Source organism: Quercus lobata, chromosome 4 (genome assembly GCF_001633185.2).
Source record: "Quercus lobata isolate SW786 chromosome 4, ValleyOak3.0 Primary Assembly, whole genome shotgun sequence".
Taxonomy (NCBI): Eukaryota; Viridiplantae; Streptophyta; class Magnoliopsida; order Fagales; family Fagaceae; genus Quercus; species Quercus lobata.
Genome location: NC_044907.1, coordinates 64,847,152 through 64,919,240, shown reverse-complemented (window position 1 = coordinate 64,919,240; position 72,089 = coordinate 64,847,152). Strand labels below are relative to the sequence as shown.

Below are 72,089 nucleotides of genomic sequence, written 5' to 3'. Positions count from 1 at the left end.
GCATCTGTGGCCTCTATTCTACAACACCATTTTGTGCTTTGTGTGGAGCCCAGGTCTTACCATTTTTTTTTTCTTGCAGATGTTATGTACATGTGCAAAGAACATGAGGATATTAGCAAGATGGGAGAACAATTGACTGTCTTGGCTTTTGATCTAAGAGAGATGTATTTTTTTAAAAGTAAATATTATGTATTGTAAGTAGCTGACTTTTTTTTAGCATTTATTCATTTTATTGAGAAACTACCTTTTGATTGTGGACTTAGTAGAGGGCACAAACAAATTTTTGAAATCATTTTGTTTACATTTTACTAACTGAATGGCATATACCATTTTGTTTGATTATTTTCTTTCTTTCATTTTAGAATTCTTTTCATTTTTTATGTTGCATTATATTCTTCATTTTTTATTTTTTATATTATTCCCTTTTTATTTTATTTTTTTTATTTTTTGCCATTTGAGAGTGCAAGTTAGCTAAGAGTGATATAGATAATTCTGAGTATATTTTAGTAACCATTAAATTTGATTATCCAAACATTTTAGTAGGGAGATTGTGAAAAAGAAAAATATAAGGCGGATCAAAATTTTAGTAACAAATAAATTTTATGAAGCTTTAAAAAAAAAATTCCAGACAAAATGACTACAAACATATCAAAAGGAAAAACATTTTAGGTGGGTTTGTGGGAGACATGTAACGACAGTATAGGAAACCCACACATAATGTAGGAGAGAGGTTTCATGAGAATCTCTCATAAGATAATTTTCCTCTTTTCTTATTTATTCATTACATATAACCTTACAAAATTTATTAGCAAAAAACTAGCCTCTGAGCACGCGCGTGCTCAGAGGCTCTTCTATCGTGAGCGCATGCTCAGAGGCTCTTCTATTTTTTGGGTAAGGGTTACTTTAGAGCATTTATTATAATTTGGGATTACTACATTTTTCAATCACAAAAAAAACCTAAGGGTGTAATGAGTGTCATGTGTGAAAAATAATTTTCCAATCACACCCCTAGATTTTTTTGTGATGAAAAATTATTGTGATTGAAAAATTATTTCTCCTCACATGACACTCATCACACCCCCTTTTTTTTTTTTTTTTGTGATTGAAAAATGTAGTAATCCCAAATTATAATAAATACTCTAAATTAACCCTTATCCAAAAAATAGAAGAGCCTCTGAGCACGCGCTCTAGTCTTCTCTAATTCAGGAATTTGCTATCAAACATGGTGACGTTAACACATATCATTCTAATTAACCTCAAATTTGCACAAATATGTCACAAACATGGTGACCTTGATAGGTATCATTTTTTTAAGACAGATTTCACTTTTTTATTGGGCTTAGAAACCAACTAGTCGCTAACCCGTGCGATGCACGGGATAGTTAAACAAAATTTATACACATTCACCTTTATTGGTACAATCAGTTGAAAACAATTCTAACTAATACCCAAATGTAAGAAACACATTGACTTACTATTTAAAGTAGCATTCTGAAGAATTTACACATATTGTGCAACTGAGCCTTAAAATTTAATTCCTGAACACCGCAACTCCATAAAATTCATACTAATAATAATATTTTATGGTTGCACAGACTATTTTTTTAGAGCGGTTGATCTCAACATTGGCGTGCATTTAATCTTTCACTAAAAGCGAAGGGAAGTAGATCATGTGCATACATCTTTATGAGCAATTTTTGGCAGTCAGGCATAACAAACGTGTAACCATTTTGTCCTATTCCTACCATCTAAGAACATATCCTCTCTTATAAGTTGATGATGCCAAGTTTTAACATATCCTCTCCTTTTTTTTTTCTTTTTTTTTTCCCCCAAAGAAATAAAAGGACTTTAAAGACATGTCCAATTTGTTAAAATGCAAGTGCTTCAAGCCATAAAAAGATTTAATGAAAATTGCAACTCCATGAATTGAATTTGCTAATGGTATTAACTATTGGCTATTAATGCGATTATTAAGCCGTACCACATTGAACATGTTTCTTTATCAAAATATATAAACAAACTAACCTTACAAAAGCTGAACTTTATAAGCTAAAATCTATACCGTGAGTTGTAGATCTTGAATGCTATATCGTGCATTTAGGGCTTCCTACATCTGGAGAGAGAGTTTGCAGAAACCAAAGAAAATCTCTCTATAGCTTAAGAAACACAATATACTAAAATCAAAGAGAGAAAATTTTCGGAGGATAAAATATTATAGATAATTTAAAAGAATTTTGATTTAATTCCTGAACACTGCAACTCCATAAAATTCATACTAATAATAATATTTTATGATAGTGCAGTTAGAATTTTGGTTTAATTCTTGAACACTGAATTGGAAATTGATTATATGAGTATTCAATGGTGAACAAAGTACTATGTATTAATTAATATATAAACAAAACTAACCTTACAAAAGCTGAACTTTATAAGCTAAAATGTATACCGTGCATTGTAGATCTTGAATGCTATACCGTGCGTTTAGAGCTTCCTGCATCTGGAGAGAGAGAGTTTGCAGAAACCGTGACTTTATATTTCTTAACTTGAGAGGGGTAAGGTTGCTAGGATTTTGAGTAGTTATAATATTTTTATTTTGAGAGTTTGCAGAAACCGTGGTTTTATATTTCTTAACTTGAGAGAGGAGTAAGGTTGCTAGGGTTTTGAGGAGTTAGCTTTATATTTCTTAACTTGAGAGAGGGATAAGGTTGCTAGGGTTTTGAGGAGTTATAATATTTTTGTTTTTATTTTTTTAAATATTGTGTTGACGTGGAAAATTGTGGTGCCTGTAAAGGCTTCGGTTTTATATATATATATATATATATATATAGAGACTAGGTTAAACATCATATACCTTATCGTCAAAAGAGAGAAAGGGCTCTGAACGCGACGAAGTTTGAACTCGTTGCTTCGCTCTCTGATCTGCCACTCCACCACCATGATTTCTCGTTTCGAAGCTAAGCCGAAGCCAAACCCGACCCACTCGAGTTGTTAGCTGAGACTGTGTGTCGTCATTGTGAAATGGGTAAATCAACATCCTCTCTTCATTTTTTTATATGCAATCGTTTGATTATTAGAGTAAGCCTTCCATTTCGTGCTTTTACTTCTCGTTATTGTTCTACTACTAGAGAAAATGCGAAAACCCCATATTAGATTCAGAATCAGTTGTTGAAATCTGTGAGAGATCACTGCAAATCTGGAACCTTTAAGAATCTTGATCATGCCTTAGGTCTGTTTGATACAATGCTTCACATGCACCCTTTGCCTTCCATTCTGAATTTTAATCACATGTTTAGTTCCATTGCAAGAATGAAGCATTACTCTGAAGTCATTACTCTAATTCAATGAATGGAATCATTCGGAATCTCGCCCGATGTTTATAGTCTCACTGTTTTGATTAATTGCTTCTGCCTTTTGAACCGGGTCGATTTTGGATTCTCTATCTTAGCAACAATTTTGAAGCTTGGCTATCAGCCAGACTGTATAACTCTCAACAATCTTGTCAAAGGCCTCTGTCTTCAAGGTAATATTTCTGGAGCTGTGAGTTTGGTAGAGGAAATGGAGAAGAAAGGGTATGAGCCTAATGTGATTACTTATGGAACAATAGTAAAAGGTCTGTGAAAGATTGGCCAGACTGGTGTGGCTATTAGGTTGCTTAGGATGCTTGAAAAAAGGAATTTTGATCAAAATGTGGTGCTCTCTACCACGGTCATTAACAGTTTATGTAAGGACAAATTGGTAGCTGAGGCTTTGAACCTTTTATCTGAAATGATGAGTAAAGGCATTCAGCCAAATGTTGTCACTTATAGTTGCGTAATTCAAGGACTATGCAATTCTGGCCGGTGGGGGGAGGTTGCTACCTGGTTGAATGAGATGGTTCAAAGGAAGATCATGCCAAATGTGCGAACCTTCAACATATTGGTGGACATGCTTTGCAAGAAAGGGATGTTGACTGAGGCAAAAGAAGTTTTGAAGTGATGATTCAAAGAGGCATTGAGCCTAACAAAGTCACTTACAATTCTTTGATTGATGGTTATTGTTTGCAAAACCAAATGGATGAGGCAGTTGAGGCATTTAAAATGATGGTTGAGAAGGGTTTTTCACCTGATTTGTTTAGCTATAACATATTGATCAATGGATATTGCAAAAGTAAACAAATTGATGAGGCAATGCGTCTGTTTCATGAAATGTCCAACAAGGGAATTATTCCTGATGTATGGAATTACAACACTCTTATAGGTGGGTTTTTTTCGAGTGGGAAGAGTCCAAACTGCACTAGAGCTATTCAATACAATGCGAGCTTGTGGCCAACATCCAGATCCCTAGACCTACGCCATCTTGTTAGATGGCTTTTTTAAGAATAGACGAATTGCTGAGGCAATGACATTGTTTTAGGAGATGAAAGACAAAAGGTTGGACTGTGATATTGTGATATATAACATCTTGATTGATGGTTTCTGCAATGCTGTGGAACTTACGACTGCAAGAGAAATCTTTAGTGGTCTTCCGGCAAAAGGATTGCAACCTAATGTCCAGACTTACAATATAATGATCAAAGGATTTTGCAAGAATGGACTAGTTGATGAAGCAAATGAGCTGCTTGAGAAAATGGATAGCAACGGTTGTTCACCTAACAAGCAAACGTATAACACAATAATTCAGGGGTTATTGCAACATAGTGAGACATCAAAGGCAACAAAATATCTCAAAATAATGGTTGACAAGGGTTTTTCAGCAAATGCAACCACTGTAACCATGTTTATTGACTTGCTGTCATTGAATCAAGTAGATGAAAATATTCAAGAATTGCTTCCGAAGTTCGTGTGAAGGTTTTTTAGGTTCTCAAGATCAAGGACAACATTCATATTTAACCAATCACAAGTCATTATGTGAGTGATGTATATTTGCTTCTAGTAAAATTTAATACTTTTTATGAGATGGTATTTCTTTCCAATTCTGTGCACAAGATTGTTTGTTCTGCTTACTGTCTGTTCTTTTATTGTGATTTTGTTTTGCACTCATTTTGTTGCATTAAACCCTTTCTTATGTATAGGTTTTTCAAATTTTTTATAATGTAAAGTTAATGCTAAATATCATACCTTATATAGGTATGCACTTCTCCCTAAACCAACCCCAAAATTCTTAAACCCTTAGTGATTAGGTTCTAGATCAAATTAGTTCTTGAATCAGTTTCAGTTTTACAAACATAGTCTGGTTGTAATTTACTTAGCAAATTTAGTTTTAAAGCAGGTTATGGGTGCTTGCAAGTTAAACTATTGTTTTAAAACCACAAGAGATTGAGCTATGGGACTTCTTAAATATCAATTAGTTTAAGACTTTAAGTTACTGTCTCATTCACTTTCATACCTTTCAGCTGTCTTTCGCCAAAAGGCAGATCTATTTTGAGTCCAACCTTCATAATTCTGATGTTCTGTTTGCGCTTATTATGATTTGCGTGTTACTAGAGATTCTTGAACCTTTATTCATTTGAGGATGTGTAGGATAGCTATTTTAAAGAAAGAGTGCCGTCATTAGTAAATTTTATTTATTTATTTTCATGACATGGTACCTCACCAAGGCAGGGCCCTTTGGACCCGCCCCTAGGGAGTAAATTTAGTTATTTTTATATGACACAAGGACAACAGTGAAACAAGTAGTATAATTAGTTTGGCTCTTTTGGTTGCTTCATGACTCCCTCCCTCCCCCATTAGATAAAGCTATTTCTATATTGGAGTAAACTTATTGTTTTACTTTGTACTGTATGTAATCATATCAACATATTAAGTAATTATTAAGGACTAGGTATTTTCGTTGCAAGTTATTATTTTAGATGATGATATTTATTTTCTTGTATTGGCACTAGGTTGTTTGTTGCTATTCTAGTCTTATTTTTGTGAAAATTATCTTGAACTTCAGTTGATGCAACATTGTGAACATGCAATTAGTTTTTTGTTTTTGTGAAATGACAGAATAATGCTCATGGGGTAATATGGGTGCTTGCTATAGGTCAATTGAATATCAGCCAAAGACCATTGATACTAGCAGATTTTCCTTACTTAGTAGTTAATATTAGAGATCATCTTCTTTCTACTACCACTAATATTCTGACCTTCGATGTATTTGGTATACCTGCAATCCCCTTGTTACAATTACTTGCCTCATATGTAGAGTTTTTTTTTTTCTCACTAAATTTGTCATTAAAGTTTATACACATTTTAGAATATAACATACGTAGCATATACATTCAAATCTATTGATACAATATTATGAAAATGTACAATGGAGAGTCGAATCTTACTTTGGAACTGGAATAGAGTTTAAGGGTTGGGAAAGAGGTAAAAGGTTAGAAGATTGAAATAAAATGTGAATGCAATTTCAAACAAAAAATTTCCTTTATATGTGTGTGTACTGAAATCTTTGGTAAGCAACAGGCTTCTGTGCTGAAACCTTTTTTTTTTTTGGGTGGGGAGGGGGGTTGGGTGGGGGTGGGGGAGATAGATCAAGACTGTACTGAATGCGTGCAAGGCATTTTGTTAGTGCCTTGTAGAAGATTAAAGAATAAAAGATGGGTAGGGTCAGGTTTTGCTTTCATAGATTGAGACGGCAAAAGGATCGTAGCTGGCTGCCATAGTTGGAAACTCAGGACTAGCAGACTATCATCTGTCTGGCTGTTGAAGAAGCTCTGGAGGCAGCAAGAAACAAAGGATTTTAAAGCTTATTATTCTTCTACTAAATCTAAAGCTGTGTCCTTGTTTAAGAATACAAGGCTTCCTAGATGGCAAATTGAAAGAGATTGCTGTAGCAGAAACCGAGTCTTTGTTTTTCGGTTTAGGTTCTTATGTGTTGCTACCACTTTTGCTTTTTGCTAAGCCACTATGACTATTTAAACCAAACCCCAACAACACCCCCCCCTCCCCACACACACACACACAAAGAAGAAGAAGAAAAGATAAGTAAAAAAACAAAAAGAAAGAAAATTGAAAGAGTTTGTTGTACCATACTTGCAAAGAAGAAAATGGTTTATGGATTAGAAGGAATAGTTTAGAAGACTCAAACAAAATGGTGTCGAAAATAAACATGTGCACAAATATCTTTTTTTTTTTTTTTTTGGGTATATGCATATACAAAACGTGTATGGAGTAGTATATAAACACATACACAAATTTTGAGGTGTCAATAATTAGTTTCCTTTACTTCCAATGTTTCATGTACAATTCCATGCATGTATTGAGTTGCACACAGATTTGGATGATTAGGTCATTTGAAATGCCATTATTAATTTATTTTGTTCATTGTATATTTTTATAATGTTAGGATGCTTGAATGTTGCCATTCAATCAGCAGGTGTTCATAAAAATAAAAAGAATTGTATGTTCAACAAGTACTGTTGCAGTCACTAAGGTTTTTGATTCTGCCATCATCTTTTTAAAAAAATCCAAAAATAAAAAATTTGGAGAAACAATTTTAAAGTTATTGGCCATTTGAACTAAGATAGCCATTACATGAGCTGTCCTATTTACAAATGTATTGGAATTAGTTAGACCAAATCTTAATCATCAGTAATATTTGGGATTAAAGCAGAAAAAATATAGGTAAATTTTGAATTCATGTATTGGCCTTTGCGTTTTTTATTTTTATTTTCAAGTTTAGGAGGGAATTGTGGTATGATGAGTTGAAGGTGTTGGTTCAAGTCCTGCTAAATTGGGTAGATTTCAATTTTTATCATTGGAAAAGTCTTGTTCTAATGACTACATAACCTAATTATACTTTTACTTTATATTGTTTATGGTTTGGTGGGTGAAGGTTATTTAGTTTCTCAAGATCAAAGAAAACTTTTATATTTTAATCTATCACTAGTCATTTGAGTGGTATATTTGCTTTGAGTAAAATTCTAAACTTATTACGAGATGGTATTTCTTTTCATTTATATGCCCAAGATTGTTTATTCCTTTTACTGTTCAATATTTTGTCACAATTTTCTTGTGCATGCATGTTGTTGCCAAACCTTTTGACTATAGCCATTGGGTGTATTATAATGCCCTCTTAGGTGGATACTCAAAAGTCCCTAATTCGAGACTTGATTCATAGATCTTATTTCTTGTACTAGTTAGCTATACTATGTTCCAACCCTTATTCAAAGTTTTCCAATCATAAAAACTAGTATTCTAATTCAAGTATAGCCGAAATATCAAACCTTCAATTGGTATCCTCCTCTCCCCAGACCAGCCCCAAGATTCTTGAATTCTTAGTGATTAGGTTCTTGACCAAATTATATCTTGAATCAGTTTCAGTTTTACAAAAGTAATCCAGTTGTAATTAGCTGACCAAATTTAGTCTGAAAATAGGTCATGGGTACTTGCAAGTTAAACTATTGTTTTCAAACAACTATGGATTGAGCTGTCGGACCACTGCAACCATGTTGGTTGACTTGCTATCATCTAGTCATGCTGATAAAAATATTCAAGAATTGCTTTAGAAGTTTGTGTAAAGGTTTTTTAGTTTATCAAGATCAATATCAGGGGCAACTTTCATATTTTTACTCATCACAACTCAATATGTAAGTGATGTGTATTGGCTTCATATAAATTCTATAATTTTTACAAGCTGATATATCTTTCCATTTATGTCCATAAGACTATTTGTTCCTATAACAGTTTCATCTTTTGTTGCAATTTCGTCGTGCACTCATTTTATTGCTTTGAACCTAATTTCTCCAATATTGTTTTTCAAATTTTGGTTGATTGGCAGTTGCTAAGTGTCCTGTAAAGTGTGGCACTTTTGTAGTTATATGTCCATTGGCTACTTGAATTAATGTTTTTGGGACTCACATCTAGTGATTCTCTTCCAATGTTTATAGATTATCTTCTCTTATGTACAACGTATTAAGTTTTCTTTGTACTTTGTTTGCTGCTTTGTGTCCTTCTTGCATGAAGTAGTCCTCTTATATTCAAAAAAAAAATTTTATTTGCCAAATGGATGATTGTTGCGTGTCACAAAAAAAAAGGGTTCTGGACAGTTGTGAAATGAAAGTAGGGAAAAATGGAATTAGTTTGATGCATTTATGAAATGCTAGAAAGTTTATTTGCAATTGGTGATATTATGTGGGAAGGGGAGGAGGTACTAGTTGAGCTTGAGCTCATTGGAAGGAGAATTGACAAGTCTTTTTAAGTATTTGGACTTAAATCTAAATTTTGAGAAAAGATCTGTGATGTTTAAAGTCAGTGGACAAAATCTCTAACAAACTCCACAACTGGAAGGCCAAGCTTTTAACCAGGCTGGTAGGCTAACTCTAATTAAATCTGTATAATTCCATCTCTGTTATCTCTTTTCTTGTTTAGAAACTCTTGATTGGAAAATCTGTGAATTCTGATGGGGTCATACTAGCAGTAAAAGGAAAATTCCAAAATACTCACTACAGCTAGCTTTTTGAGTAGAAAAACCCGATGGCTCTCCCATCTCTAATGTAAAGTTAATGCGATCTGTCCTTATTCTAGAAAATGATAGTAATAGTATGAAGTCTTCAGATATTTCCTCTTCTGTAGACAATTGACTGAGGGAGGTTAAAACCAAACCATGCTTGGGGATAGAATTGATTGAAAATGGTTAAAGTTGTGGAGTATCAATAGTTAAAGAGAATTCTATTAATTTTTTTGGAATATTTGTACAAAAGGCACTACTTATTAGATCCGCAAGAAGGATAAAAAATAATTATACTAAGCTTGAGCCTTGTGTTTTGGCTTGGAGATCATTATCATAAATATTGTATATCACCTCCATCCCTACATCAGTGGAGGATAAAACTGACTAATGGGGGTAATGATATTTGTAAGGAATATCTTGATTTTTCATTCATTTTTGCAGGAAAAGTTATAAAACTTGTCGTGTTTTAGGTACAAATCTGATATTTAGTGAATGCTCATCAATGTTGAAGCTGTCCTAGTCTTCTGCATAATTTTTGTTTTTGCACTTGCAAGGAAGCCTTTGATAGGCAACAATAATCTATAAAGGGGAAGCTAAATCAAGGCCTTGTGGAATGAATGAGCTGACAAGGTATTCATTTAGTGTCAGATTGTAGATCAAAGAATAAAATATAAGCAGGGCTAGGTTTTGTTTGCAGAGATCAAGTAAGACAAAAGAATCTCAGCTAGCTACCAAGGTGGCGATCATCTGTTTGGCTGTGAAAGAAGCTCTGGAGGCAACAAAAAACAAAGGATTTACAAGGTTGTTACTCTTCTAGCTAATGTTGAAGCAGTGGCCTTATGGTAGAATACAAGGCTTCCTAGATAGCAAAATGCAAGCAGTCGTGAAGGATGTATGAAACAGAGGCTGTCAAATGGAAGAAATATGGTTAAGAAATTAGAATGTTCAAAAACTACAAGATACTGGGGGGGCATATTTTGGGAGTGGCTATCCGTGATGGTGGGTGTCCTTGTATTGGGGCTATGTGTGCAAGCATAGCAGCAGGCAATGATTGGATTGAAGAACAGGCTCTAGGATTATGCAGTGCAGGGGAGCTGGGGCATTTCATTTCTTAGTTGGGATTTTTGTGTACTACTACCACTATTGTTTTTCGTTTTTTGTTTACTGTTTTTGTACTCTTGACTGTGAATATTATCATTATTTTTTATTTAGAAAAAGGGAGATTGTTGTAGCATACTAGCAAAGTTGAAAGTTATTTCTGGATTAGGAAACAGGGAAAATTATAAGAGAGTAAACAAGCTGCAGTCGTATACACACCAATATACATCAATGTATATGTGTTTATACATATAAGTCGACAATATATATACAAAGATATGTATGTGTGTCGTATTCCAAATGAAGCTCATGATAAAGTCATTAATATATACACACACAAATATTTTCAAACTCCCAAAGAAAATTATTAAGTCTATTGCGCAAAAGTTTAATCATTTTCTTTGTAGGGGTACAAGTCAACATGTTTAAGAGGTTTAATCATTTTTTCCCTCAAAATTAGGAGCAACAATGTATTTGGATGGTTTCAAAAAAAAAGAAAAAGAAAAAGTAAATAGTACTCCAAAGGTATACCAATTAACTAATAGTGCTTGTTCTCTGGTTTGACTGAAATATAAGTTGTCTACTTATGATTTAAAATTTGATACTTTACTCACCTAAAGTTTGACCAAAATTTAAGTTGCACGTATAGTTTGAAATTCTATGATGCAAGTGTTCCGATGGATAGTTTTTTATCTTATTTAATCTTTTTTTTTGGGTTTTTGTAGTAGAGAGACATAAAAGTAGAGTAAAATTACATATTTAGCTCTCTTTTTAACCAAGGTGGGTTATAAAAATTTTACTGAGCAAACCTCAGGTAGGTAAGGTGTCAAATTTCAAATTACATGTAGACAACTTAAATTTCGGTCAAACCACAAATAAGTAAATTATAATTTTCCCAAGCTAATAATATATTAGTATAATATATTTTATACTAATTTTTGGTTTTTTTTTTTTAAACAACTATGTAATATAAAACAAAATAAATTTAAAAAAATCTAAAATAATTTTATTTTGTTTTGTTTGGGCTCTTTAACTAAACAATATTTCATCCAAAAAAGGAATGGGCTTGAACGAGCTTCCCATTAACAAATACAAATCATTCTCTCACTCTGACTTCCTTATACTCACAAATTGGAGACAAAAAATATATATTTTAAAGGAAAATAATATATATATACTCACACACACAAGATTCATCACACGCACTTTGCGTGTGTAATAATGCTCTTATTTATTTATTTTAGGTTTAGTGAAATAATGTTTAAAAGTGAGATAAAGATAGTTTCTTAATTTTTTAAGATTTTGATAATAGTTTGAAACAATGTTATTAAACTCGGCCCGGCCTAACTGGTCGAACCGGTGACCTGGTGACCCAGCGCATTAACTGGGTTGGGTGATCAATTGGATCGGAAAAGTATGTGACCCGGTCAAAATCGGTGCAACCCAGTGGGTTTTAAGCAACCCGTGTGACCCGGTTGGGTTTTATTAACCCAACCGAGTTTGCGAATTGTGCAAAATTACATTAATAAATCCACTTTATTGACTCTTTCATTATTTAGATGTTTGATAATATGATAATTTAAACAAGAGAAAACCTAAAAACTCCAAAAAAAAGCACTGTTGCCTACGCCCTGCCTTACAAATTCACACTTTGTACTTTGTATGTGTACTATTTTTTAGTTTTCACAATTCTCAAAAACCTACTACTATGGGTTACTACTGTGCATAAATTTTTTTATGCTTTGAAGTCTAAATAGATGTACTTGGCCAACAATTAGCATGTAAGTATGACCATATAACTCTATGCCACCAACTATCTTCTTTTGCTTAGGGTTTTGTTTATTTATTTTTTATACTTTATTTCTTGATTGCTTTTTAGTTTTAACATCTTTGGTTTTATTTATTTTTTATTTTTTGTTGTGTATAGTGTGAGTGTGTGAAATTGTTTCTTCTTTGAGTTTTGACTATTTTGTTGCTTTGAATTTGTTTGTTGCTTTAGGTTTTAGCTGACCTTAACTTTACTGACAAATATAAATTAATTTGTTTGTTTCTTCTAATGCTATTGCTTATGAAATATTAATTTTGAATTATAATGGCGAGTTTAAGTTAGGCATATGCCTTTTCCCCCCCCCCCCCCCCCTTTTTTTTTTTTTTAATTTACATATCAGGTTATGATTTCTCAAACTTGATTATATATATATATATATAATTTTTAATTTTTTTTTATTTGACCCTACAGTTCAACTGATGACCCATTGGTTGAACTAGTGACCTAGTAACCCAACTTATAGACTAGGTCAATGTTTGGTCTGAGTTTAATAACTATGTTTTGAAATCCTAAAACTTAGGAACTCTTTAGTAAATTACTCTTTTAACCAAATTGTGTTTTTAAATTCAAAATTATTGAACTAAAAGATAAGGGTATTTTAGAGGGTTTAAGAATTTGTGTTCGTGTATTTTAGTATGCAGAATATTAGAAACCAAACTGGAAATCCTTTTATTAATAGTGTATATATATATATATATATATATTTTTTTTTTAGAATTTAATTAGATTTAGACATTTCGGTTTTTGTACCCAATAATTCTCTTGCCACAAAATTTAAAAAATTAGATGGACAAGTGGCACAAAATTGAGAATTTGATTGGAATTTCTCTAAGTTTTGGCTTTTAATATATATATATATATATATATATGTATATATATATACACATACACACATACACACAGACACATATATGAATTCAAATTATACATAGTTTAAGAAATAGACATTTTTTAAGTCATAGATGAGTTTTACTCTCTCTCTCTCTTAATTTTTAATTTTAGAACGTTTTAAATAAAAATGATTTCACTCTTTTTTTGCCCTTTTTTTTATTAAGTTTTTAATGGTTATTTTATATTATACTCTTTAACTTTTGCATAGCATTAACTCATCTAGAACAAAAATTTTAAAAACTTAAAAAGGACACGTGGTGTAAAATTAGATAACAATTGGAATCCGATTTAGAATCTAATTGGATTTTCTCTCAGTATTGACTTTAATTATTTATATAGTTACAGATGAGTTTATCTTTCTCTCTCTCTCTCTCTCTCTCTAATTTTTTATTTTATTTTTATTTTTGGATATTCACATGAGTTTATTCTTTTTATTATTATTATTATTATTATTATTATTATTGGGTTTTTGATGATTTATTTATATTAGACTTTTCGTCTTTTGCACATTATTAACTCACCTATAACAAAAAGGTTAAAAACTTAAATAAGACACATAACGTAAAATTAGACAACAATTAGAATCTAATTTGGAATTAAATTAGATTTTCTCTTAGTTTTGACTTTAATTATATATATAGATTACAATTACACATATATAGGTTCAAATTATACCTAGTGTAAGAGTTAGACATTTTTTAAGTTATAAATGAGTTTTACTCTCTCTTTTTTAATTTTAATTTTTTTTATATACACATGAGTTTATTTATTTATTTTATTTATTGGGTTTTTGATAGTTTTTTTATTTTATACTAGCCTTTGAGCACGTGCGTGAGTGCGTGCTCAGAGGTTCTTCTATTTTTTGGATAAAGATTAACAATTTGCATTTATTATAATTTGGGATTTCTACTTTTTCTAATCACAAAAAAAAAAAAAAAAAAAAAAATTCTAAGGGTGTGATGAAGAAATTATTTCCCCTATAAATGCATAAATCAATACTACCAAGAATTTAGGAAGATACCTGTTTGCTCAACGAATGGTTTGAGTCAGCGCGTGCTCAAAAGCTCTTCTATTTTTTTAGTAAAGATTAATAATTTGCATTTATTATAATTTGGGATTTCTACTTTTTCTAATCACCAAAAAAAAAAAAAAAAAAAAAAAATCATCTAAGGGTGTGATGAAGAAATTATTTCCCCCATAAATGCATAAATCAATACTATCAAGAATTTTGGAAGGTACCTATTTGCTCAACGAATGGTTTGAGTCTTGATTGTATTTGCCAATCTCAATTTCAGACCCCGTAAAATGTGTCCCTAACATCAAATCCATTGAAGTCATCAATTAGTTGCTAAAGTTTGGCTTAATTTTAAAAAATAACCATTGAAAAGCACAAATTGAAAAAATTGTCAAAAAATTTTTACAGAGAAAAAGAAACATGATGATGAAGTATGAATTTGTCAGTCGAAATGAGCAGATGGAGCTCCTCGTCCGTAGGTAAATATCCTGTAAGAGGGTCACCAGTGTGGTGCCTGCCACAACGCCTCCGATGCCAAAGTTCGTGAAATAGAAAATGAATGAACAAGATAGTAATGGGTGTTTTCTTAGAGTGTCAATCTCTGTACCTTTTGTTTACAATGTGAAGGCTTTATATATGTGGCTTTGGGTGCTAGCCGTTGTGGTGGTTAATACCCTTCCTAGTAACGCCTCCTGCCCAATAATGGGGCTTTTAATAGATTCCCAACGGTCTGCCTGGATGATTTTGTAACTGCTCAGGTCATTGATCAACTACATTGAATGACTCCCTTACCTTCGTCAGGGATGACTGGTTTCTTCGTCAATCAGGATGACTTCGTCATGAGAGTTATCTTCGTCATGAGATGTAACCTCATCACTCCCATCAGTTGCCCCCCAGGTTCTGTAGTCGTCTATGACGTGTCAGGAGGACCATAGAAGATGAAAAGTTTTCCTGAGCTGTCTGTGACTCTTGGGGTTTTGTTCTGAATTTAATGCGTAGTGGTGGCACCACACGCAATGTGGCCACATGGTGCACGCTGATCCGTGGAGTTAATGGCATGACCCTTGGGTTTCCCGCTGGTTTTCTAATCGTTTTTGAGCCTTGTTTTGAAACTTCTCTTCTAGTTTCTTTTGTCTTTCAGAAAACAAAACAAAAACTACCAAACACTGTTCCGAGCGATTTTCTCAAAGCTTCCTTCTGTTAATCTTCTCCAAACCAATGTGCTGCGTCTCGGTGCTTCGCCATTTGTGGAGGTACGTTTTCCCTTACATGTTTTTGTCTTTTCTTTCTATTTTACTGTAGTATAGCTTCCGATTCTCTTTTTCTTTTCTTCCTTTGCTTTTGTTGGTTTTTGATTTTAGCTTATGTTGTCCTCCTTTGCCTCTTTTCTTTTTTGTATTTCCATGGTCAATAGTTCTGAAGTTAGGATAGCTTGCCCCTCAATTTCCTTTCTTTTTGCGCACCTAGGGGGGTCTTTGGGCGTTTTCCCACACTTAGAAAATTTTGTTTTTGAGGCTAACTGCCTAGGTATTGTTTTGGGCAATTTGCTGCCTTTGCTTTGCCAATCGCTCAGTTGGTTCGAGGGTTTAGTGAGAGGAAGAGAGGTGATGTCTGAGGTTAGGTCTAGTGATCTCGAGACTAGGTTATCGTCTAATGGCGACCCGGTGGAGGGGGACACAACCGTCTCTGCTCCTCAAGAGGTTAGGGCTTTTTATGCCTTCAGGAAGGTGTGTGGTTTGGATGCCGAAACTGTGAGTAGATTCAAGGATAGGTTCCAGTTTCCGGCGTGAGTTCGTGTTCATCTACCCAAGGACGAGGATAGGGACTGTCACTTTTTCCCGGTTGAGGTATGTTTTTATGAGTGGACCTTCACCTGCAGGCTTAAGCTCCCCGTCCACCCGTTCCTGATGGAACTCTTGGCCCATTTTGGTATTGCTCCGGGGCAGCTCATGCCCAACTCGTGGAGGATTGTGATCAACTGTATGCAAATATGGTTCGCCTCCAACGGAGATATGATCAGGGTTGGTGAACTCACCTATCTATATCGTTTGAAAGAGTCGAAGGAGTGTAGGTATTATGAGTTAGTTCCTTGGGAGAGAAGAGCAAGGATTGTCAAGGGTTTACCTTCGTCCTTCAGATACTAGAAGTCGAGCTTTTTCTTTGTGGCCGGGGATGATTTCGAGACTCAATCCAGCAGTGATTGGGGCAATATCCCGAGGTTGCTTCGTCGGTAGGGAACCCTAACTTTAGGTGCGTCAGTATTTCTCCCCGTCGTTTCAGTTTTGCCACTTTTGATGCTTTAGTATTTCTAACTCCTTTTTCTTCTATTTGGCACAGTTAAGAGATGGCCTAAGCTTAAGAGCAGGCACAAGGAGCGCATCGAAACTGCAATCGGGTACGCTGAGACGATTGAGAGCTGGGACGACCTGGTTGATCCCCGGACCCTCACCTTCTACAACCTTGGTCCTGACTCGTCCCCTTACGTTCTTCGTAACATCGGTATTGAGGGCAAAAAAAGTAAGTATTGTCATCGTCAGTGTTGATTCTTCTCTTGTACACTTAGGATTTCCTGTTAAGTGTTTTCCTCTTGCAGAGATGACGACCAAGTTTAAGAAGGACATGTACGCGAAGATGAGGTCCAAAAAGGATGAACCACTGTCCAACTTAGGGAAGAAAGCCGTGCGTGTAACCGAGAAGGGCCCGTCTGTAAATCCCCTCGGCTCCGTGACTCCCATGGTTTCTGCTGCTGAAACGACGAGGACGGCCTCTCCGACCACGTCTATCGAGGAGATCCCTACTCCAGGCTCCAAAAGGCCACGCGTGGCTAATAAGGAGAAGGCGAAGGTTGGTTCTTGATCATCCACGATATGGGATGACGAGAGGCTGGCTGTGGACAGGGCTCACGAGGTTGTCACTCCAGCATATTTGAAGGCCCTCTCTGATATGTCGCTGAATGAGGTTGCCTCTCGTCACGTCCATAAGCTCGTCTAGGTAGAGTGTTCCTCTTTCCCACCTTTTTTTTTTTTTTTTCTTTTTTTTTACGACTTAACAACTTCTTTCCAGGTGTTGAGGGAGAGCCTTCATATCACTTCTGAATATTTTACTCAAGAGGCCAAGGTGGCGTCCCTAACATCTTGGATGGAGGCTTTGGAGAGGGACAACTCTGAGCTGAAGGAGAATTTGATCGTTTCTATGGACGAGACAACTTCTTTGAAGGCAAAGGTCAAGACCCTGGATGACGACCTCAGAGTTGAGTGCCAATTGACTCAGGAGAAGGATGAGCAGCTTCTTTCTGCCAAGGAGAAACTTAAAACCATTGCTGCCAGGTCAATTGAGGCCTTTCAGACCACTGACGAGTACAACACAGTACTTTTTAGTTGGTACTTTAAAGGCTTCGAGCTTCTCAGGAGATATCTGGTCAAGCATCCTTCTGGGGTCGACATGGAGAGTCTAGACCTGGAAGAGGTTGATAAGGAGATGGTGATGGACGAAGCTGCTCAATCCTTCGCCCCTAAAGGTGATGCCCCTGGGACTGCTACTGATGCCCTGGCCAGCGAAGATGCTGCTGATGCCTGATTTAGTTACTTAGAAAAATTTTTGTTTTTGGTGGATGCCCGTCATGTTTTGGGACTTTTTTTTTTTTTTTTTTTTTTTTTTTGTAAATCTAATTTCAAAACAATTATTTGTTATCTTATTTCGAAGACAATGCTTGTGGCCCAGCGTTTATGGGTCATTAGAAAGAACGAGGATAATTGCCCGTTGTTTTTGGGCTTTAATTGACTCTATGATTTTGCACTTACCTGTTTATATGATTGTGCCTTTGTTTGTTCTTGATATGTTTGTGGCGTTTTGAGTTCATCCATACCTTGTACTTAGCATAAATTTCTTAGTTGTGATCTCTCCATTCGTCAACGATTTGTTTCTTACTCTCGATCCTTTAGAAGGGCTTGGATACAGCTTGGGTTTTGTTTTGATTTGCTGTAAGGTTCTTGTCCCTTTTCTTCTTCTCCTCTCTCTTTTTTGTGGATTCTTGGTAGCCTGAATCCGTCAAGAGGTATCTCGTTCCTTGCCCCTGCTAAAGGATTGTGCCTACGTCAGCTACTTGTTCCCATCGAGGCGAGGCTTCTTTTTTGACTTATACTCGTTAAAGGGATATTTGTTGTATTTATGGCTTCGTTAGTGACTTACATCCGTCAAAGCGGAATCTTATCACTTAGCCTTTTTTTTTTTTTGGTGACTTACATCCACTTAAGGAATATTGTCACTTAGGCTTTGTCAGTGATTAACATCCGTCTTGGCAGAATCTTATCACTTAACTTTTATATGCCTTTTACCCGTTATGGGGTCGTCAGTAACTTACATCCGTGAAGACGGAATCTTGTTACTCAGCTTTTTTATGCATTATACTTGTTGATGGTATCGTCAGTAACTTACATCCGTCAAGGCGGAATCTTGTTACTCAGCTATTATATGCCGAACGTTTGACTAGACCTGTTTACACAAAGACATTAGAGGAATAATTCTTTTATTAACTTCAAGAATGGACATATCTGTTTGTTACATCTACTTGTGGTACTTCTTTAAATGCTCAATGTTCCATGGTTGAGGGAGTCTTCGTCCGTCTATGGTTTCCAGGTGGTAACTGCCTTGTCTTGAGTAGTGAATAACTCGGTAGGGTCCTTCCCATGTGGGACCCAGCTTTCCTTAGGTAGGGTCTTTAGTTGCTGTGGTGGTCTTGCGCAGGACGAGGTCTCCTATGTCTAGTTGCCTGAGTTTAACCCTCTTATTGTAGTATTCGGCCATCTTCTGCTGGTACTTCGTCATTTTGTTAAGCGCGTTGTCTCTTACTTCATCCAGACAGTCCAAGTTGAGTCGTAATTCATCGTCATTGCATCCTTCGTTGAACATTCCTCGTCTGACGCTTGTTACCCCCACTTCGACTGGGATTACTGCTTCTGTGCCATAGGTAAGCCTGAAGGGGGTCTCTCCCGTTGGGGTTCTTGCTGTGGTTCTGTAAGCCTATAGGACATTAGGTAATTCTTCTAGCCAGCCACTCTTCGCATCATCCAGCTTGGTTTTGATAATTTTGAGCAGCGTTCGATTCGTCACTTCCGTCTGCCCGTTTGCCTGGGGATGCCCTGGGGACGAGAACTGATTCTTGATCCCAAGGTTCGAATAGAAGTCTCTGAAGCCTTGGCTATCGAATTGCCTCCCATTATCTGATATGATCGTCAAGGGAATCCCGAACCTGCAGATTATATTTTTCCACACAAAGCTCTGGATTCGTGCCTAAGTGATCGTTGCTAGAGCCTCTGCTTCGACCCATTTTGTGAAAAAATCAATAGCAACTAGTAGGAACTTTACCTGACCTTTAACTTGGGGTAGTGGGCCGATGATGTCAATTCCCCATTGTGCAAATGGCCACGGGGAGGATATTGTCGTCAGTTTCTCTGCTGGAAGCCGTTGTATATTCCCGTATCGCTGGCATTTGTCACACTTCTTGACGATTTCAACAGCGTCCACCTGCATAGTCGGCCAGAAATAATCCGTTCGTATGACCTTGTTTACCAGGGATCTGGGGCCAGCATGGTCGCCGCAAACTCCTGCATGGACCTCCTCCAGTATGTATCTGGCTTCTTCTTCGTCAACACACTTCAAGTAAGGCATGGAGAAGCCTCTCTTGTATAAGGTGTCATTAAGAATCGTGAATCTGGCTGCCCTCTTTCTGATCCTTTTAACTTCTTCTGTGTTCTGAGGGAGGTATCCGTCTTAAAGGAAGGATATTATGCGTGTCATCCAGCCATTTGTGCTTTGGACGGAAAGCGTTGGGACCTCTTCAATACTGGGGTGTTTCTGGAGTTCCATCACCAAATCCATGCTAATCTCCTCTTTCTCTAATGATGCTAGCTTCGAGATTCCGTCTGCCCCCATATTTTGACTCCTTGGGATCTGCATGAACTCCACTGTATCGAACTCCCGAGTCAAATGTTTCGTCAGTCTGAGGTATTTCTGCATCCTTTCTTCCTTCACTTCGTACTCCCCTTTGACCTGCCCGATTACCAATTTTGAATCATTCTGGATTAACAGGTTCTTAGCTCCAAGTGCCTTACCAAGCCTCAGTCCCGTCAGTATCCCCTCGTATTCAGCTTCGTTGTTGGTAGCCGGGAATTTTAGTTGGACCCCATATTTCAGCACCTCTCCGTCGGGGGTGGTTATGACCACCCCTACTCCTCCCTTCCAATGGGCTGATGAACCATCAGTTTGTATCGTCCATCTATCAACTCCGTCGGGAAGAATGTTTTCGTCCGGAAGGGTGAACTCTGCGATGAAGTCCGTCAAAGTTTGCGCCTTGATTGCCGTCCTGGGATAGTACTCGATGTCAAATTGACTAAGTTCAATCGCCCACTGGACCATTCTTCCTGCTGCCTCAGGCTTGTTCATTGATTTTTTTATCGGTTGGTCCGTCATTACGAGGATGGGGTTTGCCTGAAAGTATTGCCTTAGCTTGCGCGAGGCTATTATCAACGCAAACACGATCTTTTCAATCCTTGGATACCTGGACTCAGCCCCTTGGAAGGCTTGGCTGACGTAATACACTGGGAGCTGCTTCGCACCCTCTTCTCTAATTAAGGCTGCATTTACTACCGAGGCTGATACTGCCAAGTATAAGTATAGGTCTTCCCCTTCTTTGGACGGGCTTAAGAGGGGTGGATTGCTTAGGTAACGCTTTAGATCCTAAAACGCTGCTTCGCATTCGTCGGTCCAGACGAAAGCCTGTTTCAAGGTTTTAAAAAAGGGTAGGCATTTGTCTGTAGCTCTGGAGACGAACTTGTTTAAAGTTGTTATCCTTCCTGTGAGTTTTTGAACTTCCTTGACGGTCTTGGGTGACGTCATGTTGATGATGGCTCGCACTTTCTCTGAGTTTACTTCTATTCCTCTTAGGGATACCATGAATCCTAGGAATTTCCCCGAAACTACCCCAAAAACACATTTACTTGGATTCAACCTCATCTAGTGTTTTTTGAGGGTTGCAAACGTCTCCTTCAGGTCGTACAGATGTGTGAATTCTTCCTTACTCTTGACGAGCATATCGTCCACGTATACTTTCAAGTTCCTGCCAATCTGTTGGCTGAACATTTTGTTCACCAACCTTTGATACGTGGCCCCAGCATTCTTCAATCCAAAAGGCATTACCTTGTAACAGTAGAGTCTTTGATTTGTGATGAACGCGGTCTTCTCCTTGTCTTCCTTTGCCATCCTTATCTGGTTATATCCCGAGAAGGCGTCCATAAACGTCAGTAACTTGTGCCCGGCTGTAGAGTCCACGAGCTGGTCTATTCTCGGTAGAGGGAAGCTGTCCTTTGGGCACGTTTTGTTCAGGTCGGTGAAGTCTACACACATCCTCAATTTTCCATTTGCTTTCTTCACTAGGACAACGTTCGCGAGCCATTCCGGATAGTACACTTCCCGGATGAACCCTGCCGCCAGGAGTTTGGTAACTTCCTCTGCAACTGCTTGATCTCATTTAGGGGCGAAGGTTCTTTGTCTTTGCTGGACGGGCTTCCGTTCTGGGGTCACATTCAACTTATGCTGGATGACTTCTGGAGCTATGCCCGGCATGTCCTCATGACTCCAGGTGAAGACATCTAAATTTTCTTTAAGGAATTGGATGAGTCTTGTTCTCATCTCGGGGCTCAACATCGTTCCTATCTTTATCGTCTTGTGCTTTTCTCCTTCAACCAACTCCACTGTTTCTAAGGCTTCCATCTTGTCTTCTTCCTTTTCTTCAATCATCCACGTGTGGTTCTCCTTTGCAGCCAGGACGGCTTGATAGCATTCTCTTGCTAGGATTTGATCTCCTTTTACTTCACCGACACCATTATCTGTTGGAAATTTTACCTTCAAATAGTAAGTGGACGTGGCCGCTTTCCACTTGTTGAGTGTGGGTCTCCTAATGATGACATTGTAGGATGAGGGGCAGTCCACCACTAAGAAGTCTAGCTGATGGGTCAACTGCACCGGGTAGGCCCCTATCGTCACTGTCAATGTCACTATGCCCTTGGGGTATACCCTATCTCCGCTGAAGCTGACGAGTGGAGAGTCAAAGGGGCGCAGTCTCCTTGGATCCAACCTCAGCTGTTGGAAGGCAGTGAGGTAGATGATGTCTGCGGAGCTGCCATTGTCGACAAGGATTCTCTTGGTATTGAATACTTCTATATTCAGCATTATGACTAAGGGATCATTGCGGGGCTGCTTCACTCCCATGGTGTCTCCTTCATTGAAGGACATGTCTAGGTATGTTCGTCGTTGCTTAGACGGGGGTACGGTGTGGACACTATTTACCTGCCTTTGGTATGCCTTCTTGAGTGATTTAAATGATCCCTCTGAGAATGGTCCTCTTGTAATTATCTTTATCTCCCCAATCACCTTGTGCGGAGGTTGGGACGGACGGTCGTCCTCCCGGGAAAATGACTCATGCTGGCTTTATCGTCCCTGGATTTACTATATTCTCCATTCTTCACATATTTCTGTAATTTCCCTTTTCGTATCAACTCCTCTATCTGCTCTTTGAGGTCTCTGCAATCTTCTGTGTTGTGGCCATGATCTTTATGGAACTGGCAGTACTTCTTCTTGTCACGGACATTAGGGGATGAGTGCAATGGTCTGGGCCATTTGAGATAGTGCTCGTCCTTGATCTGTGTGAAAATTTTGTCAACAGGCATAACCAAGGGAGTAAATCTTACCGTCCGAGAACTTTTATCATCTTTCCTTTTATTCTCGTCATTGTTCCGATGGTCCAGTTGCTCTCTCTTTTGCCCCCTACGGTCGTCTTCTTTCTTTGCCTTGTCTCCTGGCTTCTCTGCATTTTTTATGGCTGCTAAAGCATCTTCAGCATTCATATACTTCTGTGCTTTCAGGAGCATTTCTGCCATCGTCTTTGGTGGATTCTTTGCAAGGGAGGCCAAGAGATCCCTAGACCTCAGTCCACCTCCAGAGTCTCCCGAGTGAAGCGTTTGACATATGACCTCAGAGTTTCCTTCTCTCCCTGTCTAATGGTGAGTAAGTAGTCTGCCGACCTCTTTGGACGCTGCCCCCTTATGAAATGGGGCAAGAAGGCATTGCTCAGTTGTTCGAAGCTGTCTATGGACGAGGTCAGCAACTTCGTGAACCATTCTCTTGTAGCTCCTTTGAGAGTGGTGGGAAAGGAACGGCACAGTATCTCGTCAGGTGGTTGTTGAAGACCTAGAGTCGTCTTAAAGGTATTAAGATGATCCTGAGGGTCTCTGAGTCCGTCGAACGGCTCAAGTTGAGGTAATCGAAATTTTGATGGTACAGGGCATTCAAGCATCGCCGTGGTGAAAGGTGAATCTGTGGCCCTTACCATCCTATCCACGCTTCGATCCGTCTTCTCCTTAATGGCGTTCCTCAGTTCGTCCATCTCCTTCCTCATTTCTCGAATGAGATCCGAGTTCTGCTCGTCCGGAGTGATTGGCCTCTAATAGGTACTCCTCCTGTGGCTATCCCCTTCTCCCTCCGGGTTACCTTTGGACCTGTTCTCTTCCTGTTGGGCTTGTTGGACCTGTTAGAGTCGTAGCTTCATTTCCTGGTTTTGCTTGGTGAGTTCTTCAATGGTGGCCACAAGAGCTTGAACTTGCTGGGCCAAGGCTGTGGAATCTGGATTGGGTTCCATCTGAATATAAAAGGCTAATGGAAACTATGAATTTGAAAATGCGTTTCCCACAGACGGCGCCAAACTGATGAAGTATGAATTTGTCAGTCGAAATGAGTAGATGGAGCTCCCCATCCGCAGGTAAATATCCTGTAAGAGGGTCACCGGTGTGGTGCCTGCCACAACGCCTTCGATGCCAAAGTTAGAACAGAAAAGCAATTCGTGAAATAGAAAAAGAATGAACAAGATAGTAATGGGTGTTTTCTTAGAGTGTCAATCTCTGTACCTTTTGTTTACAATGTGAAGGCTTTATATATGTGAATTTAGGTGCTAGCCATTGTGGTGGTTAATACCCTTCCTAGTAATGCCTCTTACCCAATAATGGGGCTTTTAATAGATTCCCAACGGTTTACCTGGATGATTTTGTAACTGCTCAGGTCATTGATCGACTACATTGAATGACTCCCTTACCTTCGTCAGGGATGACTGGTTTCTTCGTCAATCAGGATGACTTTGTCATGAGAGTTATCTTCGTCATGAGATGTAACCTCGTCACTCCCATCACATGAGATTGATGAGAATGAAACTTGGCCTTCACAAATATAAGATAAATATAAAAACTGACTAACAAACATGGAGGTTAGTGATAATAAGGAGATCACGAGTGAGAAAGTGAAAAGCAAAAATAAAAGCGTAAGAAATTACATAGTAGTAATTGCTTTTTAATGGGGATGTTGGGATGATAAGGATGGATAGAAGTTATAGTACTGGTTTTATAGTAGGAGTCTTTTTTTTTTTTTTTTTTTTTTTTTAAAAAAAAAAAAGAAGAGATTTGGGAAATAAAACAGTGAGATTAGAGTAATGAATTTAAAAAAAAAATGCAAAAAAGGGGTACAGAAGAAACAAATTCATCGTGATGAAGTAAAAAAAAAAAAAAAAAGAATATGTGGGGTGAGTTTTGTAGATTGGAGGAGTTTTAAAACTAACAAAAGAGTGATCCTATTTTATAGGGAGTTAGTGAGTAGAAGTAGGAATTTAAATCAACATAAAAGTAGGAATTTATTAAAAGTAAAAAGGTATTTCAATATAGAAGTAGGAATTTATTATTTTTGTCAATTTACTATTTTAACCCCATTTCTAAGTTTTAGGTAGGGTTATTTTTTACAGTAAAAAAAGTAATAACTAACTTTCTTTTGCTAATTTACTATTTTAATCCCATTTTTAAGTTATTGGTTAATTAATTTAGGAGTATTTTTGACAGGAAAAAAAAAGAAATACCTAACTTTCTGAATCTATTAATTTATACTCTTTTGCACACAGTTAACTCATTCTTTACTCTTATTACCTTCGAAAAAATCATTCTCATTCTTTACTCTTACCTTCGAACTCATACGGTCGTACTCGTTGCTTTGCTTTCCGATTTGCCACCCCACCACCGTGATTTCTCCTTTCGAAGCTAAGCCGAAACCAAACCCGACCCAAGTTGGTAGCTGAGACTGACTGTCATCATTGTGAAATGGGTAAATCAACATCCTCTCTTCCTTTTATATGCAATCGTTTGATTATTAGAGTAAGCCTTCCATTTCGTGCTTTTACTTCTCATTATTGTTCTACTATTAGAGAAAATGCGAAAACCCCATGTTAGAATCGGAATCAGTTGTTGAAATTAGGACTGATATCGGGTTGGATCGGGTCGGGTCGGGTTTACTGTGACCCGAAACCCGACCCAATAAAAATCGGGTTTGGCTGTCTGAAACCCAACCCGACCCGAAAAATCGGGTCTGTAATTGGGTCGGTTTTTCTGGTCTCGGGACAGGTCTCGGATTGGGTCTTGTTGAGCGAACCCACCTTGTTTTTTTTTTTTTGTTTCTTCTCACAAACTTCCAACTCATTAAATTACTTACTTCCCAATTTCTACAAACCAGACCCATTGAGCCCACCGAGCACTCATCCTCTAAGGTTTGTCGGCTTTCTCTCCCTTCTCTCTTACCCATCTCACACAGAAAAAGAAAGTAAGGAGGAGGGCTTCTTGGTGGGGAGCTATGATGCAGGTGGTGGTCAAGGAAGCTTTCCGACATGATCTAGATAGCGGTGATCAAAGGAAGGTGCTTCGGTGGAGATCTGAATGGGTTTTATTTCGTGGGTTTTGGTTTGTTTGAAATGAAGATTGCAGTTCCATTTTGGTGGAAATCTGAATGGGTCGAAGGTGCTTCGGTGGAGATCTGAATGGGTTTTATTTCGTGGGTTTTGGTTTGTTTGAAATGAAGATCGCAGTTCCATTTCAGTGGAGATCTGAATGGGTCGAAGGTGCTTCAGTGGAGATCTAAATGGGTTTTATTTCGTGAGTTTTGGTTTGTTTGAAATGAAGACCTCAGTCCCATTTTGGTGGAGATCTGATGGGTTTTATTTCATGGGTTTTGGTTTGTTTGAAATGAAGACCGCAGTTCCGTTTCATCTTTGCAAAGTTGTCTCTATGGTTAGGACTGAGCAAAGTTGTCTCTACGGTACGTGGATGATGGCTATGGTGAGTTGTCTGAGGTTGACATTGATGGTGGGTTGTGATGTTTTGTGAGATTGAGACTAAGGAGGTAGCTAAGGGAGGCGGAGAGAGACCTTTGTTGGAGTTTGGTTTTTTTCAAAAAAAAAAAAAAATCGGGTTCATACTAGAATATATAAATGACCTGACGCCGACCCGAACCTGAAAATAACCCAAAAATAAGACCTGAAAACCGACCCGAATATTCTCAGACCTGCCCAAAACCTTTCGGGTTGGGTTGGGTCTGGTCGGTTAGGTTTTCGGGTGGGCCGAGTCCATTGCTCAGTCCTAGTTGAAATCTGTGAGAGATCACTGCAAATCTCGAACCTTTAAGAATTTTGATAATGCCTTAGGCCTGTTTGATACAATGCTTCACATGCACCCTTTGCCTTCCATTGTCGATTTTACTCAATTGTTGGGTGCCATTGCAAGAATGAAGCATTACTCTGTAGTCATTACTCTAATTCAACAAATGGAATCATTCAGAATCTCTCCCAGTGTTTCTATTCTCAATGTTTTGATTAATTGCTTTTGCCATATGAGCCGGGTCGATTTTGGATTCTCTGTCTTAGCAACAATTTTTAAACTTGGCTATCAGCTAGACTGTATAACTCTAACCACTCTTGTCAAAGGCCTCTGTCTTAAAGGTTATATTTCTGGAGCTGTGAGGTTGGTAGAGGAAATGAAGAAGAAAGGGTATGAGCCTAATGTGATTACTTGTGGAACAATAGTAAACGGTTTGTGTAAGATTGGCCAAACTGGTGTGGCTATTAGGTTGCTCAGGAAGCTTGAAAAAGGGAATTTTGAACAAAATGTGGTGATCTATAGCACGGTCCTTGACAGTTTATGTAAGGACAAATTGGGAACTGAGGCTTTGAACCTTTTATCTGAAATGATGAGCAAAGGCATTCAACCAGATGTTGTCACTTACAATTGCGTAATTCAAGGACTATGCAATTTTGGCCAGTGGAGGGAGGTTGCTACCTTGTTGAATGAGATGGGACAAAGGAAGATCATGCAAGATGTGTGAAGCTTCAGCATACTGGTGGACACACTATGCAAGGAAGGGATGTTAAGTGAGGCATAAAAAGTTTTTGAAGTGATGATTCAAAGAGGCATTGATCCTGTCCAAGTCACTTACAGTTCTTTGATTGATGGTTATTGTTTGCAAAACCAAATGGATGAGGCAGTTAAGACATTTAATATGATGGTTGAGAAGGGTTGTTCACCCGATGTGTTTAGCTATAACATATTGATCAATGGATATTGCAAAAGTAAAAAAATTGATGAGGCAATGCTTGTGTTTCGTGAAATTTCCAACAAGGGAATGATTCCTGATGTAGTGACTTACAACACTCTTTTAGGTGGGTTATGTCGAGTGGAGAGAGTTCAGACTACACTAGAGCTATTCAATACAATGTGAGCTTGTGGCCAACATCCAGATCCCCAAACCTATCCCATCTTGTTAGATGGCTTTTTTAAGAATAGACGAATTGCTGAGGCAATGACATTGTTTCTGGAGATGGAAGACAAAAGGCTGGACTGTGATATTGTGATATATAACATCTTGATTGATGGTTTCTGCAATATTGGGGAACTTACGACTGCAAGAGAAATCTTTAGTGGTCTTCCTACAAAAAGATTGCAACCTAGTGTCCAAACTTACAATATAATGATCGAAGGATTTTGCAAGAATGGACTAGTTGATGAAGCGAGTGAGCTGCTTGAGAAAATGGATAGCAACGGTTGTTCACCTAATGAGCGCACGTATAACACAATAATTCAAGGGTTATTGCAACATAGTGAGACATCAAAGGCAACAAAATATCTCAAAATAATGGTTGACAAAGGTTTTTCAACAAATGCGACCACTGCAACCATGTTTATTGACTTGCTGTTGTCTAATCAAGTAGATGAAAATATTCGAGAGCTGCTTCCAAAGTTTGGGTGAAGGTTATTTAGTTTCTCAAGATCAAAGACAACTTTTATATTTTAACCTATCACTAGTCATTATGTGAGTGGTATATTTGCTTTGAGTAAAATTCTATACTTCTTACGAGATGGTATTTCTTTTCATTTATGTGCCCAAGATTGTTTATTCCTTTTACTTTTCGATCTTTTGTTGCAATTTTCTTGTGCACGCATGTTGTTGCTAACCATTGGGTGCTATTTTATTATAGAAAGAGAGAAAAAGTTGAATAAAACAATGCCAAAAAATTATAGCACATTTGTTCATACCGAGCCATTTGTAGAACATCATTGTACCTCATGCTAAATTTTTTGAGATTGGGGCATTTGGCACATCTAATGTAGGTAGTTTTTTTTATGTTTGGAATATTAAATGCTAAATTTTTAGCATTTAGCACAACTTATGCTAGTGCTTTTGCTTTTTTGTATTCATGCATTTTATTTTTTATTTTTATACATATAAAGAGATGCATACAATTTTTATTTCTCTTCTGTAGCTTTTTCTATAGTTTTCAGTATTTGTATATCTCATCCATAGGTTTTTCTTTAGTTTTCAGTTTGTGTTTGATTTGAGAGTTGAAGAGACCAATGGAGTGGAAGTTGAAGACGATGATGATTTTCACTTTTTGATATATACATATCAACCCATCCTTTTTTGGGTATTTGTTATTCTTATGTATGTGACTACGGGACTCGGGGTAAAGTGGATGGGTGGTTGAAGAAACTTTGTTCAGGCATTTTCTCGAATATGGTGGAGGCATCAGAGTTAAGGGAGGATAGCATGAAATGTTAAACAATATATGGTTTCACATTTGAGATGGTAAATGATGTTTGCCCTCCTATTCAATTCAGGTAAAAAAAAAATTGTTGTAAAACAAAGGCACCTTTGTACGTCTCTGTTTTTGGTGAATAATTCTGAAGTTATTCCACAAAAAAGAAAGGTACTTCAGGCTGAGGGGCTGAGCCCATCTCTATGTTAATGAATGTTCGAGTTAATTTGGGGTGAAAAAATCTGGTTTCAGAATCTGGCTTCAATAATTTATGAATTATGTGGGAGGTTTTGGTTATGTGTGAATTAAAGTTGGGTAGGAAAAATTAAGATTGTTATTGATGAGGGTATATACATAGGAGATTGATGTTGAACTTCATTTATTTTAGGTTCAGCAATCCGCGTGGTGTGAAGCGCTTTTTTTTTTTTTTTTTTTTTTTTTTTTTTTGTGATTGGAGGTTTACAATTTGGTTGGGTCATACAATTGGCAGTGGGTCTTGGTCTATCTTGAATGGCAGGGTGAGTCATTAATTTGAGGGTGGGTAGTGGCTTATTAATGATAAGGCCAGGGTTTACAATTCTGCTTGGGATGCTCGTTGGGTAATTCATGAAATTGGCGTATTGGGTCTTGCTTAGTCTTACGGTAAATGTCTTGATAATGGTGGAGCTTTGCTCAAAGTGTGTAAAATAATACTGGGTGCGAACTATACAACAAGAGATTGAGGGCTTAGTGAAGTAGCAGGGGCCACTAGAAAGAAGAGTAAGTACTTTATATACAAATGATATTTGAAGGGAGACCTGCTAGTTGAAGTCCTATTCACATGATTTTATTTATTTATTAAAGGATGATATTATATTACGTTCTCCTGTTTTGTTTCACTATAATGTTCAAGATCGACTCAATAACTTTGTAGCCTCTGTAATCAATGTTAAGCTGAAGTTGGATTTGTGGAAGGTCCTGTATTGAGGATAGAAATCGTCTCTTTTTTCTGTGCTCTTTTATTTAATTAAAGGATATGGATAATCTCTGACCCCAAATTCAACTGGCTGGATTTAGTTAATTGGAGTGTAATTCACCTAAAAGGGACGATCTTAAGAGCTGTACTTTGTAAATTAGCTTGTTGGTAAACTATATACCACCAGAGTGGAGACAAAATAAAGCAATTCTTCACTCTTAAGAAATTATATACTGAAGACTAGTTTATTGTTAGTCACAATGAAAGATGTTAAGGATTTTCAATATTTCAATTTTGAATCGTGTGCCATGCTGTACTGTAAATGGAGGATGAATGTTTCACTAGTTTGTAAGGGTGTTTGATCTTGTTTGATAGTGTGTTGCAAGGTGGGGATTTAGAGTTGTGTTTTGTAAATTAACTGGATAGTCTGACTTTAGGTTAAGGATGGGTTTTGTTTAGATACATTTAGCATTTGGTGTTTTAGGCTTTGATGTACTGCAGCTCTACATTTTTGCAGGTGTTGTACTTTGTTTAGTGCAATTAGCTGTTAAGTGTTGTATCAATGTTTGTATCCTATTCTTTGTTATTGAGATGACTGACTCTTTCCAAAAAAAAAAATGTTTAGCTGAAGGAATTATTATCTAGATATTCACATCACATTCCTTATACTCAATAGGTGGGAAGAGTAAATTGAAGGTTAATTCTTAGAGTAATGAAAAGCATTTGTAAGTTACTGTTCTCCATCACAAGCTGTTTCATTGGATGGGAAAAGCTTGGTAGGAGTATCATTTTATTTTCTATATTTTCATTCAAAAAAAGAGTATCATTTTATTTTAATTTGAACTATCTTCTTTCCCATGAATTAAATATTAGAACTCGATCTAATGTCTTGTACATTCTCATCTTCTCTGTAGGTTGCTATTGTTTTAGTTTATAATCCCTTAGGATTTGAGGTAGTAATACGAATTCTTGTAATCCTTGTGTAATTGAACTTTTTACTTAATATATTTTTTTTGATAATGCTTCATACCCGACACTTATTATCATGTTCCAAAATAATTTTATTATCATATTGTTTAGATTTTGCTTTATCCTTTGTTTATCTAATTGTAATTATATATATAGATACACATGCAAGTTGCTTTTCCTAAACTTAGTGATTATTTATTCATTATGATTTCTGGACCTTACTAATATTGGTCCCTGCCATTTAGAACATCGTGAATAGTGAATATATAGCATTGCTTTTAATAAGTCTGCATAGGTTACTTTAATTAAGTTTTGGCTTTAATTAATTAATTTTATATATATGACTCTTCGATATTTGTAATAACTGTTAAATAGTTGAAGTAAAATTAAGAAATTGAATTAGACAAGTGGCGTAAAATTAGGCCTCCAATTTTAGATTCATATTGAACACTTGTAAGGATAATTATGTGTAAAAATGTTGGGAATTATGTGTGAATTTCAATTATTAGCTTGTCTGTAATGGATTATCTCCACTTCACTACAGTTGAATTGATGGATGATATTTTTAATCTAAAGAGTTCACGGAGAGGAGGATGATGTTACCTCAAAACTAAAATCATGTTTTCAACTCATGATTTCAATTCAAAAAATGGGTGTGTAATAGTGTCTGTAATAAACATTACCCTCCTACTTCCTTTTTTATATTTTTATATTTTTTATTTTTACTTTAAAGGCTCTTTTCAAGGTGATATTTCGGTTTTGTTGGCCACACCTTTGAAATTGTGTTTCTGCAAAAAATTTTTCCTTTCCTTTTCAATTTCTTATTATAAATAAATAAATAAGAGGCAAAAAAGGGAAACTCATCCTATAAGTTTGACCAAAATTCATTTCAGATCTCTAAATTTACTTTTGTAAGTTCTTGAAATTTCAAATTTATCAATTTATGGTATTCCTTTAGTGTCTATCATGTAATTGCCGTTAAGTGAAAATCTATAGAAAAGCAAGATTTAATGACAAATTTTTGAAGGAAGATCTTTAATTGAATAAACTTTTAGGAGTTCTTCCTCCTGTAAGAGCCCATATGTGATTGAACTTAAAAGGAGTTTTAGTAGTTCAAAGTCAAGAGGGCCCATATGTGATTGAACGTCCAACTCAGGCACCAAAGTGATTGTTTGCAAAGAAAATTTTTGGACCACAGTTTTTTTTTTTTTTTTTTGTTACTAATCTAATGTGGTAGATTATGATTATTTGAAGAAAAAATAATGGGTTTATGTAAAAGTCATAGGTAGCCACTCTCAATTGGCCACCTTAGAATTGTAACTAAAAAAAAAATAAATAAATTAAGGGGTAACTTTTTCCGATGACACATATGATATGTATCTACCAAGTCTGTATTAATTTTTTGGATGTGGGTATTAATTGTATAGTGCATGTCACTAAAAGACTAGGGGCAACTGGTTATAGTTGAAGAAACTTTGTTCAGGCATTCTTTCAAACATGGCAAAAAAGTTTAGTGAGGCTCACATTTGATGTAAACAATGTTTCAGTTCTTGATCAATTCAAGTAAAATATTATGTTGTTAAACAAATGCACATGAATTTTTGCATTTGAAGTCCTTCCTATTAACATGATTTTTTTTTTTTTTTTTTTTTTTTTTTTTTATATTTTAATTATTGTAGGATGATTTTCTCTAGTTCTGTTTGACTATAATGTTCAAGAGTGAGTCAATGAATTGATAGCTTCTGGCTGTAGGAATTATTATCTCATAGATATTCATGTTCCTAACTGGGAAAAGTAAACTGTAGGTTGATTCAATAGAGTCAAAAAAACATTTTTAAGTTACTGTTATCCATCTACTGCATATTACAGCCATAATATCTTGTTCTCATAGTCAATACCACCTCAACGTTGTTTCGTTCACAACTCAGATTCTTATTTGGGGGGTTGGGAGGAGGGGAGGGGAGGGAAGGGAAAGGGGGATTTGGAGGATATATGTTGAAATAGCAGAAGCTCTAATACTAGATTGTTTAACCGAAAACATGATAGGAGCACAAAATTCCGAACACATGATATTATTTTACAAAGCTTTTCACTGGATAACCATCTATTCTCATAAGTCCGAATTCTAGACCAACACCAATTCTCCACATCATCCTTGAGATAACTTTCCTAGCTTTAAGAATTCTTTGCTAAGTGTAGGAACCCGAAGATATCTTGGCATCAAATAATGTACTTCTAGGGAAGTATTTGCTTGAAAAGCTTTATAAAATAGAGAATTATGGTTGGTCAAGAGATATTAAACTTGTTTCGCAAGCATCGCCTCACTAAATTTCACCAAATCTTTTAAGTCCATACCATGACACTCCTTAGGTTGACAAGGAGTTTCTCATCTTTTCCAATGAATTGGCTTCATCAAAATCCATCCAATGCAACAAATTTGTTTTGCAACAACACTCCAAAAATTGACGTTGGGAGCTCTGGAATCACTTCAATCTCGTCTAATTTTTGTAAGGAAAAGTTAAAGGATGCTAAGGGCATTAGTTTAATAAATATTTTTAGAAAATTTTTGTGGAAAAAGAAAAAAAAAAAAAAAAAACAACAACAGAGCTTGGTATCAAATTTTGTTTAAAATAATTTATTAACAAATATTCTAAGGACACTTGTTAACTAATCCCTTTTTGTAATTCCAATAAATATTATTTGCCTAATGATCTCATTAAAAATTTTATCCTTTTTTTTCCACAATATTTCAAAGTAAAACCCAGTCTTTTCAATTTGTTATAAAACTTTTTTTAAAAATAATTGTATTAATAATGTTCTATCCTTTAAAGTAGTACCACCTTAAAAATAAAAAATAAAAAAATCCCTAAAGTCAAATAACTATATTTCATTTTAATGATCCTTTAAATTTTTTTAAAAAGAATTTGATAAAGCAATGAATGATGTTGACCAATCACAGCTCCGTGTAAAATAAGTTGCAATGCACCTTTCTCAAGTTAGAAAATTGATATATGTATCCAAATTGAATGGTCACATCTAGACTCATAGAGTCAATGCTTGACGTCAAATCCCTATGTATGGTACAAATTTAAAGCATAAGAAAACAAATAAAGCTCAAATAAACTCCTCTCCTCTCATCAGACATTACGTTTCCTATAAATAAGCATTCCATTAGTACCGTTTATTACACAAACAAAATCATAAACTAGTTTTATTATTTTTATAAAGCGTGATGAATGAGGGTTCCTTGAGAATAGGGAAATTATTGTGTATTCCAGGAGTAGAATAAATGCGTACTCCCTCCTCTCACATGAATGGTGGGTGAGTCAATGCTTGACGTCAAATCCCTATGTGTGGTACAAATTTGAAGCATAAGAAAACAAATTAAGCTCAAATAAACTCCTCTCCTCTCATCACACATTACGTTTCCTATAAATAAACATTCCATTGGTACCGTTTATTACACAAACAAAATCATAAACTAGTTTTATTTTTTTTATAAAGCGTGATGAATGAGGGTTCCTTGAGAATAGAGAAATTATTGTGTACTCCTGGAATACCCTAAATGTGTACTTTCTCTTCTCACATAAATGGTGGGTCCTACCATGAATTTAATTAGTGGTACCCACCGTTCATATGAGAGGAAGGAGTATGCATTTACGGTATTCTGAGAGTACCTAATAATTTTCCTTGAGAATAATAGCTATTTCATTAACCATTTTCCTAATAATAATAGTTGTTTAAAATAATAATAGCTGATTCAAAATTACAAACACCAATTAATGTTGCTCAAGTGGGAGAACGTTAGAATTGAGCTTTTATTAATTGGACTTTTAAATTCATAAAACAGGTTGGATGTGACTCAGTTAATATACCTGGAGAGCTTGTTAATAATATGCTATGGTCAAATTCAATATTGCTTGCGCCTTGTTACACCTTGTTTTATTGGGCTTATGCCATACTGATATGAGGTGAAGTGTAGGGTTTTAAGCCTGATCTATAATTGGTGGATATTTACTGTATATAATATAAGGCTAGGTCTCCTCTCCACTCCTAACATTAGATGAAACCCTAGATCTTAGGGTGGCGTGTTCCATTGAAAGCAAGGTAGTCAATATTGTACCGGTACCGGCCAATATGTATCATACTGGTATATATACTGGTATCGAAATGCCAACGTTTCATACTGGTTTAAATACTGACTGTACCGGCCATGTATTAGCCATACCGGCCGATTTCAGGCAATACTGAAAAGCGTACCGGCTGATATAGAAAAAAAGCTCCTTTTTTTATTTTTTATTTTTATAGTTTTGTAATTTTTGTAAGGATAGAATGGTAACTTATTAGTATTATTTATTTTCTTAGTATGCAATGAACAATATAAGCTTTTTATTTTTTATATTCTGTTTTTTTTTTTTCCTTTTTAATTGATGCTAAAGTCTAAAATCATGAATAATTTGTTTTGAATTGAGGTAATGTTTATAGTAAAATATTATATTTATTATAATACACACACACACACACACACACATATTGATAAATATAAAAAATAACGATAAACTCAAAACGGTACACCAGTATTAACTAGTATCGAAATATATCATTTCATCGGTCAAACTGGTACAGCCTCCGGTACAAGATTGACTCCCTTAATTGAAAGCCGTCTTGAAAGAAGGAGCATGGAAAGGAAGACTTGTCTAGGCCGTGTGCCGAGTGAGCATGTGCGTTTCTATTGCTATTGATAATCTATTCAAGTTTACCCATGGTATTTGGAGGTACATTCATAAACCTTATAGATTTATTGATTATTTGTGTTCTAGTATCTAGCATGTATATGCCTTTAATTCTTACAACCAAGACTAGGCAGCATTTTCAAAGTTAATGTTTTTGAATAAATATTGAGTGCCAGAGATTATCTTACAGCAGTAATAACGCCCCTTAGTCTTACATTTAGTGCATGTTTGGATCCAACTTTTCACGGCTGCGTTTTCTTCTCCTACGTTTTCTCCTTTTTTTTTTTTTTTTTAGCAGCTTATGTTGACTTTTCTTCAATGAACAGTACACGGATGTACTGTTCATGGACTCACAAACTTCACTTTTCATCAACTTTTTCATTAAAAATGGGTCCCACGGCACTATTTATACATTTAAAAATTATTTTGCTACAGTGTTTTCAGTTTTCAGTTTCAGCAAAATAAGTTCTATCCAAACACACCCTTAAAATGAAGAAATGGTTCCAGTATTCTCACATCCTACAAAATCCTGAATTAAGTTCATTTTTGGTCAAGCCATATTATCTGGATAAAGCCCTTCATAAGATTTTGTGTGGAATTTCACCTAATCAGTTTGTGTGGAACTCTTTTAAATCCTTCATTGGCTATCTGCATTGAGGTAAACTTGCAGCTCCTTCCTCTACACACTTTCAAAAGGAAATGCTCTTTGATTTAAAAAAAAAGAAAAAGAAAAAAAAGGAGAGACTCACTTTCAAAAGGTAAAGGGTAAAGACTACTTTATTTCTATCCATAAAAATAAAATAAAAAAGTGAAAAAAGACTTTGGACAAAAAAAAAGGCTGTGCAAGTCTGTATATAGAGTCAAACTTTATAAGTTTGAACGCAAACTTCATGCCTTGCATTTAACTAAATAATTTTTTTTTTTTTTTTTTTTGAGAAAAAGGTAAGAGAGGCTTTATTAAATAGAGAAAGATTCATGACAAAATTACATCGCAAAATCACCCTGGAATACAGCATCCAGGTCCTCGGGTAGTTCTTCCACCCAAACATCCACATTTGCAGATAAAACTGCTCTACGGGCAAGGGAATGGGCTAACTTATTACCTTCCCTTTTTACATGATGAAAACTACATAGCTCTAAACACGAACCCAATCGGCGAGTCTCCTCCACCACATGACCAAACATAGTAAGGCAACTACCCTGTCCGTTCAAGGCCTGAATAACACGCAAACAGTCCCCCTCAACCATGACCTTGAAGATGCTCAGTTCAGCTGCAAAGATGACCGCCCGCCTGGCTGCCAATGCTTCCGCCAGCTCCACCGTTTGGGGTAGTTTAATCTTCTCACTTAAGGCTGCGATAACATTGCCACCTGAATCCCGAAGCACCACACCCAACCCAGCAAGACCCACATGCTCAAACAGGGCCGCGTCAAAGTTTGCCTTGTAAACAGGTTTCGGAGGTGGTGTCCACTTAACTGGGGGATAAATGATGTCCTGTTTCATCGCTCTGTTCTGCACTTCAAAAAACTCCTCCACCAGGTTGCACGCACGCCGACCAACATCCAGCAGTGGCCACGTAGGCTGGCATTCCCTCAAGTTGTTTCGTCTTTTCCAGAGGCTCCACGCAATAGTTGCAAACCATGCAACGTTGAACCTTGAATTCAGCTTCAGCACACTCTCAAACAGGTCCATGAATGATCTGTGATGTTTCTTGTAAAGAGCCACAAAACATCTTACTGACCGCCACACTACTTGGGCTTGCTCACAGTACCACAGGCTATGGAGAGTAGATTCCTGAGCTTCTTCACAGAGAGGGCAGAGAGCATCTCCCACGACATGTCGTCGGCACAGATTCATCTTCGTTGGAAGCGAATCCTTTACAGCTCTCCACATGAAATGACGAACACGATTTGGTGCACGGATTCGCCAAATTCCTTTCCACACCTCTTTAGCACCCTCTGAAGATGACAAACTAGCGTTGGATTGCAAAGCGGCACTTGATAACATGTGGTACGCACTTTTAACAGAATAAACACCACTTGGAGTTAGAGGCCAGATGAGTTTGTCTCCAACATTGTCTTCACTAACATAAATCCTTTTGATCTCATTAGCTTCCCAAGGATAAAACACTCTATCAATGAGGTCCGTATTCCACTGTCTGGGATTATGTAGTAGCAAGTCACTAACCTTATTAAAGTTGACATCCGACCTAAGAGACATAACCAGCCCACGAGTATGTTCAGACAGCCACCTGTGGTTCCAGATATCGATCAAATGACCATTCCCCACTCGCCATACCGCCCCATGTTGGATGACTTCTCGTGCTTGCAAGATACTTTTCCAAGCGTAGGAACATTTTGGGTGAATAGGAGCATCCAATATGTTACCATTAGGAAAATATTTTGCACTAAAAACTCGGAACAACAAAGTGTCTCTTTGGTGGAAGAGACGCCAAACTTGCTTAGCCAACATTGCATTATTAAATCTTTGAATATCCCGGAAACCCAAACCTCCCACAGACTTAGAGTCGCACAAAGTACTCCAATTAATCCAGTGTATCTTCCTATTTTCACCTTGGCCCCACCAAAACTTAGGTATCATAGCTTCAATATCCTTACATAATCCCATTGGTAACTTGAAAACACTCATAGAATAAGTGGGTATAGATTGGACAACGGCCTTTATCATGATCTCCTTCTTGGCTTGTGAGAGCAACTTCTCCTTCCAACCTTGCATCTTGCCCCAAATCCGTTCCTTGATTTGTGTAAAACAAGCCTTCTTATTCCTGCCTATAAAAGAGGGCAAGCCCAAATATTTCTCGTAGTGTTGGATTGCAGGAACACCAAGAGAATTTTTTATTGCTTCTTGTACATGCACATGGGTATTTTTGCTAAAGAACAAAGTAGTTTTATCTGTGTTCACCATTTGACCCGAGGCTTCCTCATAGCATGTCAATAACTCCTTAATTTTCTCACACTCCTCCAAGGATGATCTACAAAACAATAGACAATCACCTGCAAAAAATAAATGGGTTAGTTTTGGCATTTCTGCAGATAGAAAAGCCTTGTATTTCACCATCCACCGCTGCCTTCTGAAAAATAGCATTGAGGCCTTCCGCACAGAACAGAAAGAGATATGGTGAGAGAGGGTCCCCTTGCCTTAAACCCCTTGACGGGGTTATCAAGCCTTTTGGTTCCCCATTCACCAAAATCGAATAAGTTACCGTGGTGATGCACTCCATAATCAAACTCACCCAAGACTCCTGAAAACCCAACTTCAGCAATACTTTCTCAAGGAAAGACCACCCCACTCTGTCGTAGGCTTTGCTCATATCTACCTTGAGGGCCATAAAACCTGTCTTCCCTGTACAATTATTTTTCATATGATGCAAAGACTCAAAGGCAATGAGAATATTATCAGTGATAAGCCGATCCGCTATAAAGGCACTCTGTGTATCAGAAATAATAGAGTTAAGCAAAGGCTTCAGGCGATTTGCAATCACCTTGCTTACAATCTTATACAGCACATTACACAGACTAATCGGTCTAAATTCAGTCACTTTTTCCAGATTTTTAACTTTGGGAATTAAAGTTATAAAAGTGTGGTTTATAGATTTCAAAATAGATCCAGAATTTAAGCAAGATAATACAGCCTGAGTAATATCCATACCGACATCTGACCAGTAGGTTTGATAGAACAATGGGGGCATCCCATCTGGCCCTGGAGCTTTTAAGGGTGCCATATCCTTTATCGCCCTTTCCACCTCATTTGCGGAATATGGTTTTGCCAAGTCTGCATTCATAGAATCAGTCACCTCCTTCTGTACCCCACCCACTACTCGGTCCATATTTTGAGGATTTGATGACTTGAAAAGCTTTTCATAAAAATTTGTAAGCAAACTCGAAAAGCTCTGCTCCTTACTTTGCCAAACTTCATTTTCATCTCTGAGCCCTTTGATAAAATTTTGTCTCTTCCTATATGTGGCTGCACCATGAAAAAACCTTGTGTTCTGATCACCACATTGAAGCCATTGTACCCTTGAACGTTGATGCCACATTTTTTCTTCTTTCTCCAGCAAGCCATTCAATTCGGCCTTGAGACTCTCAACTGTCCCTTGGTCACCACGTTGTACAGATTCAACCTCTGCCACCCATAGCTTCTCTTTTACCACCTTTATTTGTTCCTTTACATTCCCAAAAGATTCTTTACTCCATCTCTTTAGCCGCTTTTTGCACTCTTTTATTTTAGTAGTAACATTTAACATAGGTGTCCCTCTCCGTGGACCAGCCCAAGCTTCTGCAACAGTGACTTTGCAACCCGGATTTGACACCCACATCGATTCAAAGCGAAAAGGTTTCCTCCGTCACCTTTGCCGTTCTCCATTTGAGTCTAGAGAGAGCAAAAGCGGTCTATGATCAGATGTGTAACAATGTAGGTGCTGCACTCTACCTGTGGGAAACCTGGCCATCCATTCGTAGTTCGCAACTCCACGATCCAACCTCTCCCAAATCAGTTCTCCTCTCCTACGCCCATGCCAAGTGAAATCCGACCCTGAAAAACCCAAGTCCACGAAGCCACAACTGTCCAGAGCATCCCGGAATGACTGCATTTGCATATGGGATCGAGGCACTCCATCGCGTTTATCACTCACCTCAAGAAGCTCATTGAAATCTCCAATACAACACCAAGGGAGTTTTGGTTTTGAGTTGAGCATACGAAGCATAGCCCAACCTTCATGCCGTCGACTTGTTTCAGGCTCCCCGTAGAAGCCTGTCAACCTCCACGCGTTTTCCGACCCACCGTTCAAAATGGCATCGATATGGTACTTTGCGAAGCTGTCCACCCATACAGTCACATTATTCTTCCATAATAAGGCTAGTCCTCCTCCTCCTTGGTCATCACTTGGTACAACAAATAAACCTACAAACTCCAATCTATTTCTAATTCGTGTCATTTGTGTCTTTCTTGACCGTGTCTCCGAGAGAAACACGATGGCGGGATCTTTAGCTTGTATAAGTTCACCAAGCTCATTCTCAGCGCGGCGGTTCCCAAGCCCCCGGCAGTTCCATACTAAGGTTTTCATTGTGCTCGGCGGGGTTGGGAACCAGCCTCCACCGCTTCTGCATCTGTTGCCTCTGTTTTCTTTTTCTTCCCATGCACACCAGCTTCCTCATCCTCGTTAGAATCACGTACAGACCTCTTGGACAAAATAGACTCATGTTGGATCAGCCCCTTATCAGTCCTAGGAAGCCCACGTGCTTTATAAGTAGTCTTTCCTCTTGCTGGACTTGTGTGGCCAGCCTCCTTCTCATTAAAGCTTGGCCCACCTGTTTTTCCTGAGCTTTGATGGCCCATTATCTCAGGCCCATGCAAATCCACATCCTGACGTCCAGCTACATGCCCATGCAACGGTTCTTCCTTGTTATCGTATCTTGCCAGCTCACTATCTATCTCCTCTAACTGCACCTGAAAATCTGCACTATGATTAATCTCAGTAATAACTTCATTAGTATGAGACGTTACCTCCGTAATTCCCGTGCTGCCAAATCTGTCCGTTTGCACCACCGTAGGACCCAAACTCTCGGCCCCTCTGTCAACCTCCTCCCTATCACTGCCGTGCTGCCCAATTTCCTCTGCATGAGTATCAATGGTTCTCGCCTTATCCCTCAGATCTTCCATGGAAGCATCCGACCTGTCATAGTTAGCCACTGGAGTACTATCCTCTTCATAGCCTTCAACTCGGATCACACTCTTCTTAAAAGGATGTGGGGTTAAGGCTCTTAACCATGGCCCAAACTGCCGGACCTCCGTGCTCAGGAGCTCTTTGTTCTTTGTCCAAGCCAGACATTCCCTATCACTATGTGTAAGCCGTCCACATCCATAGCAAATATTCGGGAGCCGTTCGTATTTGAAATTCACCCAGCCCTCCCTACCACTGGCTGTAGAGATCTTTCTCCCCCGGCACAAGGGTTTTGTAATATCAACCGCTACCCGAACTCGCACAAAATTGTAGTTTTCAGGATCCTCCACTTCGGTTTCTCCTTCATCCACCACCCCGGCCAGAGACACAATTTCTTTTGCTACGATCAGAGACGACCTCCGAATCGGAAGGTCATGGATTTGGATCCAAAACCTTGTGCAATCGAAGGTCACCTCCTGGATGTTCACAGTTTTCTCTACGCGCTTCAAAGCAACCAAGTGCTTATCAAACGACCACGGTTCACCCTTCAAAACCCAATCTAAATCCGTCTCATCCGTGAAGAGGAATAAAACCCTATGGTTCCCCATATCTCTAACTTCAAAACCTTTCTTTGTTCTCCATAGAAGTTTGAGGGTTCTACCTATAGCCTCTACATTGATCGCCCTCACAGTGAAGAATCGTGCCGCCAAAAGAAACTCCTCACCTAATAAATCATCTTGCACTTGAAACTTATTCTCCTCACTCTTTGACAACGAAAATTTCCCCCACATTGCTGACAGTTTCTCCATCTCTTTGTGCACCCTAAAAGGAAAGAATACTCGCACACTGAGGAGAGAAAGCTAACCTTGAAACTACCTTTGCCTCACTCAAGAGCAGGCACAATGTTTCACTGATGCTAGGGTTTTGGAGAGCGTCTGATACCCTAGGTCAGGAAAACTCTCTGTTTCGGTATCCCATTGGACTTGCATTTAACTAAATACTAATTACACGTTTAGGCTTATTTTACGTTTTAGAAAATTGCCCCAAGCTTTACACACAATTTTTCAACCTCCTCCTTCTCCACTTTCTTTTATTTATTTGTTAACATGTTGCTCCTTTTCTTTTATATTATAAATTTTGAACCCTTGTTACCAATCTTAATTCTTGTTTTAATAATTATTTGTAACCATTAAACACGAACCTTAAGGGACTTTTCTACACTTTCTTATGATGTTGATATTACAGTATGCCTAAGGATGCTTTCGAACTAGCTAGCTAAAATCATAATCTCATGGTTCTCAAAAAAAAAAAAAAAAAAAAAAAAAAAATCCTATTGTCATAAATATACGTGTTTGTTGTAGAAAATATGGTACTCAAGGGAAATGTTCTCCTTGGTGTGTGTACACCCACACGCGTATGTAGTGAAAAGTGATTAATAGATAGACTTCCTTGTCTTTGGCAATAGTAAAAACAAAAAAATCATAGCAACGATATATAAAAAGGGGGAAATGTAATGCTTAGTAATTGCAATTTCTGTAGATTTACTACCGCATACCCTTGGTGCGATGATCACTCCACAAATATAAGTACTTGTGAAGTGTGGGGGGCAATAACTGGAGTTCAAGTCTTTAGGAAGAAGTTTCACACACATATACACTTAGATTAGACTATAGTAGAATTCTAACTTGTATAAAAAAAAAAAAAAAAAAAATTTGCAATTTCTGTAGACTTTCTATGTGACCGCATTGGAGATGTGCATAACAAGTAACAAGATTGATGGTGTATGTGGCTAGACACCAAAAAAAAAAAAAAAAAAAGCAGTGTGAGTAATACTCACTTTTTTTTTTTGAGAAACGAGTAATACTCACTTAATCCTAATAGTTTGAAGTCTATAAGCTATTAATTGTTTAGACCCACTTTCATTAATAGGTAATACTCACTGACCAATGAATGATTCTTGGAAATATCTTTTTATTTTTATTTTTTTTAACTCTATTTTTATGAATGAGAATATTTGATCAAGGCAAGTACAACTCATGGTTGAATAAAACTGCATTATTAGTGTAGTTTTCTACCTTTTATAATCAATGTTTTGAATACTATTTGTTTTGAATCTTATTTTGATTTGTTTATTGGAATGAAATATTTTTGTACCAAGCTATTTCGATGTACCATTTTGAAGTTATTACTGATATATATATATATATATATTTATATATATAAAGTAATGTTACACCATCTAATAACTTGTTATTGAATTCTTATTTCAAAAATCTCTCAATTGAATTACATTTTACATGTTCTATTTGTCATTAACATGCATGCCAATTTTCATGTCAATCGGATATTATTTATCATTCAATCCATAAAACTCATCTTCTATATATTATTTTAAATTACAAAAACTTGAATTTAAATAATTGTTGATAACTTGACTATTGATCTTTGATCACCATTAAAATTTTAAGCATGAGAAGTATATGAATATAACGTAATTTAATGAAAAATTTGTCAAAATTTACATCCAATAATAAGTTATTAAGTGATGTAAATTTGTTAGAATTATACCTATCGTAACTAAAGCCAAATCCATATATATATATATATATATATATATATACACACACACACACAAACCACACGCCACCTCTCCATTTTAATTCTTAATTTTAGTGCACAATAATAATATTTACTGAGATAAGACCACTTCAATTTTAAATAGAATATTTAACACTCCAACGATTTTTAAAAGAATATTTTTTCTGAAAAGAAGAGCAATCCAATGCAATTTGGTGGTCTCAATATTTCAAATTAATTGAAATTGGACTCAATTAGGAATTATTAAAATATTATAATTAATCTGATGAGATATATGGAGATTCCTAGAAAGTTTAAAGTATGAGAACATTTACAAGTTTTTGGACTCGAAATTAACTATTTTTTTTAATAAAAAAAGGTGGAAGACTTTTGTTGACCACGTACAACTCCTAGTTCTGGGCTTTATAGTTATCAAGACCATGTTGCTCCTTTTCTTTTAATTATAAATTTTGAACCAATCTTAATTCTTGTTTTAAGCATTATTTGTAACCTTTTGCTCAAAGATTGCAATGGCTTTTACTACCAACAAAGGAAACGTGTATCATTTAATTAATCAAATAATTTTAAAAAACTCGTACCTACCCAAAAAAAAAAAAAAAAGGTGAGAAATCAAACTTTATAGTATGAAGTCAGAACACAAAAACTCGTTTAGGCCTACTTTATCCTTTTGGGCACAAATTTTCCTTTATTTTCTTATTATCTGTCTATATAAATAAGAAATCTTAATTTTTGAATAAATAAAATAAAATGTGAATAATAATTAAGTGATATTTATGGATAAAAATGTCTATATATTATGTTAGTAGCATTACTATGTAGCTTTACACCTCCACCCTATAGGGAGCTTAATTTCTCAGTGTCATTGATAAAGATCTATTTGATAATAACAATAATAAAATACTAGTGAAATCTATAATGCTTTTGGACAATCTTTAATAGATAATAATTTGAGAAATGTATTTAACTAATCAAACAGTTAAAAAGGTTGTGCACTTTGATTTCAAAAAAGAAAAAGGATGCACTTTCAATAGATAAAGACTTCAAAGCGAACTTTATAAAAGTTATATATAAAAGATAAAAAAATAAAAAGACTTTGGCACAGAGAAAAAACTGTGCAAGTCTATAAAATCAAACTTTTAAGTGTGAACACAAACTTTCTACCTTCCACCAATTTACACGCTTGGACCCCTTTAATTTTTATCAATTTCCTAACAAGAACTGATGTTGACCTCCACATCTTTATCATACTTTGGCTAACGAATGATTCTTGAAAATACCATTTATTTAACAAACGAAAATATTGTACATTATTATTTTAAATTTCACCAAAAAAAATTATATATAACCTTCCAAAACTAAGGGCTCATTTGGTAGAGTAATTTGAGTAATATTGTTTGTATTTTTTTAAAATATATGTAGATAAAAAAATGTGTAAAAATACGTATAATATTATCTAAAAACTAAAAACATATTACTAAAATACTCTACCAAACGGGCTTTAAATTTTTGCCTCCACAAGTGCCTTGTCCATTTTAATTCTTAATTTTAGTACATAATAATAATATTTACTCAACTAGATAAAACCACTTCAATTTCAAATGAAATAAATCCAACGATTTTTAAAAGAATTATTTTCTTAAAAGAAGAGCAATCTAATGCAATTTTTGTGGTCACAATATTTCAAATTAATTGCCAATTTCTGGGCTCAATTAGTAATTATTAAAATATTATAATTAATCTGATGAGAAATATGGGGGTCAAGTTTAAAGTATGAGGACATGTAGTTTCAAAAAAAAAAAAGTATGAGAACATGTGCAAGCTGTACAAGTTCACGCTTGACGTGAAATTAACCTTTTTTTTTTTTTAATAAAAGAAAGGTGGAAGACTTCAGTTGACTTGGCAGTATATGTATAATATTCGTTCCATCCCATACCTTCCTTATAACATATCAGAAATACTACTCCATTTTCAGAGTTTTGATTTTGTTGAATTGGGTATCAAATGGGGCGTTCAACTTGGAAGTATCAAGTCTTCTTTTTGTTCTCTTTGATCTTGCACTCTCAACTTCCCTTTCCATCATCTCTCTCTTCTTCCCTGTCTTCAATGCAACCATGCTCTGCTCTACTCCTTTTTAGTAAGTCTTTTTCTCTTGTCCAAGGTATTTCTAACTCACAAACTTCTTATCCTAAAACAGCCAGTTGGCGGGAGGATAAGCACTGTTGCACTTGGGATGGGGTCGAGTGTGACAAAAACACAAGCCATGTGGTTGGCCTGGACCTTAGTTCCAGCTGGCTTATGGGCCACATTCATTCCAACAGTACCCTGTTTTTTCTTCCCAATCTCAGAAGGTTGAACCTCGCTGACAATTGGTTCAATCTCTCCCTAATTCCTTCTGAGTTTGGCAACTTTAAGAGTTTGACTCATCTTAACCTTTCTCTTTCCGTATTTGCTGGCCAAATCCCGTTTGAAATCTCTCAGTTGTCTTCACTGGTTTCACTTGATCTTTCTGAGAATGAGCTATTAATCGAAGCTCCAGTATGGAAAAGAGTCATTGGTAACCTAACTCAGTTAAGGGAACTTATTCTGGATTTCACAAATATGTCCTCAATTAGACCTAATTCTTTGATGAATTTATCCTCCTCTTTGACAACTCTTAGGGTGCGTTTGGATACCGCTGAAAACTGAAAACTGAAACTGAAAACTGAAAAACACTGTAGCGAAATAATTTTTAAATGTGTGAATAGTATCGTGGGACCCATTTTTAATGAAAAAGTTGCTGAAAAGTGAAATTTGTGGGTCCGTGAACAGTACACGATGTGCTATGATTGGTCCAAAAAAATTTGAAAAGTCAAAGTTTGCGGCTACTGTTCATTGAACAGTGCATGAACAGTAGCCGCTTGTGGGAAAATCGCGTGAAAAAAAAAAAAAAAAAAAAAAAAAAAAGAAAAACGCAAACGCGGATTGGGCAAAAAACGCCCAATCCAAACGCAACCTTAGTCTTCGTTACTGTGACTTGCGGGGAAAACTCGAAAATAACATCCTCTGCCTTCCCAGTATACAAACCTTTGATCTGTCACATAATAGTTTTAGTGGTGAGTTTCTATTACCACTTTTAAATTTTAGGTCTTTTTGGTTGACGCATCAAACTAACAATTTTTTAACTATTGGTGAATATTTTGAACAGGTCTGTTGCCATCATCACTATTTAACTTGCCGAATCTCTCAACTTTAGGCCTTGGGAACAATCAACTTGTTGGTCCCCTTCCTAGTCACGTAAGTAGTTTGAATCTAAGAGTTCTCTTTTTAAGTTCAAATTTCCTAAATGGAACATTGCCAACTTGGTTATTCAGTTTGCCATCTTTGGAGGTTTTATATCTTGGTGATAATCAATTCGTTGGTGAGATTGGTGAATTCAAGTACAATTCATTGATGTATCTTAATTTGGGTTATAATAAGCTACATGGCTCTATACTTAGGTCAGTATCTAGACTTGTGAATCTTACTGAGCTATATCTCTCATCAAATAACTTGAGTATTATGTTGGGGTCTGAAATGTTTTCAAAGCTCAAAAATCTCGAGACTCTTGATTTGTCAAATAACTCAGTTAGCATCAATAATAATGCTGCCCATGCCCTGCCCAATCTTCAATATTTGTACTTGGCTTACTCCAATATTAGTGAATTCCCAATTTTCTTAAGACTGACAACAAATTTACAATACTTAGACCTTTCCAATAACCAAATTTATGGTCGAGTTCCAAGATGGTTGGGGGATGTGGGGAATAATTCATTATTTTATGTTGATCTTCGTAACAACTTGCTACAAGGACCATTTCCCATTCTAAATTCTTCCAATCTGCAACTTATCTTTTTCTCCAATAACAATTTAACGGGAGAAATCCCTTCTTTAATTTGCGATGCAATTTACCTTCAAGTTTTAGACTTGTCTCATAACAACTTAAGTGGCATGATTCCTAAATGTTTGGTAAACTCTACTACCCTCTCAGTGTTGGATTTGCGAATGAATAGCATTCATGGTAACATCCCTGCAATATTTGCCAAAGGAAATAATTTTAGGCATATTAACCTTAATGGCAATCAACTGGAAGGGCCATTGCCTCAATCTTTGGTCAATTGTATAGACTTGGAAGTTCTAGATCTTGGAAACAATAAAATAAATGGAGCCTTCCCTTATTGGTTGGGAGGTCTTCAGAAATTGCAAGTTCTTGTCATAAGATCAAACAGATTTCAAGGTCGTATAGGCAATCCTAAAACCAAATTTCTTTTCCCAAATTTGCAAATCATAGATATCTCTAACAATCAGTTTAATGGTCCTTTGCCAGTAACATATTTTGAATATTTGAAAGCCATGATGAATGTGGATGAAAGTGGAGTTGCATCGAAATATATGGGAGAAAATTATTATCAAGATTCATTGAATATCATAGTGAAAGGGCAGTATATTGCGATGGAGAGAGTCCTAACCATCTTAACAAGCATTGATTTTTCAAACAATAGTTTCAGAGGAGAGATGTCAAAGATAATTGGAAGGCTTAAATCACTCAAGGGGCTTAACTTTTCTCACAATAACCTTATAGGTCATATTCCACCATCAATTGGAAATTTGACCAATCTTGAATGGTTAGATCTCTCTTTCAACAAGCTCAGTGGGGAGATTCCTAGTCAATTGGCAAATCTAACGTCACTTGAAGTCTTAAAGCTATCACATAACCAACTCACAGGACACATACCTTTAGGAAATCAATTCAATACATTCAACAATGATTCGTACACCGAAAACTTGGGATTGTGTGGATTTCCATTGTCAAGAACATGCGACAACCACGAGGCAAAGCAACCACCACCACCTACCTTGCAACAAGATGAAAATTTAGGGCATGAAAATGGGTTTTGTTGGCAAGCTATATCCATAGGATACGCATGTGGAGCAATATTCGGAATGTTTATGGGATATCTTATGTTCAAAATTGGAAAACCAAAGTGCCTTGTGAGGATGGTCAAATTAGAGAAACATATCATGCCCAGAAGATTGAAGAAGAATGCCCACAAGCGTGGTGGAAGAAGATAACTGCTTCTATGGTATGTGATGTTCTTATTTTTGAGACTTTAGAATGAATCTCTATACTTGAAAACATAAAAGTTTCTATTATTATTAGCAACTGTGATTTTTTTTTTGTCCCTTTGAATTATAGTTATGTATCTTGGATATCTTATGGATTTACCTTTTTATTCAATTTCTTTGGGTGTAATTTAGATGCCATGGATAGTATGCAACAAATGGGGCTTGAATCCTTGTATGCTATTTAAGAAGACATAATATGGTTATAATGATGGCTATTGTTTCTAGTCTTCTGCAAAATGGTGCATTTTGGTGTCTTGATGTAGTCACAACTGTTGGTTTGTTCACAAGGATCATCTATTTGTTGTATTTCTATTTGCTATGTAGGTTTATTATATTTTTTTAAAGGATAGGCAGACTTAGTCTATTGGCCTAAGTTGAGGTGACACTTTTGTGCTTGTATTTTTTTGCTTACAAAGGGTTCCTCCGTTTGGTGCAGTTCCCTTTAGGGCTCTGTGTACTCTAGTTTGTATTTAATAAAATTGATTGATTCCTCAAAAAAAAAAAAAAAATTGTTCATATCATAGCCAATGATTGGTTTAAAATATCAAGCATGTGTAATGTTAATTTTGCATGTGAATATTTTAATCCTGCCAATAATACTCATTGATTTACTTAATCAATTTAGACAATTCCATTTTTTTGTTATTGATAATTTCAGACAATTCTATGGTAGCTTGTGAGACTATACTACTTTGTATGAATGTCTTTTTATTTATTTATGCATAAGTGACTGTTCAATAAATATGCCAGTTAAACTTTTTTTATCAATGTTTACTAGGTTATGGTGGAATACCTTTAGCACTGGTAATTATAGACTGAGGCCCTTAGACCTTAGTGCTCGCCTGCCTAGAGATTTCTATCTGCTTTCTTGGGGAGAAAACAAGTGAGGATTCCAATGGATCTGACTTAGCCTCGGGCAGGCCAAATATGCGTTTTGTCTTAACCTTTGTAAATGATGGGTTTCATTTGGGTTCAACTTCAATGGAACATGACTTTGTAAATTATAACTCCAAATTTAATTTCTTTCCACTATCAAAGAAAAAAAAGGATAATTTGATTGAACTTTGAAGAAATAGGCCTCAATCAAAAAATTACATTGAGATTGTTTACTCCTTTATTGTTTCCATCCAGTTTCTTTATCATTTGATGCCTTTTGTCACTCTCTTCTCCCTCTCTCTCTCTCTCTCTCAAAATTAAGAGGCTCATTCATAGTTGGATTATTAACATAGACTTTTCAATTACTCAAGTATTTATTTTGTGTTAATTGATTTTTATTTTTCTAATGCAGTTAATTGTGATAGTTGGTGTTGGAGGCCCAAAATTTCCTCCATCTTGGATGGGAGGTCAGTCTAGTTTTCATTATTGGATAGTAGGTTTTCATATGTATATTTTATTGATCTAATTGGTCTACTTAAGATTCATATTTTTTGCTTACCTTATCAAGCATATGTACTCATTGTAGTCAGGAATAATCCCGCAACAATTAATTTCCTAGTTTCAGTCATTCTTTTTTAATCAAATGGTTTCTTATTTTAGAAATTGATGTGTACCAAACACATAGAATCTTGAATTTTTTTAGAAAAATGTGTATCATTTTGAATTTTAAAAGCTACACTACATTTGTTTGGCTGTGTACAAGATTGTTTGAGATGAGACTGCAGCATTTCACCTTACTAGTCTATGATAGTTTGCTAGGTTAGCTGACCATTTAAAAGTAGGACATGCTATTCAAAAGTTAAAATGGCTTGACATTTTAATTCCTTTGGTTAGGATCTTTGAAACAATATAGTTTGTTGATTGGATGAAGAGCTATTTTTCAATAATATAATCTAAAAGCACATGTCTTTATTATTTTTTGTTCTTTTTCTATTACTGAGGAATATTTGAATTATATTAAGGATGGCTGGGCCACAACTTCATTATTGTTGGGATAGCAACTGTAGTTGCTGATATAATTGCTTTTTCCTTAAGTTTTTGGAATTAATCTTTCTATTCTTTAGGATCCTCTATCCATGATTTTTAGCCAACTTCCTAAAGATCAAACTAAAATTTTGAAGTAGTTCTGAGTCACACTGTTGTCAATGGAATACAAGACAAGCATCAACAGAAAAGCTCTAATTTCAAGTCAGTCTTTTGCATGTAGAAAGGATAGTTGGAAAATGAAAATCAACATTTAATAGTTTAACTTGCTTCTGAATTTTGCAGAAGGTTATGAGCTAATCATCTCAAACTTCATGGCATACTGTGAACTGAAGATGGGCTCTCTAAATGAATGTGCTCAAATGTATAATATCCAGAGACATTTGTCCATTTAAGAACTCACCTCAATTAAACTATCTGCTTACACAGTGTATTTGATGAGGAAAAGAAGTATACCTTCTATGGTCCAATGCAAAAGTTCCAATTTACCTGTAGGCTGTAGGCTGTAGCCAAGGTTTTTGTAATGAACTTTATCTGTGATTCAAGTTGGCACTATATGTTGCTTAACTTCTCAAGCCACCAAAATTACATGGACATAAACATTCTTCACAACTTAGAGAAACAAAGATTGATTGTAAGAAAACTACTAGTACCTATCCCAATACTCTTATTCAGTGATGGGAAAAAAAAAAGATTAATTCTCTTGGCAATAATTTTTTTTTTTTCAAGATTCATATAATGTGTGGTATTCTTGCATAAATACCCCAATACCACAACCACTCTCCTTGAATCTCATACTAGAGAAAGGGGAAGCTTCACAACCATGTAGATAAACAATCTGGGTTCAGGACTCATTTGATATTGTATTCAGATTAGGATTAATCTTAATTTTTTTCCCTTATAAACTGGATGTGGGTGTATTTTTAGAATTGATTTTAATAAGTGAAAAGTAATTCTTTAAAGCTTTTTGTTTCTCCTCCTTCCTTTTTTTTTTTTTTTTTGCTAGGGTTTGTGGGGGAGGGAGAGGGGGGGGGGGGTGTGAGGAGCTGTGGACTAAGAAGCTTTCTTAACATCATTCAAACTAGTTCGAGGGAGTTCAAAAACAATAAAGTTGACTGAACATGTTTGAGAGAAATTCATTTGTTATTAAGGTCTTCTCAAAACCTTGAGAACAATATGTCACAAGGTACCCCTAGTTTTGGTTTTAAAATAGGCAGGTCATTCACTTACTCCAAAAGCCCAAATTCACTTCATAAAAAACTTTTCATTACATATTAAAAGACAAAAAAGGCTTTTAAAAATTGTTAGCCCAAATTCACTTCATAAAAACTTTTCATTAAATACTAAGGATTCTCTCATTTTGTTGAAACTGAAATTTTTTTGCTAAAAATACTATAGATAAAAGTAAAAGTTAGCTGAAATAATACAATGAGATCTATGAATAGTACCAAAAAGTGCAGTGGAGCCTATTAATAGTAGCAAAAATGAGTTGAATAGTAAAATAAGTTGGCAAAAATAAGTGTTGCCAAACGCACACTAAATGACAAAAAAGCTTTTAAAAACTGTTTGTGTATATATAGATGATGCATTGAACCTTGCAATTATAATTTTGATTGACTACTTACCAACCCATGGAAATCAGGAACATATTACTACCACATCTTGAAGCAGAGTTTGGGTGCAGATTCACACTACCTTCTAGGAAGATTTCATGTTAAATAAGAAGTGAAAAGAAAATTGTACTTGAGTCAAGCCTGTGTACTGGGGAAGCAATTTTCTTGATTTTAAATGAAAATGTTTATTCCTCCAAAAAAAAGGGGGGGATTATCTGTTCTCATAGAAGCTAAATGGCTGGTAGTAAATGGGAACTCAATTCATATTAACCATGACTTTTGGCTTATTGTAATAACTGATGTTCTTTTCTCTTTCTATGATTCAAAAGATGAATCCTTCTTGTCCTTTATTAGAATAAGCTCCATCCTTTAGGTTTTTTTTTTTTTTTTAATCTTTTTATTTTATTTTATTTTATAATTGTGTTAAATAGATATCTATAGTTTTTATTATTAGGTACAATGTCCAATTTCCACTAAAAAGACAAAGTAACATTTGATTTTTTTTACTTTAAGTTTCATTCTAAATACAGACTATCAGCTCTGTGCCGGTGTGGCATGTGTATCTAGTATGAAAAAAAATACCTATCATGTATTCTCACCTCCTTGCATATAACACACCTCATGCTCTTTTAATTTAGTTCCAATATAATTTTGAAAGGAGTTCGTGCCCTTAACATGCAAGGAATTGCAATGTCTTAGATCTTCACTGCTATGTCTTAGCCTGCTCAAATTTATTGATAGCTTTATGCATTATCTGACATATGAGGTTGCTATTTCCTATCCTCTAGCAAAATTTGTTTTCCACTCTTTGTGAAGATATTTCCATATTGCTAAGGCTTTTTAATGGGACCCTTTGTCTCATAGAATGATTTCTTTTCTACATATATTGTTGTTTATCAACAAAGCTCAAGGGCTACTCTAGTTTTCTTTTAAAAGAAAGTAGGGGAAAGATGTTGGATGGAGAGATCTAATTGAAAAGTTGAGAACAATGAACAAGAAAAATGTGAGAAAACTCCTAATCAACATGTTGAGCCCAAGAAAACTTGTGAAGATTCAACTCAATGGGTTTTCTTTCTATGAGTTCTCTTTGGGGTTTATTCTTAGTAGCTAGTTTTTTCAAATGTAGTAATTGATGTGCCTACAGTATGCCACAACAGCTCAATTTTTTATATCGTCTTCCATTGACATTCTTAAACTAGATGAATCTTTGGTTGGTTTAATTGGGAACTCAAGAAGTCCATCAAGGGTACTTAATTAGCTCCAGAATTCTACAGTCTTGATTCCATTCTATAAGTGACACATACACCTCTCTCTCTCTCTCTCTATTTGTGTCTCTCTTTAATCTTTCGCACTTTTTGCATCAAATTCAAGAGATAATTCAATGCTAAGCTTTAGAGCTAGGAGGCAAGGTTGAGTAGAGTTGCAAAAGAGAGCCATACTTGATTCATCTTTGCACAGTGAGGTTGGAAAAGACAAATAATTGAGTTTTTTTCTAATGAACAATAAATGAATATGTTCATGTAAAATAAGATTGGAGGACAAAGGTTTGTCTGAATTATATTTTTTGTGTATAGAACTTTTACATTGGTCTGAATATATACATGTTGTTACAATGAACCTAGACAAAAATATTGACAGCCTAATCCCATAATTGCAGCGAGACAGAATAGTAACAGCTACCAAATCCCATAATTATAGCTGATTGGAAACCCCTTAATTGTGCTGGTTGGGAATTCCTTAATTGTCTTTAATACTCCCCCTCAAGGTGGAGCATGTACATGACTAACGCCCAACTTGCTGATAAGACAATGAAAAGAATCCTTACCCAAAGGTTTGGTAAAAATGTCAGCAATTTGGTCATGGGATCGAATATGACAAGGTTGAACCAATTTGGATTGGAAACCCCTTAATTAAGTTGATTGGGAATCTCTTAACTATCTCTTATAGTTCAACACACCATAAGTTGGGTTTGTGATTTGAATATTGTTGTTCACTTGTTTGTATCTAGGATATGTGATTCCTTAAATATCCTTAACAAACATGAAAATCTTGTGAGTTTGTATAGATTTTTATTATTGTTGTGGTACTAGGTATTATAGTCCCTAATAATGTTATGGGTATAAACCAATGGTTCTAATGAGTTTGCTTTTCAATGTTCCTATCTTCATTACATCAAGTAAATGTTGGATTGCTGAAATTTCTAATAGGTACTGAATTTCTAGTTTGGTATGAAAAAATAAATAAAATGTACAAGATGGGATGTGCTCAATAGGAATTGGAAGCTCCAGTAAAATTGTAGTGGAGATGGTTTGGTGCTCAATTTGGAAAGCAAAGGTCCCTAATAAAGTTAAGATGTTTGCATGGAGAGCATGTCATAACATTCCACCTGCATGTGCCAATCTACTGAACAGAAGGGTTCTAATGTAGCCATGATGTCCAAGCTGCAAATTAAATGAGGATGACATGATGCATGAATTATGGAATTGTGAAGAGAGAATTTGGTGCTGCAGAAAAGAGGTAATTAGAGCATGAATTCCTAGACTTTGTTAGAATATTTTGGCCTATATTGGAGAAGGCTGTGACAACACTGTGGAGCAATCCCTGATACTGTCCTGGATGATTTGGAAGGCAAGGAATAAGTGGGTCTTTGAGTAGTCTACAAAACAGCCAAGTGTCATAGCAGGTGAGGCTATGGAATTTTGGCAGGAATTTCAAGCAATCTGCAACTCAGGTAGTTCAACAACTCAAGCTGTAACAGGCTAGCGTATTAATCTGACACTGCATTGGAATCCTCCCTGTAAACCTATGTACAAGGAATATTTTGATGGTGCAGTTTTTGAGGATTTACGTAGAACAGGAGAGGGAGTCATAATCCGGAATGAACAAGGATTGCTCATTGCAGCAATGAGCCGAAAAGGAAGACCAGTTATGGAGAGCTTTGTGGTGGAACTTGAGGCTGCAGTCCAAACCATTCGGTTTGCTCGTGATGTTGGCATACAGAGGGGACGAGTTTTAGTGGGGGATTATATATAGCAAAACTTCAGGAACACGAAAACTATGAGTTTTGGTGGGCTAACGTTGTGAAGGAAGCTAAATTTCATCTGCAACGTTAACATGTTCAACAATGGGAAGTTAGTTTTACTAGATACTCATTTTGGCAAGATGTGAACATAATATTGAAGATTATGTAACTTGGATAGAGGAGGTCCCATTTTTTTTTTTTTTTGAACGGTTGAACAATGATGTACTGGGTTTGAATGTTTCAACATGCAACTTGATTGGTTTTCCAAGGAAAAAATGGAAGCATAAATGGAAGCATATCACATTAATTCTATTCATACAGGGGACCATTACATTTTTTTTGCCCCCAACTGGTTCATTTTTACAATCGAAGTGGGGGGCTTCAAGCTTGCTACAACTAAATTTGTAGAACCATGAACTATATAGCTCATAATCCAATAACACAAGATATACACAATACATTTATCTTTTTTTATTCATGCATAAATGATTGTTCAATAAATGCCAGTTAAATTTTTTTATCAATGTTTACTAGGCTATGGCATAGCTTTTGCACTAGTAATTATCATAGACTGAGGCCTTTAGACCTTAGTGCTCACTGCCTATAGATTTCCTTCTGTTTTCTTGAGGAGAAATATAAGTGATGCTTCCAATGGATACAACAAATATACCGACTTAGCCTTGGGAAGGCAAGATATGCGTTTTGTCTTATTCTTTGTAAATGAGGGGTTTCATTTTAGGTAGACAAAGCATATTCTATACTTCAGGAAGACTACCAGGCCTCAAGGCAGGATCACCATGCTCACAGTACCATTCCCCAGGAGGTTTGGAACCTAATTTGGCAAGTAAAAATCCCTCTGAAAATTGGAATCTTTGTGTGGAAAGACATGCATGACTGTATTCCTACATTTCTGAATTTGTGTAATAGAGGGATAAATGTCCATAGTACATGCCCTCTCTGCAATTCTGAGGATGAAAGCACCACTCATCTTTTCCTCTACTGCCCTTTTGCTAGAGCCATTTGGCATGGTTCATCATTGGTTATTCATACTTCTGAGCTAAACAATGTTTCTGTCCAAGGGTGGGTTCGGTCCTTGCTGATAAGACACAAAAGGATGGATTAGGAGTCAATGAAATACCTGCAAACTCTGTTTACTATCTTATGGTCGATATGGAACCATGGAATCTGGTGGTTCATGTAGATAAGCAACCTAACCCAATAGAAGTGCTCTTAACTGCTCAAAATTTGTCTTGCAAGTACCATGAAATCTTTAACGAGGCTGATTCACTGGGCGCACAGAGGCATCAGCAAAATACAGACCAAATTCCAATTGGTGGGCAGTGGCAGTTGATTGTAAAGTTAGCTGGTGCAATAAGAAAGAGAGCTAAAAGAAGTGCTTATGCATATGAGGCCAGAAATCTACAAGGAGAAGTGGTGTTTTGGTATTAAGAGCTGTGCTGCTAAATCTATTGCTGGTGCAGTTCAGGAGGCGATAGTGGAGGCAGCAGTCAAAGCTAAGAACCTTGGATATCATCCAAATTTTGATGTTAAGTAATTGCAAAAAGCTAGTTCAAGTAGTGGACAAGAAGCGAGCCCCAGATTGGAAAGAGAGAACTCTCATGGCAGACATGTCCTCCCTACAGCAGATGGGATTAGATTGCAGGCTGATTTTTGTTTCTAAGGTTATCCTTAACTATGTATGGTCGTTAGCTGCTTTAGCTACAAAAGAGCCAACTTACTACTGCTGGCCGACTATGGAACGTGGTTTAAATGCTACTTATGGTTAATGCCTTTTATGAATGGTATCCAAAAAAAAAAAAAAAAACTTCAATGAAGCATGACTTTGAAGAAATATGCCTACATCAAAAAAATTACACTCATATTGTTTTCTTCCCTGTTGTTTCCATCCAGTTTCTTTAACATTTGATGCCTTTTGTCACTCTCTTTTCCCTCTCTGAAAGACCAAATGGCTCTACATACTTCACAAACTTTAGCTAAGAACACTGGTACTTGGGAGCTTTGCTCTCTTCCCTCTATTAAAAATCTTTAGATTTAAAACAAAAGAAAACCACAATGAGTATACACTATACAAATATTATAAGCCCAATCCCAAGACATGTTATAAGAGAGCATTATAGAAGCCAGTTACCATGACTTTTAAGTGGAGTTTCTGATGTACCTTTGTTTTATACCCAATTTCTCTCTGTCTTTTGTGTATGTTTGTTTCTCAAAAAAAAAAAACTCTCGAGGCATTGAAGCCACTTGTTTGCAAGCTCCTCAAACAATCAAAAGAAAACAATGTTCAATTCTAGGGGTGATCATTTGTGTTCACATGTCATGTTGTTATCATGTTAACTCATAAGTATCCAACCATATAAATCTACACGAACACAACACGTTTATTAATTGAGTCACAACCCCTCAATCCTAACATTAACTGTTTATTAAACAAGTTGACAAGATACGATTCATATAACCCATTTAATAAACATGTATTAAGGTCGGCATGACCTAACATAACCCATTTAATATATAGGTCACGTAGTCAAGTTTACATGCATGGATAACCTATTAACAATTCTCATATTTTATAAAATCTATATATATATATATATATATATATCTAAAAGCTGAAGTATAGCATTATTTTTGTTACATTCCTGTTGAGCCACATCAGTAGTCACGTCATCCATTAATTTCTATACTTTCTTTCTTTTCTCTTGTAAGGACTGAAATTGGATTGGTCCCAAAACCGGACTGGGCTCAAACCCTAATGGCCCAAACAATAAATTTATAAAGCGTGGATAGAAGAACTAGATCTATCCCAGAAGAAAAACGATTAGATTTAACGGTTCAAGACGGTTTGACACAAGTAAGATTAGAAAATCTATCCTCGGAATAGATTAAGTAGTTCGTATCATATGGTTTTGTTGAATAATAAAATTGTACAAGAGTTCCAGTCCTTCTCCTTGATTTCCTCTCCTTTTCTCAGTACATCTTTCCATGTTATATACGACAATCTTGATGTCATCCTTACCACACATGTGTAGGTTAGATTCGGATGACTCCTTCCTATCCCATCCAACACCTCCCAGAACCATCAACAAATAGCTGTAAGGTTGCTTAATCACCGTTCAGGCATCACTTCCACATTAATGCGGCCAGAGAGTTGGTTGAGAGGCATTTAATGCAGAGGTAGTAGCTTTTGAAGATATTTGTTTACCTTTCTTTTCTTACCCCTGGTCCAATGTCCCACCCTTAGTTGTGGTGTAACTCCGAAGTATGTCCATCATGATATGGCACTCGGATCTACCTCGGACACATGTTGCCGAGAATGCTTTTTTCCTCGGACGCTTATTGGATCTATCTCATATTGTCTCTACTCCTCTCCTCATTCTGTTCTCCTTATAATCTTATTTGGACCTTCTCAGATGGTCTAACGTCCTCGGATAGAGCCATAGGCCCAGTTAATACTACTTTAACAATACTTCCTAATTAACTGGCCCCCATATCTCTATTTAAACTTTTATTCTCCCCTATTCTCCCAAAAAAAAAAAAAAAAAATCTTCTTCTTCCCATTAATTCACACCTACTTTTACATTTTTTACAACAATTTCCCTTCCTTTTTGTCCCTTTATCTCCCCACTACTCTCAACTTTACGATTACACTTTCTTCCTCATTCTTATATTTTGATTCTTTTTCTCCGCATTTCATTTTGTATAAATTTGATATCATTTTCCTCATTCAATCCATATTTTTTCCCCTACAAAAATATGAGTACTCTCTCTCTCTCTCTCTCTCTCTCTCTCTCTCTCTCTCTCTCTCTCTCTCTCTCTCTCTGTGTGTGGATTTTTGTTCTTTCTTATACCTCTAATTAAGGGTTTTTTTTTTTTTTTTTTTTTCATTAGAAAGTCTTCTCTTTCTCTTTTATAGCTTTGGTTGAATTTTGGTTTAGGTTAATACTTAGTTTCTTTTGGAAATAGGAATTTGAATATGCCTACCAATTGTTTGAGTAATAAATTATTAGAAAGTCTATTTTTTATTCCTTTAGTTTCATTTTAATTTTGGCAAAGATAACATTGTAATGTTGTGATGAGTTTTGATTATTATGATAATGTCCTTATTCCTAAAGAGATGAGAAATTTGAATAATAAATTTAAAACTTATAAAGTTTAGTTATATATTAGACAAATATAATACGCTACAATAGAAGTTAGAAGAATATGGTTCACCTTTAAAAAATATTAATCAAACAAAAAAAAATAATAATAAAATGATATATTTGTAGAGATAAAAAGATTAAAAAACATTACTTGTAAAAATCTTTTAAAAAAATAGACAATACTTAAAGTAATTGTTACTTTAAGTATAGGGGTAATTACACATAACCCACATGTAGTTTGGGCAAAAATAACTTTGTTTACCCGTGGTTTGAAAAGTATCTCTTAATCCACCTATGGTATGTTCCGTTTGTTTTCCATAACCCACCTCTGTTAAAATTAGGAGTAAATATGTATTTTTTTTCTCAAATTTTATGTTTCTCTCATTCCAAAACAAAAAATAGAGCAAAAATGCAAGAGAAACAAGATCAAAAAGTGGTATTTGTCTCTCTCTCTCCAATCACACAAATTTTGAACATGAAGGACATACCTAAAAAATAAAACCCAAATCATGAAGAACATACCCAACAAAATTGTCACTTGGGCCAACCCTTGAAAATTACAGGCCATTGTATCTTGATTTTGTATCTGGAAATACATATTGAATGCATACGAGGCATTCCCATTAGCATCCAAATTATTACAAGAGGACCCATATCCAAGTGTGGTGCAATCTCCATCTCCATGTTCTTCTTGGTCTTCTCAAAGGCACCGCATAGGCTACGCTCTTTCTCCCAAAAAAGTTCAGTGTTTCATTCAAAACTCTTTAATCAACCAAGCCAAACAACGTGGCATCGATCTCATCAAAATCGACCCCACAAAACCCTTAACCCAACAAGGACCGTTCGATTGCATCATCCACAAACTCTACAGCTCCAATTGGAACAACCAATTGCGGAAACTCTCTCTATCACCCAAACGTCATCGTAATCAACTCTCCCGAATCCATCAAGCATCTCCACAATCGAATCTCCATGCTCGATGTGGTTACCGGCTTGAAAATCCCTCAAGGGGACCAAACGTTTGGGGTTCCAAATTAGAGAGTGTTGGATGAGTCGGAGAATCTTATGGATTCGATTAAGGAAGCAAGGCTAAAGTTTCCGTTGGTAGCGAAACCGGTAATGGCCGATGGCAGTGCCGTGTCGCACGAGATGTTCTTGGTGTTCAACGAGGACGGGTTGAAGAAGCTGAAAACACCAATTGTGATGCAAGAATTTGTAAATCACTATGGAGTGGTTTTCAAGGTGTATGTGGTGGGAGAGCACGTTAAATGCGTGAAGAGGAGATCGTTGCAGGATAAATATGAAGAGGGAAATTGTGTGGCAGTGGATTAAGGTTTGTTGTTGTTTTCACAGATTTCGAATTTGGTTGCAAAAATGAAGGGAAGGGATGGTCCTCTAAAATGGATAAGCTTGTGGAGGAGGCAGAAATGCAACCTTTGGAGTTTGTGATGGAGTTAGCCAAAGGGTTGAGGGAGGCAATGGGGCTTGGGCTTTTTATTTTTTTGGGTACGTTCTTCATGTTCAAAATTTGTGTGAATGGAGAGAGAGACAAATACCACTTTTTGATCTTGTTTCTCTTGCATTTTTGCTCTATTTTTTGTTTTGGGAGAAGAGAGACATAAAATTTGAGCAAAAATACCTATTTACCTTTGATTTTAACAGAGATGGGTTACGAAAAACAAACGGAACATACCACAGGTGAGTTAAGTGATACTTTTCGAACCACGAGTCGGCAAAGTTATTTTCGCCCAAACCACAGGTAGGTTTAGTGTAATTACCCCTTAAATATATTACACCTTATTACATAATATTTATATTCCCATGCATTGCATGAGTCTGCAGCTAGTATATATAAACTGTACTTTTGCCAAGTGGCACCTCCTATGAAGTTTCTCTACAATCATCAAACTCTCCCATTAATTGCCTAAATTTACACCACGACTCTCTCTTCTTTATGTCTTTTAGTATACCAGCTGTTTCAAATTTTTTTTTTTAAGGTACTAATAACTAATGAGATCGAGATAGATAGCCATTTAGCATTTCTGGTGTAAGTCTTTTAGCAATTCTGGTGCCTCAATTACACAAATCCATATCCTTTCTTTTACTATAATCATTATTATTTTATTTTATTCTATGGGAACCATTATTATTTTATGGTGATAACTCACATCTCATAAACAAAGTCTCCCTCCTCTATTATTTTTTTTTTTTTGGTAAGGCAAGTTTTTATGTTGATTATTTAAAAAAGTTTCTGCCTTTGTAACTGTGTAGATGCATTAATCACAGCTTTCCTCCAAAATGATGTTTTAGTTTTTGCCTTTTTGTTTGCACATAATGTACCTTATCAACATTCTGCTACAATGATTAATGTAGTATTTCCTAAACCTTTGACTCCCCAACCTCTCTCCCATGCTTTGCCTTCCCCTCTCAACTTCAAATTTGTGTCTCCATTCTCGTTCTTTCTCTAAAAAAACCTCTTTTATAGTTAAATTTCTAAAACTATTGCTATTCTCAAATTTTGTTTCCATGCTCACAATTTTTTAAAACACCTGGCCAATAGAAGAAACCTGTTGCTCTTGTAATCATTTTTTTGTAGCTAGTAGTGGCTGTCCATCGCACATTAAGTGGCCATGATATGTATGAGTTCAAGCTATCTTTCGCTACTTTCAAAAATTAAGTTCTTCACTTACAATTAATAGGGTTAAGAAGATTGTGAGATTTTTTGTTTTGCTACTTTCTTTTATAGGTTGTGTTATTATGTTTATCGATTTCCAAAAGATGCCAGAAGTCTAGAATTGAGAAGTCGATAATTGTTTATTTTAGTGTAGAAGTTTCATTGTCAATGTTCTTTTCAAGTTTGTTTAATCTTAGCATATGGCTTGAGCAAATAGATCTTTTCAAAATAAACAAAAACTAAACCTACTGTAAATCTTAAATTTGGAATATAGGGTTCAAGCATGTATCGTCTTGGTTGGAGGGGATTTAGTCAATGGCAATTGAATTTGCAGGAAAAAAAAAAAAAAAAACACACACACACACACACACAACTATTCAATCAGCATTCTTTAGACTCCAAGCTTCTTTCTCAAGTGAGTCTCTTGATATTTCAATAAAGAAATTTTTTCCTGTAGTAAATTGAGTTTTGGTTTAACGGTTTTTTTTTTTTTTTTTTTTTTTTTTTTAAGTTTTGGTTTAATGGTGATTTGTATAATGATCTATATGTTATGTGTGATTTTTTTTTCTATGAATTTCAATAACGAATGGATAGAGGATCAAAAACATAAAAAAAATTGTTTTAATTTTCAAAAAAAAGGGGCATGAATGTTATCTTTCTGATTCTAGTGATGAAGTGAGTATTTTTTCATTTTTGACATTGTAGATGACGATTGCACTTTTTGTCTTACTGATGTCAATTTTTTTAACCTATTGCCTGCCATCTTTGGTTTGTGTGAAGCTCACTGATCTTGTACCCTGTGAAGGCCTTCCTTCTGATTCTTATAAACTATCAGTCTCAACTTTGTCACAGTTGCTTGCTCAATATTTTAAAGGACATAGGTTGCCAACAAATTTCTTTTTTTTTTTTTAAAAGAAGAGTTTGGCTACAAACTTGGTTGTAGTTAATAGCTATTATTTTTTTCAATATTATTTTATTGAATGTGAATTTTGACAAATTTGCCATTAAATTACATTTTCTTTTTATATCTTCCAAACTTGAAAATTTTTTAGAAAATCAATAACTATGTCATTAATCAAATGTTTAAATTTCAAGTATTTGTGGTCTAAAATTATGCATAAAAAAAAAAAGTTTATAGATCAAATAGTAACATCTAATTGATATGAAATTTGACATGTGTATTAAAAACATAAAGAACATATAACCTAACGATTAGATTTTCAAAATATATATTCATGTTATTTATTTTTTCTTTTAATAAGAGTTGTAGCCATTGGCTATAGCTAAGTTTGTAGCCAAACATTTTCCTATTTTAAAATCTAATTACTGAATTTTATATTTTTTATATTCTTAACATGCATGTCAATTTTCGTGTCAATCAGATATTATTATTTGATTCATAAATTTATTTTTTATACATAATTTTGGACTACAAAACCTTGAAATTTAAACATTTGATTGATGGCATAATTGTTAATTTTCAATCTTCTGAAAATGTTGCAAGTATGAAGAATATAAGAAGAAAATGTAATCTAATTATGGATTTGTCAAAATGTAATCTAATGATGAATTTGTAATAATTGTTTCATATTTCTAACTTTACTTTTGTTCAATTGAATTTTTTTAAGGTTAAATTTCATTTAATTAAGGTATTCCCTTAGTATCCATTAGAAAATTGTCATTAAGTCTGTCTTTCCTATAAATTTTTAAATTAAAAATATATAAAAATTATTTTAAGAAAATACTTTTTGAAAGAGAGAGCATTTTGCTGTGGACGACGGTGCATGAAGTCGGGGCAAGGATATGGAATGACGTGTTATTTTGAATTCTAGGTGCTGGTTAGAATTCTCTTTCAACTAAAAATGATTGAGTTTCTAAAAAAAAATAAATAAATAAAAAAATAAAAAAAAACGAAAAAACTAAAAATGATTGAATCCTTTGAAATTTCCAACAATTCGATAGATGGGGGAGACAAAGATCTATATGATAATCATGGTGGAGCTCCCAAGCCTTCTTATGAAGAGTAAAATAAAGCTTGAGGTAAGCTCACCTTTTTCATCTAACTATTGTGGGGGGACTGCCACTGACTTTTTATTAGGCCACTTTTTCTTCAGTGCGATATAGACCATCTAGATTGCTTAAATTCAATTATGATTTAAAAAAAATTGAGAACCATGACATTAGGATTTTAGCCAACTAGTTCGAAAGTATCCTTAAGGCATACTGTAATATCAACATCATAAGAAAGTTTACAATAGTACTGTGAAATTTATCAGTTTAATTTTTTTACCACCTGCCGTGATGCTGAAAGTTTATGTTTAATGGTTACAAATAATGCTAAAAACAAGAATTAAGATTGGATCAAAATTTATAAAAAAGAAAATCTAAAAAGAGCAACGTGGTCTATAATGAGGAGTTTTGACTCTTTTGAGGGAAAAATAAATAAATAAAAGAAAGAAGAAGGAAAATGTTGAAAATTTTTGTGTAGAGCTTAGGGTAATTCTCTAAAATGTAAAGTGGACCTAAGCGTGTATTAGTGGAAGGCAATCAAGGAATGAAACTTGCGTTCAAACTTATAAAGCTTACATTCAAATTTTGTGTAGAGCTTAGGGTAATTTTCTAAAAAGTAAAGTGGACCTAAGTGTGTATTGGTGGAAAGCAATCAAGGAATGAAGCTTGCATTCAAGCTTGCATCTAATTATGACTCTAATAAACTGGCCTTTTTTGGCAAAAAAAAAAAAATAATAATAATAATAAACTGGCCTTCAATATATAGTCTCTTAGCGTGAAGGATTGCATTTTTTTTTGTCTCCACTCTGGTGCTAATTTACAAAGTATAGCTCTTAGGCTCTTCCCTTTTAGGTGAATTACACTCCAATCAATTAAATCCAGCCAACTGAATTTGGGGTCAGAGATTAAACATAAGCTCATAATATATTTCCATATCCTTTTAGTAAAACAGCACAGAAAAAAAGATAAAAGTTACAGTGAAATAGAACAGGAAAACGTAATATAATATCATCCTTTAATTAAAAAAAAAAAAAAATCATGTGAATATATATAGGACTTCAAGTAGTAGGTCTCCCTTCAAATATCATTTGTATATAAAGTTCTTACTCTTCTTTACTAGTGGCTCTTGCTACTTCACCAAACCCTCAAATCTCTTGTGGTACAGTTTGCACCCAGTGTTATTTACACACTTTGAGCAAAGCTCCACCATTATTAAGACATCTACCCTAAGACTGAGCAAGACCCAATACGCCAATTTCATGAATTAACCAACTTGCATCCCATACAGAATTGTAAACCCTGGCCTTATCATTAATAAGCCACTACCCACCCTCAAATTAATGACTCACCCTACCATTCAAGATTGACCAAGACCCACTGCCAATTGTATGACTCAACCAAATTGTAAACCCCCATTCACAAAAAAAACACTTCACACCATGCTGAACCTAAAATATAAACTCAACATCAATCTCCTATATATATCCCCTCATTAATAACAACCTTAAGTTTTCCTACCCAACTTTGATTCACACATCTAAAACCTACCCACATCATTCATAAACCATTCATTGAAGTTGAAGCCAGATTCTGAAACCAGATTTTTTCACCCCAAATTAACTTGAACATTCATTAATAGTAGTCTCAAAATGATTCTTAACCCAAAAAAGAAATGGTAGTCTTGAGAATGCGTAAGCAGATATTCAGATACGTCTAACACATGTTTGCTAACGTGAAAGTTTTGGTGAATTAGGTAATTGATGATGAAAATTAGTCAGTTACTTGAAGTGCAAAACAGATTGAGAAAGACATATTTGAGGTGCCAAAGCCCAAAAGCCCCCAAAATCCTGAAGTCACACGTCTAACAATAATCAATCTTAATGAAGAGTATTGAAGACTAGGCATTGAACACGACCTTACTCCAACAGGATTTTCCTTATCAGTTTGTACCTTTATATCTTTATAATTAAGTAAACAGTAATCTAAGCTTGGTATATGGTCGAGAAACTTGTAAGTTGTAATTCAACTAACACATTTTGGTGGGAAACTTTTGCTAACGCATAATTTTAGGAAAAAATTACTAAATAGCATAATTTTAGGAAAAAATTACTAAATAGCATATGACCAAACTTATCTAGTTATGTAGCACTTTTTTGAAACTCTAATTTGTCAAACTCAAATATCAAGTATTATGCTTGATCTAATTGCCATAATACTTGGAACTTGAGTTTCACTTGGAATTTGAGTTTGATAAACTCGAATTCCCAAAAAAATACTATATAACTAAGGGTTTGTTTGGAATCCGCTTATTTTGCTAAAACTGAAATTTTTTTGCTGAAAGTATTATAGATAAAGATAAAAGTTAACTGAAATAGTACAATAAGACCCTTGAATAGTACCCAAAAGTGTAATGAAATCTATGAATAGTAGCAAAAATAAGTTGAATAGTAAAATAAGTTGGGAAAAATAATATTGCCAAACAAACACTAAATAAGTTTAACTGGTACTTTTTTCTTAAATATTTCCTAAAATTATGTTATTTGAAAAAAAAAAAAAAAAGGGGGCCCATTTTGGTATTTTTAAGGAAAAGATTTTTTTTTTTTTTTTTTTGAGAAATAATTACAATATGCTACTAACCCCACAGTTTGAACCCTTTTCCTCCTAAATTTCCAAGCATTTTGTGTATGGAGAGGTGTTAATTTAGCGATAAGACCTTTGGCTTTAAGGAAAAGAGTTTAAATATTCTCTTCCCCGTTATAAGTATTAAATTATCACAAAAGAAAAATAAATAAATAAAATGGTATTTGGCTTTTCTGGGCCAAAATAAACAAATAAATTATCAGAACTCGGGATTTATTCGTATACTTTTGTGATACACACACATTCTTAGATACATCTGCTTGTATGTTTTCGTTCATTTCACCTCCAAGACGAGCTCGTAATCCTCTTAGAAGGTCTCCTATTGGTCGTAGGCGTACTCCTCCTATTCGTACAACTGCTCGCTCACGTTCACAGTACCATCAGCTTCTCCACGGGAGTAACTTTTCTAAATTGTTTCTAAATTGATCTGGTTTTCTAGTTGTTTGAATTGTGTCAGCTCTCTTTTATTTGCTTTTTATATATGTCGGATTTATTTCAGTAGGATGGGAATGAGGTTTATGATTTTTTTTTTTTTTTTTAATATGGGTCTCAAAGTTGCAGAGCTCTGATGTTACTTGTAGAATTGCTTCATTTGAGTGTATGCCAGCAAATTTCTTTGTATGCGTACGTGAGAAGTAGTGGGGATGTGCATGTGGTTGATACCTAGATGGGTGGTGGACTTGTGGGTTGTAGCGGAGGACATTTTGGTAGAAATTGTAGTATTGCTATATGGAATGCTGTTCAATATGGGTTGTGAGGTGCCTTGTAAACATTGCTGTTCATTGTGGGTAACTATGGACTTGGGAGCCCTAATTTTAGCGTTTATGGACTCGACTGTGGACCTAAATGAGTAACTATAACAAGTTGGGGGTAAAATCGAGAAACATTGCCTCATAATTTCAAAATTAACGGTTACAATTTCTGAGACTTGTCCTCCTATTCGCGCTTATGTCCTCTACTATATAAACAAACCGAACCCACAAAGGGAACCACAAAAAATTATTAGCTTTCAATCATCAACAACTTAAAGAAAACGAGGAAAGATCCCACGGCCCATGTGAAGCTCTATACCTATTTGATGAGTGAAAATATTTGTAGATTATTAATTGGTAAGTTTTCTTGTTGTGTCACTTCATTTGTAATCCGCCTACCAATTGTTTGTGAAAATACCTAACCAAAGCCTTTTTGTGTGAACTTTGTGTCATTTATTTTGTTGTTCTGTTTTCAACATGTGCGGCATGTGTTTACTTATTCACAGGGACTTTTCCTTCCATTTTTGCAAGAATGTTCTCGATGTGCTTTGTTTTGTGGCCATACTGTGTTCACTGTCTTTGTTGAATTTGATTTCATAGAATTTGGTAGGTGATTCACCATCTTTGATTACCACTGTCCTGAAACAACAGGGAAGCTTATACCTTTAAAGGAAGTATACATTAGTCGAATAAGAGCTAGGATGGTGCTTAAGTTCTTAGGGATAATGTTTGGGTAATGGAAGTTTTCTGCTCTATAACATTATATTTCCTGTAGAGTTGACCAATTGATAAGTTGGAGTGATAAAGGGTAGCATGATGAAAAAATTGAAATTTTATGAAAATATTTATGATCGTGAAATGACAAACATAAACAGAAAACAAGCTGCCATTTAATTATTTTGAAATGAAGAGACCAAGCTGATATATTATTATTCACAGTTTAGCTTTTATAATTTCCAAGAGCCATAAAATGTGGAGAAAATAAGGAAGAAAACTTTTTTGAATGTGATGCTTGTAGTTGTGTTGGATTCTTTTTTTATAAAATGACAAAGCAACATTTGAGCTGCCATTTTATATTTTAATAAGGAGAAAGGTTCCATTTTTTTTAGCTATTACTACATGAGCTTATTGAAAGCATGGCACGTGCGTGGGCTGTTAGCTTTGTTAAATATCTGGATTTGTAACTAATAGCTGTTTTAGGTTAGTTGCATTGTAATTAGTCACTTCAACATTGGCACGTGCAGGCTAGGAGCAGCACACAAAATTCAGAGGTTGTAATGAATCTCATTGTACTTTTTTATTTTCTAAATGAATTAAACTCTTCCATCTCAACTTGTTATTGTGTTTTACATATCTCATCTTTCGTTGCTTGGTATTACCAGTTTGTGTGATAAAACCTATCTGCATAATTCATCTTCTGTCACTTATGTTGTTGTCATGCAGCTATGGTTTTTTCCTGATCTAGCTTAGATTAGTCATTTTGAAATATGAACTAGCATTCTCTATAATTTGACTTTTCCTTTCCTTCTTGACAGATGGCCTCAATGCATAAATACGGGTTGGATTTACTGTTGGGATTTCGGTAATTGCATATTCAAGAGAGCAACATGAAAAGGCTGGTGAAGAGCAGGGTTTGAAGGAGAGTTTGATGCTCTATAACTCTTAGAGCCAATAGACTCAGCAAGCCCCATAATTTGACAAATTCATGTACCCCATCATTTACTGGGTTTTGCCATGTATATTATGTGTCTCAATTGGGCAATTTATCTTTTGTCATTCTTTATTTGATAGATTTAATATGATAATCTTTTAAGTTAGGCTCTAGCTTCGTGGATACGTATGATGTGCAAATTTTGTGAGTAAATAGTAAATCTTCATTTTTTTTTTTTTTTTGGGTGATGTCAATTTTGTTATTTTATGTAAAAACAGCATTTGCATGCCTTCCAAGCATTTCTATCAAGTGATCTTCCATGAATTGTCATATTTGATTGTTGGCAATTGATGCAAGATTGCTCCAATCTACGAATCTCTCTTTCTCTCTCTCTCTCTATATAAAAGCTGAAGCAAACTGGTTAAGCAGAAATCAACAGTCCAAAATTAACGCAGCATGAGCACTATTTGAACAATATATACCACCAACCCAATCAAAGGCCACCTTAGCATAAGCTATATATTTTGCTGTTGAGGTTGATGAGGTGGACGAGGAGCAGGAGGTGGAGACCTGGTGGGAAGAGAAGGAATCTGGGACTGCGTTGATTTCCCCGACGCGTTCTTCCCCCCAGGCTGATTTTCGATCAACTCCATTAAACTTCTTTGGGGCTTCCTTTGTATTCCCATTTCGTCAAGATTTTCCTTGGAGCGTATAGGTTGATCAAAAACCCCAAAATCTTCCTAGGAGTCTGAGAGTTCTACAACTTCTTCCTCTTCCTCCTTCTCTTCTACTTCCTCTTCTCTGAGGATAGACTGGGATGAAGAGGCTCCTGTTGAGATGGCGGCCACAAAAAGGGGCTCAGTGCGGGATGTATCTTGGGGAAGTGGGATACCTTCTGGAACGATGAATCCCTTGAAGGCAACACTAATACGGTGAAGTCGAGGATCGCGGGCTCTGATCACGCACTTTGGCGCCTGGAAAGCAAACGAGAGGGGGGGTGTAGCCGTGGATTAAATGGGCTGCCCGGAGTTGGCCGTCAGCTTCGTTCACGTATATCTCGGCTTTCAATACCTTATCCAAGCTTGCTTTGTTGACTAACTTAAGGTTGGGCTTCGTGAAACGTCTATCTGCAAAACTATTGAATTGAAATGAAGCGTCATTAAGGATAAGAATACTTAGACTCAAAAAAAAAAAAAAAAAAAAAAAAGCGAAAAAACATGTATGTGTAAACCAAATGTTATGAATCTATGACTACATTCCCACCTGGTACTCCTTCCTCCACGGGGCATGGCAGACCATCATGCCATTCCCCAGAGAAGATAAGGAAATCCTCCTTTAGGTTCTTGTTTGAAGTAGGAAGGTACTGAATTAACCTCACCTTGGGATATCTCGACTTGAGATAATACCCCTGCCCCTTCAAGTGATGGAAATTGTACACCCAGTTCATGTCATGATGGGTCAGGTTTAGGTCCATTCTCTCGTTCAAAGCCTCTATACTTCCTAGGACCCTAAACATATTTGGGACACACTGAGTTGGGGATAACCTAAAGAACCTAAGGTAGCTCCTAGTAATCTTACCCATGGGGACGGTTATCCCGCCTTCTATGAAGGCAATCATGGGAATAACCACTTCCCCTGTTTGTCTAGCGTTGACCCATTCCCCTTGGGTTGTGTACCTTATACCCACTGTAGAGGGAATCCTATACTTAGAGCGGAAATTTCTCATGCTTTCCTCAGATTCAACTAGACATCAAAATTTACCCTCCTTTTTCCCCATTTTCCTAAAGGATTTAGTAAAGAAGTTAACGAGTTTAAGATGAAAGCGGTAATGGTTTTGAGAAAACTTACAGGTTTGAAAGAGGGTCCTCGGACAAGATTTAAGTATTTGTAGATGCTAGGAAAATGACGAAAAAGGAGAAAGACAGGTTCAGTGTATGAACTCTATAATTGTGTGATTGCTGAAGGTAAGAAAGAGAATTGATTTGAGAATTCCTTTATAGTCGTGCAGAAGTTATGAGCGGGAAAGTTCCCGCGCTCGCGAAATGAAATAGACCCCCTACCGTTCGATTTACATCTTACCGTTGAACGTGGGAGACAGGGGCGTCGCCAAAATTTAATGCTACCACGCTCGGGATGCTGAAGTGTCAGGAGCATGTCCAAAACATAAAAGGGTATGGGCTTGTGACATCAAAATCAATCTTTTCTCTCGAGGAGTCGAAAAGCAAGATTTGAGGGGCTATTGTGGGGGCTGGTTAATCAATAAATTATTAAAATCGTGTTAACTAGGCCTGTGGCCCATCCGAGGACGTAAAACTGTCCGAGGAGGCCCATATCAGGTTATAAGGGTAACCAAATGAAAAGGAGAATAGATATC

At 35.9% G+C, this 72,089-nt stretch overlaps 3 protein-coding genes, 1 long non-coding RNA gene and 1 pseudogene across 9 annotated transcripts; all 5 read left to right on the top strand.

Annotated features, from left to right (window-relative positions):
• Positions 1–26,822: 26,822 nt before the first annotated feature.
• Positions 26,823–27,485, top strand: LOC115985600 (putative pentatricopeptide repeat-containing protein At1g12700, mitochondrial). The gene has a single exon (XM_031108530.1). It carries the CDS (start codon positions 26,823–26,825, stop codon positions 27,483–27,485), a length of 663 nt encoding a protein of 220 aa, XP_030964390.1.
• A 474-nt stretch (positions 27,486–27,959) lies between these two features.
• On the top strand, positions 27,960–28,406 carry LOC115985599 (putative pentatricopeptide repeat-containing protein At1g12700, mitochondrial). The gene has a single exon (XM_031108529.1). It carries the CDS (start codon positions 27,960–27,962, stop codon positions 28,404–28,406), a length of 447 nt encoding a protein of 148 aa, XP_030964389.1.
• A 17,679-nt stretch (positions 28,407–46,085) lies between these two features.
• LOC115988042 (receptor-like protein 33) lies at positions 46,086–52,991 on the top strand. Of its 6 annotated transcripts, none has more exons than XR_004091301.1 (4): positions 46,086–46,262; positions 47,313–49,227; positions 50,559–50,613; positions 52,833–52,991. XR_004091301.1 is itself a non-coding variant. In XM_031111676.1 (4 exons), exons 1-4 carry the CDS (start codon positions 46,130–46,132, stop codon positions 52,910–52,912), a joined length of 357 nt encoding a protein of 118 aa, XP_030967536.1. In that variant the 5' UTR covers positions 46,086–46,129; the 3' UTR covers positions 52,913–52,991. The 6 variants fall into 6 exon arrangements, 4 of the variants coding, with proteins under 4 accessions (XP_030967536.1, XP_030967535.1, XP_030967532.1 ...); XR_004091300.1 differs by lacking the exon at positions 52,833–52,991 and adding an exon at positions 51,476–51,757; XM_031111676.1 differs by having other exon boundaries at positions 47,313–47,401.
• Positions 52,992–55,608: 2,617 nt separating this feature from the next.
• LOC115985598 lies at positions 55,609–62,781 on the top strand (annotated as a pseudogene).
• Positions 62,782–67,715: 4,934 nt separating this feature from the next.
• Positions 67,716–69,953, top strand: LOC115987364. The gene is made up of 2 exons (XR_004091065.1): positions 67,716–68,421; positions 69,600–69,953. It is a non-coding gene; the product is annotated as an uncharacterized LOC115987364 (long non-coding RNA).
• The last annotated feature ends 2,136 nt before the right edge of the window (positions 69,954–72,089 follow it).

What these genes read in the sequence shown, in the direction of transcription:
- LOC115985600 (XM_031108530.1), top strand. Translation starts at nt 26,823, where the DNA reads ATGCTTCACATGCACCCTTTGCCTTCCATTGTCGATTTTACTCAATTG.
- LOC115985599 (XM_031108529.1), top strand. Translation starts at nt 27,960, where the DNA reads ATGACATTGTTTCTGGAGATGGAAGACAAAAGGCTGGACTGTGATATT.
- LOC115988042 (XM_031111672.1), top strand. Translation starts at nt 46,130, where the DNA reads ATGGGGCGTTCAACTTGGAAGTATCAAGTCTTCTTTTTGTTCTCTTTG. An exon ending in CTCTGCTCTACTCCTTTTTA is followed by an intron (nt 46,263 to 47,312) that starts GTAAGTCTTTTT and finishes TATTTTGAACAG; the next exon opens with GTCTGTTGCCATCATCACTA.